Source organism: Rutilus rutilus (assembly GCF_951802725.1).
Source record: "Rutilus rutilus genome assembly, chromosome: 18".
NCBI classification, from domain to species: Eukaryota; Metazoa; Chordata; class Actinopteri; order Cypriniformes; family Leuciscidae; genus Rutilus; species Rutilus rutilus.
Genome location: NC_140231.1, coordinates 24,625,153 through 24,697,241, shown reverse-complemented (window position 1 = coordinate 24,697,241; position 72,089 = coordinate 24,625,153). Strand labels below are relative to the sequence as shown.

The window sequence follows — 72,089 nt, the reverse complement described above, 5'->3', positions numbered from 1 at the left end:
AGAAAGATTAGTTTATGAGAAAAGATTTGAGTGCACCGAGTCACAAATTAAACCTAAAGGAGCGAGTTTAATTTATTTACATAAGCGCATGAGTTGGATGGAAGGCTCTAATTACCTTCTCTGGGACGGCGATAAGACAAAGTACAAACAGAGCCTGGAACAGAACGAAGAGCATATCCAACACGACGAAGGAGCAGTCACATAGAAAGTGGCTCAAAGCAACAAGAAAACCTGACAGATAGTGGTGTGGAGCTGCAGGGAAAGCAAGGGAAAGAGGGAGGAAAACGAGTGTCAGTCATCCTCACATTTGGACAGACAGATGAAAGTCCGAGCCATAAGTTACAACACACTCTCGATTTCCATGAATTGCACCCTCAGACCTTCAGAAAACCCATTTCAAGCTGTGCACTGATGCTAGTCAGCTTGTGTTTAGTCTCAGAATTTGTCAGTGCGCCCACGGACCGCCCACAATCCCTTCACTGTCCACGTGATGCATACTGCTCAAAACTGGAAATTACTTTATAGATATGGTAATAATCTGATTGGCTGACTTAATAAAATTTTCTTGTGTAAGAGAATGCTTTTTTTAAATCCAGGTCACCTAAAATCAAAGTCATGTTTACAAAGTACTGGGCTGATACAGGGCCACATTAGACCCAGCATATAATAATAATAATAATAATAATAATGAATATATGTTATATATAAATATTTAAATATAATATAAACACTTATAAAAGTGACAGTAAAGACTTTTACATTGATACAAAAAATCTTAAAATCTTTTAAATAAATGCTGTTCTTTTGAACTTTCTTTTCATCAAAGAATCTAGAAAAGTTACTTTAAATCGTAATAATATTTCAAAATATTAGTTTTTACTGTATTGCTGATCAAATAAACGCAGCGTTGTTGAGCTTTAGAGACTTCTTTCAAAATCTTTTTTTTTTTTTTTTTTTTACCAAACTCAAACTTTTTATGTGTGTATATGTTAGCCAGCTAGCAAATTTGATTTACTGACCAGTTTGAATAAACAGAATTGGCAACAAAATATTTAATACATCTCAGAAAACCAAATGTTTAAGTTTTCAGGCATAAAAACACTAATAGCTTGCGTCAAACCTTGCGCAAACCCTCTTTTGGCGTTGAAAAACTACTGTCAGGATTTACTAAAGACGTGGTGAAAAATTTACGCTGAAAAGGCGTGGACACAGTTATTTTTGCGGCTAATCTTATTGCATATGCATTTGTAGGGGTTTCCCTATCAGACGCAAAATTTATGGGAGGAGAGTATTAAATGAATCATGCAACGTGATTTACTAAGGTTTCCGCAAGTCAATTTACTGGTATTTGCGCAATTATTTAACGCCCAAAAAGCATGTCTTATTAAACCAGACGCTAATTTGCGCTGCTCTTGGTAGATTGTGTTGGTCTTTATGGAAATCCAGTGTCTGTGTTCTTTACTTTGCCCTTCGTCAGTAGTTAATCTATTTAGTAACTCTGGCCATAAATGTACAAGATCAACAAATGTCAGATGTAGCGACAAAGAAGAACAGGTCTGATAGGGCCGCACTGGGACAGCAGGCCACCAGGTCTGGCTTCTGCTTGACAGTCTAGATGTGGGAAAAGTGGGAAAAGGGCTTAGATTGCTTTTTAATGGCTTGGGAAATCGGTTTAAAGTCAGGTTCAAAATTGAAACTCCCATTTTAGGTCTGCTGGGATAAGTGCCCAGCCATCGTGTTACATCAAATTTGTTTGTGTGAATGTTTAGTGTAGTACTTTTGGCACACTCACAATTTTCACATTTCATATTTTTGGGGATTTGTCACAGCAAGAGTGTATGTGCGCATGTTTGAATGTGTGAGCGAGTGATAGTGGTGAAACGTAAACCACACTAGAGATACAGCCCATTCTTTGTCACCATAGAAACAGGAAGGCAACATGACAATGACTCCATCAGGATTATAGGAGAACAGCAGCACAGAGATAGAAAAGAAAACGGGGGGATGAGAAAGACGACAAAGGGCGACAGATCATATGTTGGCTTTCATTTAGAAGATGGCACATAAAAATATGCCTCTTCCCCCCCACCCCCCAGGCAAAAATTAACCTCTTGGACTGTATTAGTACATAAAGTACTTGAACCAAGAGAGAGAGAGAGAGAGAGAGAGAGAGAGAGAGAGAGAGAGAGAGAGAGAGAGAGAGAGAGAGAGAGAAAAAGAAACACAATGAGACAGAGAGACCTTATTTCTTATCAGAACTATAAAACTGAACCACAGGATGTACGCTATGATAAACAAAGCAAACAGCATCTCATGTGGTGTATCATGTATTGTGGGCTGAGTTTGTGCGACACTAAACCCAACATCAATGGGATGTAGATACCTAGAAGTGTGCTTTGAAGGGACAGGTAAACTCAGAGACCCTTAAGCGGAAATGGGAGGACAAAGCCAACGGCACTAGAACTGCCACAGAGCATCATGGGGTTTTTATTTAGATCTGAGCTGGCGCTAACATTTAAATGTCAGGTAAGGAGATGGAAGGACTTGTTGGAATAAAAGCCTGAGGCTAAATGACAAAAAAAGGAGGGAGAGAGAGAGAGAGAGAGAGAGAGAGAGAGGGCAGGCAGTGAGAACTGGTCATGTAGCACCATCAGTTTGCTCTCAATGTCCTTATAAAATATCATCTGAAAAGGCAGTGGGCGTTTAGTATCTATGCTTTTTCACATTAAACAACTGCATTTAAAAAATCTACTAATTGACAAAGGCTTTTGCTCTAAAAGCAAAGATGTATGATGGAGAGATCACTTTTTTTAACTAAATGTTTCCTACAACACAAATTCATTAAAGCTTTACATGTTTAAGAGGTTATATTGTGTCTTTTTTTGTGTATTTTTCCCTGAGGTCCAATTACAATGTTAGCCAAACACCAAAAACAGCCATAATTTAAATTTACATGAACATTTCCACCTTATCTCTGACTGCAGTGCCTCTAAGACATCTTTCGTGCCCTCATGCGTCTTTGCTGTTAAGTCAACGTATTTGAGATTCCGATGTCTGAAATCCAATTTTGAAACAAGACATTTTTTGCATTTGAGTTTAAATAGATGGCCTTTTTTTGTACTATTCATGATTTGGTTAATGCTAAAGTGTGTCATATCTGGTTTGACTTAGGGGAAAAAAGGAACAAAACCCAGACAAAACAAAACGAGAAACAAAACAAAGAAAAGAGACAAAACAAAACATTTAAGTTTAAACAAAATGTCAAATCAAGTTGACTTGGCAAAAAACAACAAGGAAACAAAGAAACAAAATGATACGAAACAAAAACAAAACAAAATGAGAAACAAAACAAAGAAAAGAGACAAAACAAAACATTTGAGTTTAAACAAAATGTCAAAAGTTGATTTGGCAAAAAAAAAAAAACGAGACAAAAAAAAAAAGAAGAGACAAAACAAAACATTTCAGTTTAAACAAAATGTAAAGTTGACTTGGCAAAAGAAAACAAAGAAACAAAATGAGATAAAACAAAACAAAGAAACAAAATGAGACAAGACAAAACAAAACAAAGATATGAGAAAGCAAAAAGAAGAGACAAAACAAAACATTTCAGTTTAAACAAAATGTCAAATCAAGTTGATATGGCAAAAAAAAAAAACAAGACAAAACAAAAAAACAAAACAAAATGAGAAACAAAAAGAAGAGACAAAACAAAACATTTCAGTTTAAACAAAATGAAAAATCAAGTTGACTTGGCAAAAAAACAAAGAAACAAAGAAACAAAATGAGACAAAACAAAATAAAGAAAAGAGACTAAACAAAAACTCCTGGAACAAAATGTTCCTACTCAACAGTTCTTTTAATATTCACCAGACCTGAACAAAACATTGCTGCAAAGTGAATCTGAGGCACCACAGCATGTCATTGGAAAAAAGGTACGCAAGCGACAGTTAAAACCCATCAGGGCCATTATCATGTCTCATGGCAGAATCGTCACAACAAGCAGATATTAATCAGGCCTCCGGTTTTCTTCGCTTTAGCTGTTCTACACACAGCATGAAGGAACAGTGGTAAATCAATTGCCATGACGACTAAAAGGCCTCCCGGTGCTCCGAGCCCAGTCTTCAAAAAAAAAAAACGGCAAGATAATGAGAGAAGTTCATCATATGAGTCACTCTCTGTACAGAACAAACCTGAGTGTGTGTGTGTTTAAAGGGCTGGTTAACTGAAATTACATTTGACGCATGTTCAAGTTGTCAATTAGTTGTTATAGGACAGATCAGACAAAATATGTGACAAGTACAGATTATAGTGCATTTAGAGAACTTATGTCTTTTATGATAATTATATTAAGCAGTTAAAAGTTGGAATTTGAAGAGTTCAAATATTCAGGTCACAAACATCAGAATCAACCTGTTCTGAGACTTGAGTTATTTAAGGGAAAAAGACAAAAACAAGTTTCCGCCAGAATGAAACTGAAGCACTTCCATTCTCACCTCCAGATCTCCCGAGACCACTCTCATGCACGTCATCAGAAGAGACAAGTCTCATCACCTGAGACTATCCACACTGTAAAGCAAGGATGTGTTTCAATCCACTCTCTCACTAGTCACAAGTCAGGTAGATTTTTAGAAATGGAAATCATTCCATTGCTTCTTATAAATTCTCAGAATGCATTAATACATATACAATAATACATTTATCTGTTCTGCATAATAAAACATTGAATATGACACCATACTTTTTAACACTTACAATGGCATGTTACACAGCAATGTTGCTGATAAATATCAATTATGTTTAAATGCGAGACCAAATCAAATTTCTTTTTACAATATACTGGCACAACACAGGAAACTAAGGAGCAGAATGAGGCACAACCCAAGCATAAATTACTATTATTACATGACCTAACAGGGAGAGCATGCTAACAGTGAGACTAATGTCATGTGGGCGATTAATGAACCATGACCTACAACAACTAATTTGCCCAACTATTAACATGCTGGGAGAATGACGACACAGTGTATTCAGCCAACATGAATACGCATTGACATTTGTTTAAATAAGGATAACAAAAGTCTTGTAAAAAATTATGACATTTCCAAACACTCCTACCGGCCTCCCCCATTATTTGGTCAACCAGATAGTCTACCCCTGTTATTGGTTAAGCCAGAAATTGACATGTTTGGATGTTCAAACAAGCAGAGCAATGTTTGGAAAGGGCCACAGAGTGGCTTACTTATAATATCTCAGCAAATGAAATTGATTTAGTATTTTTTTTTTATTATTAAAAAAATTATATATACACCGATCAAGCATAATATTATGACCACCTTCCTAATATTGTGTTGGTACCCCTTTTGATGCCAAAACAGACCAGTCGAGACATGGACTCCACTAGACCCCTGAAGGTGTGCTGTGGTATCTGGCACTAAGATGTTAGCAGAAGATCCTTTAAGACCTGTAAGTTGCGAGGTGGGACCTCCATGGATCGGACTTGTTTGTTCAGCACACCCCACAGATGCTCGATTGGATTGAGATCTGGGGAATTTGGAGGCCAAGTCAACACCTCAAGCTCGATGTTGTGCTTCCTCAAACCATTCCTGAACCATTTTTGCTTTGTGTCAGGGCGCATTATCCTGCAGAAAGAGGCCACAGCCACCAGGGAATACCGTTTCCATATATATATATATATATATACGAATATATATATTTTTGTAACTTCAGATTTTAGTAATGTTGATTTATATTTCAAAATGCAAAAAAAAAAAAAAAAAAAAAAGTATATATATATATACCCTCACCTAAAGGATTATTAGGAACACCATACTAATACTGTGTTTGACCCCCTTTCGCCTTCAGAACTGCCTTAATTCTACGTGGCATTGATTCAACAAGGTGCTGAAAGCATTCTTTAGAAATGTTGGCCCATATTGATAGGATAGCATCTTGCAGTTGATGGAGATTTGTGGGATGCACATCCAGGGCACGAAGCTCCCGTTCCACCACATCCCAAAGATGCTCTATTGGGTTTAGATCTGGTGACTGTGGGGGCCATTTTAGTACAGTGAACTCATTGTCATGTTCAAGAAACCAATTTGAAATGATTCGAGCTTTGTGACATGGTGCATTATCCTGCTGGAAGTAGCCATCAGAGGATGGGTACATGGTGGTCATAAAGGGATGGACATGGTCAGAAACAATGCTCAGGTAGGCCGTGGCATTTAAACGATGCCCAATTGGCACTAAGGGGAAAAGAAAGAAAACATCCCCCACACCATTACACCACCACCACCAGCCTGCACAGTGGTAACAAGGCATGATGGATCCATGTTCTCATTCTGTTTACGCCAAATTCTGACTCTACCATCTGAATGTCTCAACAGAAATCGAGACTCATCAGACCAGGCAACATTTTTCCAGTCTTCAACTGTCCAATTTTAGTGAGCTCGTGCAAATTGTAGCCTCTTTTTCCTATTTGTAGTGGAGATGAGTGGTACCCGGTGGGGTCTTCTGCTGTTGTAGCCCATCCGCCTCAAGGTTGTGCGTGTTGTGGCTTCACAAATGCTTTGCTGCATACCTCGGTTGTAACGAGTGGTTATTTCAGTCAAAGTTGCTCTTCTATCAGCTTGAATCAGTCGGCCCATTCTCCTCTGACCTCTAGCATCAACACGGCATTTTCGCCCACAGGACTGACGCATACTGGATGTTTTTCCCTTTTCACACCATTCTTTGTAAACCCTAGAAATGGTTGTGCGTGAAAATCCCAGAAACTGAGCAGATTGTGAAATACTCAGACCGGCCCGTCTGGCACCAACAACCATGCCACGCTCAAAATTGCTTAAATCACCTTTCTTTCCCATTCTGACATTCAGTTTGGAGTTCAGGAGATTGTCTTGACCAGGACCACACCCCTAAATGCATTGAAGCAACTGCCATGTGATTGGTTGATTAGATAATTGCATTAATGAGAAATTGAACAGGTGTTCCTAATAATCCTTTAGGTGAGTATATATATATATATATATATATATATATTCTATTTAAAAAAGAAGAAAAAACTCAAACCAGGCTGCGACTGATTCTCTGTTCTGACAACATGAATACAGTTCTGACTATCCTGGATATCAAAAATGCTGACTGGCCATTTGAACAGAGGTGACAGGAAACAACGTGAGCAGAATCATATAAATGTCACAGCTGAATATCAGCCAAGAGTCGTATCTGTGCTGCTAGCAATGCTTGTGCTCTTGTGTATCTCCCATAGTCTTTTTATTCTACAGACAAACAACTGAACAAACATGTCTAAAAACTAATAACAAATTGAGCGGCTAATAAACATCCAGGGCCACAAAAAAAAAAAGTCCTTTCTATCTGACCGCCTCCAGGGCTTGCAGCCAGCCTCAAAATTACATTAAAGTGCTTTGTGGCAATCTGCATTGTCTTGGGCACACAGAAGATAAAATGCTATTGAATTAAACATTACACAAGGGCTCAGAAATGAGCTGTAACGCTTCATTCAATGTCAAATGTAAAGCAGCGACTGCCACCTGACACAGATACCATGACACATCTTGCTGAAGGCACTGTAGTAAAAAGAAACAAACATGTCACCGTTAGCCTTATTTTTACATTACACCTGTTTTTTTTTTTATATACAGTACCATTTAAAAGTTTTTGAAGAAATTAATATTTTTAGTCAGCAAGGATGCATTGAATTGCTCCAAATCAACAGTAACGATATTTAAAATGTTACAAAAGATTTCTATTTCGGTTGAGATTACATGGCTTGCCAAACACTACTAACTTTACTATCACAGTAAATTAAGATTTGACACTTTAGCTGACAGAATAAACTGTAGCATTTCTACAATGGTATCAGTAGCCAATAAAATAAGTCCAAGAGTATAGCAAAGTGCAAGCGTCCCAAAATCACACAAAATGACAGAACATGGGCTCTAATTCAGTATAATTACAGCGTACACCCAGTACGTGCCTTCAACCTTTATCACTCTCTTTGTTAAACATTCGCTCATGAATTTCCCATCTATCTCTAAACCTAATTAATTTCCTTGCACAAAACCATTTTCATACGTTAGGAAAGAAGCATTCTGTATTACATTTCTGACATACAATGAGAAAAGTGCTGCCTGGTTTGACATTCAGCCTGCTCTGTCAATCTCCAAACTTTAGTCTGTTTATCTAATTATAAAAAAGGATGAACAGCAAGCCAAAAGCCACAACAGCAGGCAGAAGAGAAGCCAGGCGAGCTCTTGCAGACAGACGGAGGCAGATTGTTTTCCTGGTTGTGAGTTGACAGAGACTGATAAGCAGAGAGTGGAAGAGTGGTTTGTTTGAAGCCTCACACAAACAGAGTTCAGAGAGAGAATATATAAGGCTGTGTGAAGTTTTTTTCCCTCCTCTCCTCTCATGTATCCCCCTCTTAAGCGACTGACAAACACATCTAGTTGACCAGAATAACTCTACAACAGCATGGAGAACTAAATCTTCACAGAATCCTGTCTTTTGCATAAGTCACTGCAAGGCTCTTGAAATGATTACAGAGAGACTCACGATATGTTCAGAATGCAATACTAGAATAGTGCACAGTATACACTGAATACTGCGTACTATTTAATACTGCATATGTGAAACAATGCACACTACGCAATGATAAACATTTCAACAGTTAACAGTTAACTAATGCTAGGTCTACACGACAACGATGTACTAAAAACCTAAAAGTTTTTCCTTTGCGCTATATACATACAGAGGACAACATTGTCAAAATGATCCCCGTTCACACAGATCCATGAAAACGACTAAAAACGTTGTATTATACATGCCAGGCCAGTAGTTGGCGATGTCACTTTGTAAAGAAACACTCAGCGCCTATAGACTGAACATGCATGCGCATGACATCACCGTTTTTACAAATTAACGATAATCGTTTAAAAAAAAAATCCACTTTAAAACACGTTTTCAAAAGTTTCCATTTTCAGCCTCCCAAAACGCTGTTGTCGTGTAAATGCACAGCCAAAACGCATACATTTTTTCCTTGTTTTTAGTTGAAAAAGACCTTAAACTATAATAATGTTTTAGTAATTAAAATAAATAAAAAAATTGAAATTTTGCCTTGGCAGCTGACTGAGATAAATAAGTTGAAATACTAAAATTACTAAAACTAAAAATTAAACCTATATACAAATATTTTTGGCCCCACTTTATTGTTCTACAGTACTTTGTACAAACATTTAAATTCATAATTTGATACAATGCACATAATATATTGTCTACATACTGTATGATTAACATTGTATTCATAAGTACCTGCAGGCAATTACAGCTGTAATTAATTTCTGTAATCTATACATAAGTAAATTGTACTTATTTTTTATGTTAGTACATAGTAGTTAAAGACACAGTGTGACCAAAATGAAATAATAAAAATAATAAAATAATGACTAATTACTTAAAATTTAAATAAAACTAATAAATATAAAAATAAATGCTAATTCAAAATCTAAAAAACTAGTATATAAATAACACTAAATAAACACTGTTGTAGTATGTTACATCATTGTCACATGACCTCATTATATGCATTCATCTGCGAGCAGCTTCCATTTCGCATGATTAACAATTAAAAACTGTCATTTTGCATTTTTGATCCAAATTTGTTTCAAAACATTTTAATTCTTGCCAGTCTGATGAATAATGTGTCAATAAGCTGAAATGTCTTGCAGTTAATGAGTCACACTGGGAATGGAAGGTCAGGTCCAGAACATTGCATTGAGGTTACATACTGCGCACAGTATGCATACTGCAGAAGTAGAGTAGTATGTTATTTCCGAACACAGCCTTTTATGAAATCACATTTTATAGCCCATAAAAAAGCCAGGGATCACTTCCTACAAAACTAAAGTAGATAAAAACTTGAATTATACTTTTAATTACTCAATGTTATAAGGTCTGCAATGCCGGTTCAATACAACCTGATATGGCACTAACGCTGCATGGTCTCTAGATTTAATAGATATGTCTACTGAAAATAATACAGTGCTGAATTTTTGTTATAGCCATAATCTACACGGAACAGTCCAAAGAACTGTGATCGTCTAGACAAGCCTGCGTTTGATGTATGTTGTGTCATCTGTCTTACAGGTTCCCCCGTATGAACTCTTCCTTCAAGTGTACTTCAAAAGGTCTGTTTTACGGTCACCGAGACAAACGGGTGGGGCGGGTGGGGGGCGCGTTCATGTCAAGCGCACGGTGAAGCTGAAAGGTGACCCCCTCCCTAAGGGGGGAAGATGCGCAGCAGGGCTCTGTTAAGAACCCGACGCAAATGTCACAATCTCTTCTACAAAGTACTGCCCTCTCTCTTTCTCTCATACATATTGCAATACATGTTGTGCACGTGCACAACATGACATCTAGTTCTGAGGTTATCATTGGACAGAAACAACATAATGAGAAAATACATAAACCGCATCTGAGCCAGCTGTTGCTTGATCAGTTGTTATATGCTGTAATGCGACTGTTGATCCTCTCAGCTTACATAATGGGCATTAATCTTCACTTAGACTTGAGTGAGAAAAATTAACGCAGGTGTTGACCTGCTGAGTATTTGAATCTCATTCAGTCCTATTGTGAAAGGAAACAACAGAATACCACATGAGTTCCACATTAATGTGTCAAGTTGCTTGGCAACCGTAAACAGCTTACAGCTGAACTTTATTACTTGGCAGAAAATGGTGATTAAGATAATTACTATTAATAAATGTAATTATTTTGTAACATTGGAGTATTTCATCATTTTGCTGTTGCTATTAAAAAGGCAGTACACCACTTGAGGGCTTGGGGTTGCTTTGCATTGCGTCATGCTTAACAAGCCCTCTGAATTATGGTCAAATCACTGTGAAATTTGGTCTCTTGTGGCTTATTGCTTAATTTTAATACAATATGATTCCTGCAATCACTGAGCATGGCATCTGGTAGATCCGAATAATAATAATAGCTAAAAAGTTTAGATAACCACATGCTTTTGTCCAAACCTACAAATGAGCAATATCACAAGCAATTTATTATAATATAATTAATATAGTATAATATAATATTGTATTATACATGCCAGGCCAGTAGTTGGCGATGTCTAACACTACACGCCTATAGACTGAACCATAGACTATAGAATCGAGAATCGATTTGAAATGAATCGTGAGGTACCAAAAGATTCCCATCCCTATAATATACTGTATATCAAGTTGAGGGTCACTCCCGTACTTCCCACCTGGAACTATGCAATGAAGGAGGGAATGAGAGACATGCTTCTCTTCTAGAGAACTCCAGGGCTTACCATCTGTCCAGCAACAGGAATGATATAAATAATAAAGTTGGACAGCACATAAATTATGAGCATACTGCATAGGCTGCTTGGCTTTCTTCCTAAGTGAGATGAAATGCACACTTTAGGCCAACTAATCTAGCAAAAAGCTTTGGCAAAAACAGTTTTTGAAAGACCATCACTGAGAACCTACAGTGTGCAAATGTTTCTACACAACTGTACAGACCTGCACATGTGGACCTATTATCTGACATGATATTGACTGGAGATTTAACTAAATCCTTAAGTAAAGGCATGTGAGGAAAAACAAATACTTGGAGAAAAGGTGCAAATAGACCCAGGAGACATATATGAAAACAAAGAAGAAAAACTACAGAGATTACAGCACAAAGAGCTTTTGAGTGCATCCAAAATCACTTCTGTACCCTGCAGAGGAAAGGCAAAGAAAAGGGACTTGCACCTGCAACCACCCGCTTATCAAATGCCAGTCAAAAGTGCTTTTCATGACCCGAGAGCATTGTGTTTCCGAAAAAATGTCAAGGGATATCATGGGAGGACAATGTTAGTGTACTTCTCTTTTTATTAAATAAACTACTCTTTTCACTAAGAGGAACTTTACAATGTGCTCTTTCTACTAAGTGACAAAAAGAGTGTATTGTATGGATTCACGGTTGGAAACATATGATAGTCTCAAGTGTAAGCATCAGGTGAGAGATATGAAGTGTAGCGATGATAAAAGAATTCAATAGATGAGAGAGAGAGGAAAAAAAATACATTCCCAGAGGGCTCCACTTGATAGAGAAATGACTAGGACAAGCTGCTACCTTCCTGCAACAGTTTGAAAATCCACACTGTGCATCACTGATCAACACACAGTGAAGTCAAACATGTGGGGTAATATAACTAAGCAAAGTTTATCAAGATGCGTGTGTGTAGACAGACAGACAAAGATAGATAGACTAATTGAACGTGATAGATAGATAGATAGATAGATAGATAGATAGATAGATAGATAGATAGATAGATAGATAGATAGATAGATAGATAGATAGATAGATAGATAGATAGATAGATAGATAGATAGATAGATAGATAGATAGATAGATAGATAGATAGAAAGATAGATAGATAGATAGATAGATAGATAGATAGATAGATAGATAGATAGATAGATAGATAGATAGATAGATAGAGTCAACTGTGCAACAAGAAACATTGGCACACATTCAAATGGCACTCCATTATGAATCTCTTTGACTCCGGCACAAACAAAGCAAGGCCAGGTCCCTACCACCCATTGTCTCACTGCATCCAAAACACATGAAAGACATCAGAATTGAACACAACTCTTTGAAGTCAGCACTTTGTGTTCCTGGATAAGCAGCCTCAGCTCTGATCGGAGTCCTGAATATTCTGAGTGGGATAAAGAACCAAGAACAAGCGCCGACGATGGCAACCCAACCCGCTCTGCCTCAACCTAAGGGGAGGAGCTGACGTCAACATGGACAGATGTGAGACAGACAGAGATAACATTCAAACATCCTCTCTACCAGGCCCTGGAGCTGTAAAACAAGCTAATTAAAGAAGCTGAACAATAATCGTTAAGGCAAAGGTAGCTAATAGTGCTAGCACGCGGCTCGAGCCTTGAGTGCTGTCAGGATGATTAATGGCATTTTTAAATGACTTCCACAAAGACATCACAGCGGTGTTAACGGTCAGATCAGGTCAACCGCAGCTTTGGTTGTTACTTACTGGCTGAATGTTCAACCGCCTGTGACCACAGAAAGAGGGAGGTGGGCTTGTAACCATGGTAACAAGCTAAGGCAAAGCATCCTCTGTAAATACCGGAGTACCAGGTTTTTGAACTAAACTGGAGATGAACCTGTTTCACCCAAGGCTTCGTTTGGATTGGCTCAAATGAACTTGTGTTGACCAATGAGGCTTTTGCCATAGGCGTAACATTCCATCAAGCATAACGTTCCGCCCATTCAGACCAAGGTACATCAAAGTGCTAACATACATACCAAAAGAAAGGATAGACTAGGATAGCATTTTTTTCTTATGATATTGCATTGATCTTACTTTTTACATTTATATATTTTTCTTACGTTTAATTAATTAAGGCGTGGTTTGTCTAAATAAGAGAGACAGAAATTGGATAAAGCTGAGAATCTATCACGTTTGCTGCAGTTTTTGCACATTATTGTGATATCATGATATATATGTTGTATTATGAAGTAATTTGTAATAGATTATTATTGACAAATAATTTAGAGACAGGACAGGAAATTAGTGGGAAATGAAATTAGAACATATCGTAGGATATATTCACTTGAGCAACACAATTCTAACCACTAGGCTTCATTTATGACAGTAAGGACACTACATAGGGACCCTGTGAATCAGTTATTAACTCTTTCCCTGTTATTGGCGTAGTAATTTTCCGTCATTTTTGAGACAACGTTTCCGCTTTCCGTGTTTTCACTGTTGTATGGTAGGGGGCGCTATTAGGCATCTTTAGAAAGAGTAGAGAATCTCCGGATCAAAACACAGGCAAAAAAGGAACATAAACAAGTGATAAAAAAAGCATTGCTTATGCACGTTGTAGTCTTTGAAAAAGATAAAGAAAAAGAAAAAAAAAACGCTTTTTGTTCAAAATGTAGCTGTTTTGCATTCAAATGTCATGTGAAATAAAAAGAATACATGAAGCTAGAATCAAACTTTTTGTTGTTGTTTAAAAGCAGAGGCTCAGTTATTTTTCTTTTTGTTGTTGATATATTGCATGTTCAGATATTCATACAACAAAATATTCTGGGGGCCATGAAAGTTTTGTGAAAATTATCAAAAATGCTGGCGGTGGCTGGCAACTTAAAAAAAAAAATGCTGGTGGGGAAAGAGGAATAAAAATTATGTAAAATAATCAATAATAATAATAATACATTAAATAAGAATCAGATACAGTCTTATGGTAGACTACTCCATCTTCATCTTCCTCCTTTCCTTGCCCTGCTTGATTTGTTCCTGCTGGACATTGTAGTATTGATCTGAACTTCAGAGCGGGGAGGGGAGGAGATTTATTCTCCTATTAGAGGCTTTTGCTGTGTGATGGCTACAGATTAAAGGTCTGCTGCTGCCCAGAGCAACACCGTTACACCGGCCTATTCATTAAACAACTGAATATTGAGTTAAGCCAGGGTTAGGCCAGCTCAGGCTGACACTTACTGAGAAACGGAGTGGAGAGGAGAGAAAAGGCATGGGTAAACACCACATCCTTTTACTTCTGATGTGGAAACCACTTCACACACCAATGCACTCCATTTGATCTAGAAAATCTATAGTCTGCTGTATTATATGACCAGTATGTCGGTCAAAGTCCCAGTGAGCTCTGAGTCTGAAACATTGTGCTTATTACCAGACCCAATGACTCTGTAATTCAACACATTTATGTCTCAACTCAGACCTGTCTCCCAGGACAGCTAGGTGACTAGCTTGACCAGATTTAAAACCCATGTAATAAGTTTTGTGCCTGTTAGTCCATGTCTATTAACTTTGAATAAATTCTAGAGTACTTAAAATTAGAAAGAAAGAAAGAAAGAAAGAGATTGATTGATTGATTGATTGATTGATTGATTGATTGATTGATTGATTGATTTAGTTGATTGGTGCAAGGCACTACAGGCAAAACCATGTATGAAATTTATGTAACCAACTTGTATGTTTGAAAATTAGTGCATATTTAATTAGTTAATGCATCATTTACATTTACATATTTCAGAAAACTTGTAATATAAAACAATTGTCTTAATGTACTGAGACAAATCAACTGGGGAAAGTATAGTGATATCTAATAGTTAAATGTTTCACCCTATTCACATGTAGTGTCTTGCCTTAACTAAAAGAATAAAGATAAAATCACAAAAGTCTCAATTTCTCAGAGAACCATCCATTTATTAAGTAACCAAGTACATTAACAATCGCATTTCACTTGTAGCACCAACCCTGAGATTGGCCTTTCAGTGTCTCTTTCTGTCCTTTTTTCCGGTTTCTCTCATTTATCTTGCTTGGCTGCAATGGATGTCTACAACTTGGCGTCTGCATTCTGTCCCTTTCTCCAAAATGGCTCATTGTCTCTAGTTTTAAAGCTCTCCTTTACAGTGACGCCCTCTCCATCACTTCTTTCAAGGCATCGTCTCATGACTCTGCATGTCGCCCATTAAAAAAAAAAATCATGACTGTGATTCCACTAGGAGCTAAACAATAATTTAGTATGAATCTAAAAAGACAGACACTCCACTGAGATTTCACCTTCAGCCAAGACATCTTTAAATTAATGAGCACATACTGTACATACGATCCGAGCAACCTTCACGGCACGTGGAAATATAATGAGATGAAGACCGTCTGATAGAAGAAAGATGAAAGGAACCAGGCAAATAAAAAGTAAGACCGGATTGGTGGCATGAGCGTATTATGGGACACTGCCTTAAGCCAAGTTCACAACGACAGTGATTGCAACAAAGACACCAGAAGTCATTCACTTTCAGAGAAAGTTAGCAAGTTCTGAAAGTCCAGCGATTCGACAAAGTTGAGAAAAGTTTAAACTTATTGGAAATGAGAAGCAATGCGATTCGGTGACTACCAATCCATGAAGTTCATGTTACTGTGAACGACTTGACTGTTCTGGCAATGCTTTGTCTTTGAATGCATACATTGATATAATAATGGCTGCATAAGATATACATAATATACACTCTTAAAAATAAAGATCCTTTATTGGCATCTATGGTTCCATGAAGAAACTTTAACATCCACAGACCCTTTCCATAGCACAAAAGGTTTTCTACAATGGAAAAAGGTTCTTTATATTACAGAGTGCTGCAGGGATGACATCTTTTTGTAGTCCAAAACCAGAAACAGGTTCCATTGTCCTGAAGTCAATGTTTTTTTGGTTAAATGGCTGAAAGTTATTTTCATATTTTATTCAATGGCATAAAATACCTCCTTTTGATTATTTAAAAGCTTTTACTTGTCTTGAAAAAGGCGGTTGCTAACAAGTGGCTGAAGGAATACAGAGGTTAAAAGTCACCAGCAAAACTGGTAAACTCATCTACTCACTAGTTCCTTTCACAGTCTCTTTATGTTCATAATAACACCATTGCAAACTATTCTAACTCAAACTGTTTTTTTAAATAAAGACTGAAAGCACTGTCAAAAGCTTTTTATGATGAAGTCATGTATTTGTGTAGTTTCATTGTATTTAAGCTTCAAATTTCATTTGAATTCAAATTTGTGTTTATTTGTGAAGATTATCATGATGAACAAAACGTAAACAAAACAAAACGTAAGAATTATAAACTTGTGTTGGTCACAGAGTTTATTTTCTGCATTAATCCAAAAGCCTATATGAGCAAATCCTATTGGGGTTTTTTGTAATGGGAACCAGGGTGATGCTAACTTCCAGGGTGGCCTACAAAAATACGTCATCAGCAAAACTTGAAATGGCTCAGCAATTTACTGCAGAGCAAGTACTGAACGCTCATATTGAGAATATGTATGAGATGGCGAATATGAGCCAAATGCTGAATGTACTGGGAAATGAGCTCTGATGAGGACAGTGATGATGGTATAAATCTGCTTAAATTAAACCCTTCCAAGTAGTGTTGTCACGATACCAAAATTATTGTTTCGATACCGATACCAAGAATTGCGATTTCGATACTTTTTCGATACTTTTCCTGAAAAGGTAGAAACACTCTCAAATATCATTGCTGTGCTTTATTTTAAAACCGGGACAACATTCTAATCATATAACACACTAATAAATGAACATATGAACAGCAGATATATTAAACCTTTGAACAAAATATGAAATATCAAAATATAAAAAATAAATTAGAGCAATGACATTCAAGGTAATTTTTTTGTATAAATTTAGCAGAATCATCTCAGTTATCATAAGAAACATAAGTGTTACCGGTAATAACTTTATCTTGATTCTGAACTTTGAATAAAAATATGAACAGCGATTATATTAAACAATGTTTAATATTGGTAACATATGATAAGCCTCATTGGTGATATATTTGACATATGGAGAGAGTTGTGGAAGGCCTATACTTCATGTTAAACATAAATAGCAGCAAAGACAACGTCGGCAGTGTTGACGGCAAAATAGGCTACAGAATATTTCGTTCTGTATTGAGAGGTGCAGTATTTGAAAATCGATAGTATTTTTTTAAATTACATTTATATCTGCATTTATGTCAAAACCTAGAGACTTTCAAACATCAAAATGTAATTTATTAATATGTATTCATGTCAAAATGACATAGAAGCATCTTTTCCTATTCTATTTTGCCTGGAAACGCTTACAACACGCTTGCGTGTCGCGTGAAAAATAGGCGTCGGTTCTATTTCTAGCATGCACTCGATAGCTCGGGCGCACGTCACGCAGGCAGTGTGCTAGCTCTAACCTGTTAACAAGGGAGCCGAAATAAAAACGGACATGCCACGCAGCCAGTGTGTCGCCGGCCTTACAAATCTGGAACGCGGTCATTCTTAGAAGTATCGATACTAATAATTTTAGGAATCGTGACGTTTTTAATTTCCGAGAATCGCGATACTTTTTAAGTATCGGTGCACCGTGCAACACTACTTCCAAGCTCCATAAGGTAACAAAATATGCTTTATTTTATTCTTCTGTAATTGTTACTCTAATATCAGGAGAGTTTTATATTATCGTGACGGGTAGAGATCCATCCATGTTAACGACCCAAATATATAATAATGATTGGTGAAACATTCATGCATTTAAGGGTTAAAAGTGTATAATATTTGTGTGATCATTTTTATAAGCTGTCAATGTTATGTAGCCTACCAATAGCATTAGTGCATCCTGTGGCACGAAAGCCTACCAACAATAAAGTGATCTCCAGCTATTAAAATCACTGTCAGTGTGAATGCGGTTTTACAGCCAATGGTTTTTGAGCCATTATGATGCATCCACATAAAAACAGGGAGTGAAATCCGTAGTGTCTCGCAGGAATCAGATCAGAGGAGCAGTGGGCCGTCGACGCGAACGATCACAGTGATAAATATAAAAGAAAAGAGCATGCCATTGTTTCAAGGCCTAACCGGGTTGCCTGAGGACAGCATGGGCCAGACTACTGTTGTCGAGGTAACAGTGGGCAATGGTAATAGCAGTGTACTGTCTGGGCGTGGAAATGGTGATGCCCTCCAAAATTAACATATTGTGAAAAAATAATCTCCTTTTTCTAGTCTGCATAAAATAATGACTGCAAGACCAAGCAAAAGACTCTGCCAACTGTTTATATCGGCTGTATCATGCAGTAAGTGGTCATTTTAATTTGGCTAGCGCCCAGTTATCTGCTAACAGCAAACAATTTATGACTATTGGGCGAATTAATATACATGACTGATATTCCAAATAAAATCCTGATCCCAAAACCCTTCTATGCTCATTCTATACTGTTCCTCTCTCTTCTTCTACTTCCTTCTTTTAAACTGATCACAGTCTGTCATACCCCACTTACTCTGTCTGCTTTTTATCCTCGCTCATCTTTGATTTATCTGTCAAGTCCATTTTCAGAATTGCAATTATCTGCTCCATAAATCCACAGTCACTGAAATCATAACTTGAAGCTTGACAAACATAAACTGTGGACTGAAATGGACCACAATATAAAGAGCAGGTGTTGGGAATACAGACACCTGGAGATAAACAATGCAATTGCACTACAGTTACAAATCAGCCAGCAAACCCTGGTCCCTCTTAAAGGGATAGTTCGCCCAAAAATTATATTTAGCCCATGATTTACTCACCCTCAAGCCGTTCGAGATGCATATGTCAATCTTTTTTCAGACGAACACATTTTCAGTTATTTTAGAAAATGTCTTAGATCTTTCAGTGGTTAGAATGTGAAGCAATGGGGTCCAGCTCGTTGAAGTCCGCAAATGAGCATGCATCCTTCACAAAAGTAATCCATCCGGCTCCAGGGGGATAAACGAAGGCCTTCCGAGGGTAATCCGTGCGGTTTTGTCGTAAAAATATACATATTTAAAACTTTATAAACGAAAATAACTGGCTTCCGGTGGCGGTCGACACGCGTTCACGGAGATGGATGCTGGTATCTGACGTAGGACGTAGCGTAGGAAGCGTTGTGACGTAGAACGAACGTAGAGTTTTGTTTTGCTCTGCTCTCTGGCTGCGCTGTCACGTTCGTTCTACGTCACTACGCTTCCATCTCCATGAACGCGCGCCGACCGCCACCGGAAGCCAGTTATTTTCGTTTATAAAGTTTTAAATATGTATATTTTACGACAAAACCGCACGGATTACCCTCAGAAGGCCTTCGTTTATCCCCCTGGAGCCGGATGGATTACTTTTGTGAAGGATGCGTGCACATTTTCGGTCTTGAAGCAGCTGGACCCCATTGCTTCACATTATAACCACTGAAAGATCTAAGACATTTTCTAAAATAACTGAAAATGTGTTCGTCTGAAAAAAGATTGACATATACATCTCGAACGGCTTGAGGGTGAGTAAATCATGGCTTAAATATCATTTTTGGGCGAACTATCCCTTTAAAGGGATAGTTCACCAAAAACACAAAGGACTTATGACTTGCTTGACTAAGGCCGCATTTACATTACATGGTACAAGTGACCCAATTCCAATTTTTTTCCTCCTATGTGGAACAGATCGGATATGACCCACAAACGTGTAAGCAGGAAAAAAACGCATGGATTCCGATATTCTCAGGTTTCCGGCCTCATTCATATGTGGAAATAAACCTGATATGGATCAGATACGTGCATTTGCATCAGCCATGTAAGCAGACAGACTGGATATTCCCCTGTCAATAGCCGCTTTCCGACCGGAGGAACCTTTTCACAGTTCCTAGAACTATTGGCTAAAGTACCCGGATGTCGGCGTGTTCGCACCGCAGGAACTAGGAACGATTTTAGTTCTAGGAACTCCATTTGGAGGAACTCATTTAGGTCCTACTTCAGAGTAGGGTCTAAACCAGCACTATAGGAACTACCCGTGATGTTAGTGTACGCTGATGACCGAACGCACGCGGAGCACCAGCACCTGCCATTTTTAAAACAGCTAGAATGTAAACACACAGATTATAGCCTATATATTTACTCCAGAAACTAACTATACAAAAATGGAAAACAGTGATAGATGGGCCTCTAAACCTTTATGCTGAAGAGAAAATCCAACGCAACTTTGAGGGGACCAAGTCTAACATGATTATGTTTATCTGCCCAGCTAGCAACACTGGACATCAACCACACGGCATAGGCTAATAACCTTTTTTTAATATACTGTCTACTTTCTATAACAGTTCTATCTAATAACATATTAAACAATACTGTTAGACAGATCGCTAACTGATAAACACAGAGAATGCGAGCATTGTTTGCTCTGGCGTTCTCAGCGCCGCCAAAATAAAGGTCCGTCGCGCCGTCAAAATAAAAGTCACCGTGCTTGCGTTACTCCCTTACCCCTCCTACCAGTTCCTATGGCTGCTTGGCCAGTGCGAACGCAAACAGCAAAACTGAGTTTGGGGGAGAGTAGTTCTTAGAACTGTTTAGAAGTGGACAGTTCATAGAACTAAGTTCCTGTAACTACTTGGTCGGAAAGCGGCTAATGAGAGTCGTACATCATAGAAAAAGCGACAGTGGCGAGTGACGTCAACTCAGGTAGACATCAACAGCGATCACATGACTCTTTTCGATGGCACAATGGAGTACAAAGGCTCAACCCAGTGGAGTCATGCTAAGGTTTTATGTCATTTGAGCCTTTAGGGCGAAGAGACAGTGACCTTTAAAGATGATGCAGAAAGCAAAAGCTTGTTTTATCATTTCGTCTGCGTCCATTACAAATCACGCCGTTTTTACTTCCTTTTCAGCATTTTCCAGGTCAGTACATCTACCAAGGGATGTTTCGCCAAGTGTATAGTGAAAATGCAGATATTGGATATGTTTCACTTCTAAAAGATGCAAGCTGGTCGTTAAAAAAAAAAAAAACGGTTATAGTCAACAAACAAGAACTGGGCATCAAGACCTGTAGTGTAAATGCGGTCCTTTATGAACCAATACTCGAGACTCGACTTGGACTTGAACTGCATGACAACACAGGGCAACACGTAGATAGCAGCCCTGCATCAGTGATCCAGACAGCAGGAGAGAGATTGCAGCTCAGCAGTGGGCTGGTTCATATACCACAGTTTTACAAAGGTACGCAAGGTAAGAAGAACCTCCCTCTGGTGTCCTGAAGTGCCCAGATATACTGAACCATGAATATTTATACCACTTAAAATAAAATGAGCAAGCAAGATAGAGCATATTTTTCTTGCTGTATTTCAGTGGGGAAAAAAACCTGCATTTTATTCACTAAGCAATCGCAATCCAGTTTATGCAGACATTAAATGTGCTGAAATAGCACAAATATGGCATGTAATTTAGGCTCATTATAGCTTGCATTGTACCTTTTTCACAAAACTCAGCACTATGTGCCTGGTTAAAATCGAGCTTTACCAACAACAGAAACCACCCATACATGCTAGTATTACATTCTATATCATGACCAGAGATACAAATGTGAGGCATTCACAGATTCTTATGCTGCTTTGGTGCGCAAGAAAATGTCTCATTAATATCAATGTTGAAAACCGTTGTACTGCTTTTTGTGGAAACCATGATGTTGTTAAAAAAAAAAAAATTCTTTTATAAATGTTTCAACTATGATTTTAGACATGTAGATAATGGCCTAAATCATATGGGGGAAAAGTAGACCGTTTTTTTTTTTTTAAGAGAGAAGTTTACCTGTATTAGAAATCATTGCTGGTCTGCAAAACTGTCTGAATCAACTCTTGTAACTGTCAACTCTTGATTCTGTAAAGCCTGGGACACACCAAGCCGACTTCACAGAACTAGCGGCGACAAAAAACACCGATATTGTCACCTCGCGTCGGCTGCGTCTGTACCAATAAGCTGTGCTTGAACACACAGCACAGACTACAGCCGACTGCAAACCAGCACGTGCGTTCTGCGCCTGCGTGTAAGGAATGAACTGTAACAAGGATAAACCGAAACAAGGATATACGACATATACACAGATATATGAATTACGAAACGTAAATAAATCAGTGCTTGCTTACCATTTTGAATATCAGTTATGTTGAAAACTTTATTCATTTTAAGCCCCTCATGTTGTTATGAATACATTCGCGTTTTGGAATTCTCAGGTAGGATTACATAACATTAGATAGCCTTTTGTCTGTGCCGTCTTGACTTACTCACTTTCGCATTCATTCTCGTGCACTGGTTCGTTCGCTAAACTGATTCTCCAATCAGAGTTTCCACTCTAACCGATGTCCCCGATGCCAATTCAACATGCTGAATCGGGCAAACTGCTGCCGACGAGAGCCGACGTGTGGAACACACCGCAAAAACTAGCCCGACGGCTGACCATCGGCTTGGTGTGTCCCGGCCTTAATAACAGTAAATGTTAGACTTTACTATCAGCAAAAGCACTATTCCGACAGGACTAGTTTTTCCTGAGGAGGTCAGATCATTTTGAGTTTACAGAACAACTTCATTGTAATCCTGTCAAACAACCTGGCTAAAAATTACAAACCAAATTACCAGTTTTTCAGCTAACTCGTGAGTCCTCTGAGAAATCTAATCCTGTCTGGGTAGGAATGTCTGTAAATGCTGAATATTTTTCACAACGTATCCCCTCATTTATTTTGACCTTTGTCAAAAAACGTAACTAAAGCCACATTTTCTTCTTGTACTTCCTGGTGCACCTTCATTATGGATTTAGACCTTTTTCTAACACTCTAGGTAAAATAACAGTTCAATTACTGCTGGCATTTAATCTGATGGAAAATAAATTAATTTCTTCCCTTAATATACATAAATGTTGTAATTATAACACATATATAATTTACATAAACTGTTTACTTTAATAGGATTCAGGATGACCTTCAATAACACTTGATTCCAGACAGACACTCTTATTCCAACCTAAAACCAACAGGCATCGCAATCAACATGAAATCACAGACGTCCTCTGTCAATAATTGTAACTCAAACGTCATTTGGAAAAGGAATGCTGTCTAAATAGTCCAATATCTGAAAAAACTCAACTTTCTTAGGAGTACAGGATCGGCCAGAGGCCAATGTTTACATAAACGCAGAAGGGGACCAGACTAGAACACTTTGTAACAGGCACTTTTGCAAAGAAATAAAGCTATCTCTTACTTTCCTGAAGACATGGAACACACACACATCCATTTGAAACTGTTTCTGCCTCCCCAGCAGTGGGTTGCGGACTCACCCTGTCAGAACGACCACAAAGTCCATTACGTTCCAGCCGTTGCGTAGGTAAGAGTCTTTGTGAAACACAAAGCCCAGGGCGATGATCTTAATGCCGGCCTCGAAACAGAATATTCCGATAAAGTAGGGCTCTGTGTCGTCCTGTAGGAAGAGAGAGCAAAAAGAAGGACAACTTGTTTTTTAGTGTGCCTGAAAGAAGAGATGGTCTATTGATGCATGGATAAAAGATAGAAAGCAGAATATAGAATATAGGTTAAAGCTTTTCACTTTTTTTGCATGACACAGGGTCAAGATGCATGGATTTGCACTGTGATGGGGAAGGTGAAGATGTGACAGTCTAAATCCATTGAAAGTGTTTTACATGGTTATTATTGTTAACTACAACTATTACAAAAATATTTCAGTTAACTGAAATAAAGCTAAAATAAAATATAAATATTAGTAATTAGTAACTAAACGAAAATTTAAATAAACTGAAATAAGTTTAAGTTTAACTGAAAAAAAAAAAAAATGATTAAGCCCAAATAGCATTTAATAAATAAATAAATAATAATGACAAAAGCACATAACAAAATGACTAAACATTAAACTAAAATTAACATGAAAACTAAAAGTATAAAATAAAGGCTTAATTAAAAAATATTAAAACTAAAATAGCACTGGTGCATTAAATAAATATTATTAAAAATATAAAACAAAGTATATATGTATTTATACACACACACACACAATTTAATACAATTAAATATTTATATAATAATACATTTAATTTTAAAACATTTCATGCTATTAGTACCACTGAAACCAGAACATTTTATCTTACAAAAAAAAAAGGGTCTAAAAATTCTGAAACCTAATAAAACTGGAGGAAATTTACCAAGTATAAGTTAAGGAAACTGTTAGAAGAATGTACTTAACGAGATTCAGTCCTGGCTACAGCATGTCGCATTGCTTTTGAACTCATTCCCATTAATGTCACCAGAGCCCTAAGGCTCTACAGGCACTTACACCGGACTAACCTCTCCAGAGCTCTGCTCTCAGCAATCCCTCCCACTTTATGAGTGCAATTATCAACCCTGCTCGCAAATAAGTCTTCTTATGGTGCTCTTTTTGATGGGAACCTTATCCTAGCAATATAATTCTTTAATATAGTCTTCAATAACAACAGCATGATGCCATTTTGTGATGATACTTTGGTACAGCGAGGAAAACGCTGCACTGTTAAATCTTTCTGCTCTCTGTAAAAATAAATGTGCCTTTGGCAATGCATTATATAACATTCCATTAGCAAACACAAAAAAAAAATTAAACAAACAAAAAATAATTTCATGTTGAATAGTCCCTAAAGGTGCCCAAAGCTAAATCACACTCTATTGGTGTATATTTTCTCAATAATAGTCTAATTATTGTTGTGGCGCTAGACAGCACCTGTCTTGTTGTCTCTGTGAAATCACTTGGCAAAATTGTGCTTGCAGGAGCAGATGTGAGGCTGTGCATAACGGATGATTTATGGAAGCGGAGACATGAGTGAGCGTTGCAGCAGACAGCATATTTCAATCTATTATGTATAGATCTAAAGAGTTTATTAATAATGAACATCCTGTCTGTAGTGTTTGGGTATCAGGGGGCCAGTTTATCTCTGCAACAGGTAGGGAATTGGTTGCGTTGCAGTGTTAACCAAACAAGATGTTGATGAATTTGACAGGTTAAGGTTGAACCCTCACTACAGGGAACAATGAAGAATGAAATAACTCTTCAGTTAAGCACTGTCACTATCTGGTGTAAAACAAAGGTCCTTAAAGCTACACTGTGTAATTTTTTAAGTTGATTCTTAGCAAAAAACACTTTTTTCTTTCAAAATGAATGCTCATTAATGTGTAATTACTTCTACCAACTAATCAAGTATTCTCGTAAGCGTAGAATCTGCCATTTATAATACATACGAGCGAGTCGCACGAATGGCGGCAGCCATGTTGCGCCTCCATCTTGAAAATACATTAGCCAAAGAGGGACATACCTGGAAATTCAAGCTTCGCCTTTCGCGTTTTTACACTCAGTGCGAGGGGGAGGGGGAGATCACTCGCAACTGCCGGCAGATTTGAAATAATACGGCCACCGTCCCGAGTTAAAATGCCCTCAGAATGGGAGGGGCTAGAAAGTAATATTCAGTTGGTAGTCATAAACAATTTCACCGCTAGATGGGAGAAAATCCTACACAGTGTAGCTTTAAAGGGATAGGTCACGCTAAAATAACATTTACCCACCCTGGTGTTGTTTTAATGTCATATGCCCTCCTTTCTTTTTCAGACCACAAAAGGAGGAGATTTTTTTTTTTATGTCCCTCTCACGCTCGTCCATATAATGGCAGTGAATAGCGACCAGCATCAAGCTTTTAAAATTATCACAGAATTTTCCCGTGCAACACGTATCATATATTCCAAGCGTTCTGGGGTCAGGATTTTTGTTAAATAATACATAAAATTTCGCTTTGTTTTTCACGAAACCCTATCGTATACCCCCAGAACACTTGGAATATGTGAAACGTGTCGCATAGGACCATTGTGTGTGTCACGGCTGGTTGAAATACAGGAAGAAAAAGGTGAGCTGGATCTATTCGCAGGCCAGGAGTTTGTTAAGAAACAAAACTCAAAAAGGTAACAGAAACTCTCAAGAAATCTCGGAATCAACACAGGAACGGAACAACCAACTTAGTAAGATGAATACCGAACAAAGACTGACTGAAAACAAGCTCAATATATACAAGCCTGAAACAATCAAAGAAACGAGTAACAGGTGAACAACTTAGGGTGCTTTCACACTGGCAATTTAGTTCGAAACGGGGCATGGTTCACATGAAAAATTCACGCGACGTGCACACCGGGATACCGAACCGAACCCGAGACTACCTGACGGAGGTGGTCTGAGTTCGGTTGCACTTGAACTGTACCACGATTCGCATGAATGTGAAAGCAACACGAACTCGGGTGCGCATTTGTTAGTAAGTAAAGCAACATGCATTTTAAAAGCTTAATGCAGGTCGCTATTCACTGCCACTATATGGACGAGCATGAATGGGACAAAAAGAACTGTATACTGCATAAGAATAACACCTGGGTGAGTAAATGATGACTTAATTTTCATTTAAGGGTGAACCATACCTTTAAAGGAACAGTTCACCAAAATATGAAAATTCTGTCATAATTTATTCACTCGTCTGATGTCGTTCCTAACCTTTCTGACTTTGAAAGGAGTCCAAGCTGTTCTTTTCCACAGAATCAAAGCATATAGTTCCAATAAGGACCAGAAAGCACCATCAAGGTCCATATGTTTTGTGTGCTATCTTCCAAGTCTTCTTAAGTAATAAAATCAGCCCTTCCCAATAGTGTTTCAATGTCATGTCATTCCACATAATCACATTTTTGTGTGTGTGTATATATATATATTAGTATATACAGTATATTATAAATTAATAAACAAGAAATGTATACTTTCATTCAGCAAGGATTAATTAAATTGATCAAAAGTGACATTAAATGATCTTTCATTGTCACAAAAGATTTCTGTTTCAAATAAATGCTTTTCTTTTGAACATTCTAATCATCAAAGTATTTTGAAAAAAATTACTTATCACAGTTTTCACACAAATATTACAATATTAAGCAGCACTTTTTTAAGAGGAAGGGGAAATTTTTCAACAAAAAAAGAAGAAGAGTAAACATCCCTTTTGTGTTCCACTAAAGAATGATTCATTTGGGTTTGAAACAATATGAAGGCGAGTAAATGACAGAATGTTCATTTTTGAATTGAAGTTGTAATGTTGTTGACATGTTTATGTGGTATTTTTAATATGCTTTAAGACAAACCATGTGCAAATTCATCAGTCAACACCATTGCTGAGTATTTTCTCCTTAAAACTGCACTGAACCAAAGACAGTGTCAAAAACGCAGTTTGAAATCGCCTCTGTTTCCTACCGTCACAAAAATGCAACCAATCCTGTCAACGTACAAGGAAGGGCTTTTCTCCGCTGACTTTCTATGATGTTCAAATGATGCTGATTTTTAGAAGGCAGCTGTCTAGGTCTGATAAGGACAACGGTAATGTTTGTGTAACATTAGCAACATATTATTAGCTGTTTGATAACGTAGTCAAGCAAAAGACTAATCATATCAATTACAGTTATGTGTCCGACGTTGTAGAGAGAGATACATAAAAAGATTCTGATACAGCAACTTGTAGACAACCCTTTATAATTTGGTTTCAAACACATATGGCTAAATTAAACCAATATTTTCACTTGCCATTGCCATTTACTACAGTTGACCGAGTGGATCAGGAAGTCTGAGCTGGTGTGATTGAGTGGGGGCGGGGACTAACTAGCGTATTCATTGCTCCGCGTGTAAGTTAAGCAAGGGTGTAGAGGTACATTCAAGCATGAATAAATAATTTTCACAGGAAAAAACTTTTAAATATGTCGTATTTTGCATTTTCTAGCATCAGGATGCTATATTCGAGAGGATCCCATTGACCTTATTGGCTCATGCTGTTTTCCTTTCTGTGATTGCGGCGCTCCTCCGGGGAGTATGGAATCCAACATTACCGCCTCCATATTCAGCTTTACAAAGAGACTATTACCGACTTAATCCGCCAACATGTCCAGTCCCTGCTTTAATTGTGTCACAACACACTTTGAAGAAGCTATGTTATATCACTTTGACTCAACAGGCACAACTGCTGTTGTGAGCAGGGGAATAAGAGCAAGGCAGTGGATCAAAGCCTGCTCTGCATGGGTTAAGGTCGGATCATGAAGAAGCAGCGTTATGCACACATTTGTCAATGGTTCCCAGCAGGATGGGTTTTAATGAGACAGAGACATGGCTCCTGTGTGGAGTGCTTGGGTGGTTCTCAGTGGCCCTGGATGGGAGCTCTGAGAGTGGGATAACAGCCTCTGCTCCAACAGGCTCACCAGTCACCCACGCCAACCAGTGCAAGACCGCTAAAATGATCAATCAATATACTCCAGCGGGGATGTCGGGTGTGTGGGTGGAACGAAAAGCAAGCCAAATACACAGTTATCTCTGACTCGCTCTGCTTTTAGCAGAATGCATTGTCATTGCTGTTTCTCTCTCCTAAGAGATAAGCTTACAGTCGTATTCAGTGCAAAATGAATGATCTAATTTCTGATAGACATGTTTAAAGCAATGAAACCTTAATAATCAAGAGTGAATGAAAAGAAAAGAGAGAAAGCTGATGCTCACCAAGCGTTCAGACATGGGGGTCTTGTCCATGGCTGGGAGATGCTGTTCGAGGGCCAGTACGATGCAGTTGGCGATGATGGTTGTGAGGATCAGGTACTCAAATGGAGTGGATAAGTCAAGGAAAAATGGTGGAACAACAAACACCAAAGTCAAGACAATGACAAATCCAAAACATTCTGAAGAGGAAGGTTTATAATAAAATAAAAAAGTGCATGACATAGCTATAGCCTGAGTAAATTGGACAAGAAAAGTGCTGATACATCTGCTTTAAAATATTGGCTTAAAATGTCAGTGCATATATATATTATATATATATATATATGAGAGTGGGATAACAGCCTCTGCTCCAACAGGCTCAGTCACACACGCCAACCAGTGCAAGACCAATGCCAATACATTATATATATAATGTAATCACTCTCATGTCATTCCAAACCTGCACTAATTTTCTTCTGTGGACCACAAAAGAAACCTTTGGTTTTTTTTCTCTCTCTCCATACAATGACAGTGAATGATTGGACCCCACTGACTCGTGTTCCAGAGAAGAAAGTAAGTCATATAAAGTTGGATATATAAGTCAAGACAATGACAAATTCTAAAAAAAAAGCATGATATATCTATAGCCTGATGTAAACTGGACAGGAAATGTACTGATGTGTATGCTTTAAAATATTGGCTTTAAAGAAAAAAAATATTTAATTTATTTACCCAAACGTGTATGACTTTTGGACAAACACAAAACAGACAAAAAAAAAATTACTTTTTTTTTTTTTCATTCATATAATGATCAGGTCCTATGTTGTTTGAACCCCATTGACTTGTTCCACAGAAGAAAGTAAGTCATATAAAGTTGGATATACAAGTATGTCCAACTTCATCCGCATTCATACAGTACACTCGTCGTGAAGGGCAATATATAGTGTACAGCAAATCTCAAGCACTTGCTTGTTGCTTGTATTGTTGCAAAAAGTAAACTATATTATCACCCAGCTCTAATCTGCTATATGTGACTTTAAGGCATAAAGATATTAAGATATTATTATAACATTAACATCATGATTTTCTGTAAAGTGGCATTGAAACAATCGCTGCCTCTGAATTGTTTTACTTAATACAAATTTGGAATGACACAAGGGTAAGAGAATGATGACAGAACTTTTGGGGTGAACTATCCCTATAAGAGCATTCCTTAAGGATAACTACTAGTGAATTTCCCCCACATACCACACCAAGGACAAAGGGATTGTGCCATTTAAACACTCAATCGCTAAATCATTAGGAGATGAGGACAGAGCAAGTCAAACAGAGCTCAACTCACATACATTTAAGCTCAGTTAAGCAATTGGCAGCCAACACGCCTTTGTGTCCTTGGCATAGATGACCATGTTCAAATCCACTAGAAGTAATGCTGAGTACATTTACACCACCTCACTCCATGCAAATGACATACAGAGGTCTTGACATAAAAATGAGACATGCTTTCAACACTGAAGCATTACAGTGCAGAGATTATGATCACCCATTAGGTTGGCATGATGGTTTCTCTCTCAGCGCAGCCATTTGTGCAACCTTACTGCGTCTATAAAATGTTTGTGTAAGCCCACCAATCTTGGCATTATTAAAATCTTTTTCATCCTTTTTAGAGGAAATACTAAAAGGCTGCTAACATCTTTATGGATGGTCAGCCATTACATTCCATTCTTAGGACAGGATCCATTTTTCCAACTCATTTTCCATCCCTGTTCCCTGCGGCTATAGTCTTTATGGGATTGCTATTCATGTAGGCAAGGGATGGAAAGGAAATGTCCAATGGCCACTTCAATCACATTTTTGTCAACCCCCTGAGGGATCTCTACATGCTATGGAAACCTAATGCTATAGGTGCCTGGATTCCTGAATTTGTATGCATCTTAAATGGACTGCACAACAAATTGGAAGCATAAAAAATAAAGACGGAATATCTGATTGTATGGTGCTAAAAATTCTAGTAAATGTTGGTGACTGGAAAATCAGTGTCGATATTTCAGGACCCTGGAGAGCGCTAGAGCTCTTCAGAACCACTGTGCTTTCCAATTAAAAATAACTTGGGTTCTTTTATTTCCATTTCGAGTTATGAATTTTAAAATGTACATGACTCTAACCCTTCACTGAATTAACCGTTGTAAAACGGATTTACATACACCAATTTATTATGTAGCTACATCTCCTGCCAGATGTTAACAGCTTACAGTTGTGCTAATGAACTTTATTAGCCTACTTGGCGAAACTACTACTAATAACTATTATTATTACCATTATTGCTACTACTACTACTACTACTAGTGAATGCAACTATTTATTGAACATTATTAGGCTACTGTTGCCGCTGGAAAATTTAAGAAACTAGGCTACAGTAGGCTACACAGTTAGATTATACAGTAGCTTTGTTTATAACTAAATAAAATGTATTACATAGCCCTGAGACGGGATTTTCTCACTTGGTAAACGTAATCCGGTGTTATTTTGTTCCATGTTTCACCCCTGTTCATACTTTATCCCGGGTTATCCGGGTAGATTTCTTGGAAGAATACAACACACGCGCGACCTGTTTAAATAAATGCTTGCCAGTCTGTAAACGACGTACAACCGCTTCGAAACACATAGCAAAACAATTGCCTCTTTATTGTTCGACATTCTAACCGATTCCCCTAGATACTGAAACTAAACAGCGCGTAAAAAAGTTTCTAGGAGTAGCTTATAATCAGGATATGAATATTCAATAGGGAAGCGCTGAGCCGATTTATGATTGGTTGCCTGTTGATAATCAATTCGACGTAACGTTCTGGCGCCGCTTGTTTCATCACAACTGTATACATGCCTTTGACGATGACAAACCTCTTTTGAAACGGTGCTTGATGCTGGGTTAAACTAGCATTTATCCCAGGGTTAAAAAAAAAAACTAAAACATAAGAGCAGTATGACGTACCATTTCGAGCGCTGCCTAAATATAAATGAGCGACTGCTTTACTTGCCAACGCTTGAATTAGAAAATAAAAGATCAGCCAACACCCTGACACGACCACCAGCTGCCAAATGCCTTAAAGTGCGTGAACACGTGAAGACAAAAGGGTGCCAATCACCATTTCAGCAGGCAACAGTTCATTTGACATTGCCAGATCTAAAAGCGTGAATTATATGCTTCAAAATAATAATAATGAGCAGAAATGTAGAAGTGGAGGAGTAAAAAAGCTATATCCATTTTGCATAAATGTTGAAAAATAAGGATATGGCCATTCGGTTATTCTTTTGGCGTATTTCCTGATGACATTGTCCTCACTGAAGATGAACAAAGAGCGGTTGACAGTGAAACAGTTCTGTTTGGTTTGTTTAGGATTATATAAAGCCATTGTCCTGGCTCTCTGAGCCATCGACTGTTTGTACATTCTTTGACCGCCCGAGGGACCTCCCGCCCGGGCTCCCCCTCTCCCGGCGCCCGCTGGACCTCCATAGCGGGTGGGCATATCGTCTCCAAAGCGAGCCATCCTAGACATGCAGATATCCAACAGGTAAAATCCAAACTGGCATTAAATATAAGATAGAGAGTGCACATTACAGTACAGACATCTGTTACCACTTAGAGTCCCCATCTGTCTACGTGAAGTGAAATAAAAAAATATATAAAAGTCCCTTTTGACAAGCTCCTCGTGCGCCCTCGCCTCACTCCATTTCTCAGACAATTGCAACAAAAAAAGGAAACTTGTCATTGAAATGTCATTCCTGTTGAGAGCATTTCAAACAATAGAAAATGTGTAACCATCCAATTCGTGCCACATCCGTCCAACACAACCTGATCCAGCTGACAGGTCACGAAACCAAAATGTGCACCATCACTTACGCGTCATGCTAGACGGAAAAAAACTGTTGTTTGAATCAAAAGCACGAAGAAAGGTATTCCATATGCACGCGCACACGTCTACGGCGATTTTTTTTTTCTCTTTACCGATGATTTGCTTTCCGCTTCCACACAACAATTCCACTTGGAAACGCGTACGGTACGAATGGTGCCAAGTGAGTGGAAGCTGGTGCGCGAGACTCTCACACGTGACGCAAACGGCCCTATAGGCAGGACCACCTGCTGGAGAGCGCATGAGGGGGAGGGTGTTTTAATTGATCATCAATGAATGATATTTATAACTATTTATGTCTTATTGTTTGCTTAGACCGAGAATTAAGCAAAAGCGCCAAGCACAAGTACTTCATTGTTGAAAAAATGACAATTCATTTAAAAAAATATATATTTTTTAGAATAGAATAGAATAGAATAGCACGCTAATGGCCAAAGTCAGTGGTACAATTACACAAAAGCGAATTGTGGCTTGCCTATTGTTGTCAATCAGTAGGCTACATTATCAAGGTGTATAGTGTGCCTTTATTTGGTCATTTTTATGTATAATGTTTTATGGCAACATACACAGTCATAAAACAGTGGGGTTTATTGTGACGTGGCTCATAATCCGTTAGGACAAATTTGATGACTGGACAAATTTAGGTATCTAAAAGGGGAAATACCATAGACTTGTGGGCCTTTTGTTGTTAAATAAAGCTATATTTACTATTTAGTGTGGTTAAAAAAAGTCCACATTAACAATTAGAATTTAAAATTGACATGGAGATAAATATAAAGTTTCAGGTTTTCAAGGTTGTAAGAAAAAAAGAAATTTGTTACTATGTCACAAATTTTATCTTAAATCAAAATTTGTGTCAATCAGTAAACTAAACATATGGAAACATGCTCTTTGGATAAGATTTAAATCATGTTGTATCAGGTCATTATATATAAATACGTTATATATTGCATTTGTATTGTTTGTATTAATGCAAAATAGAAGAGTGATTTCACAAGCGGACTCTTTTGAACAGCACTATGTTTATTTGTTGTTTGTATATTTAGCCAATTATATTTTCTCCCTATCACTCACATAAACATAATTCCATTTATTATTAAATCTTAATTAAAACATCACTGTTAGAATTACAAATAATAAAAACATTAGATTAGCTGGTCCCCATTTTTGGTCTCAGCCTATGCAAAACATGACACACATTCACTCCACCTCTCTAAAGAAGGAAAGATTCTTAGAAAAGTAACCAGCATGTCCAGATGTGAATCTCCTGGCATTACGGTCAGTAAGTGTGAAGGATTTTCTGTGTGCATGCAGCCAGTCAAGACCCAGAGGCACAAAATCTCACGAGAGACTCCAGGCTGTTGAGCTAATCTCTGGATGTGTGGCAAACCAAAGCTCCATACAACACCCTAGGCATAACAGTGGAAATGATTCAAGACACACACACACACACACACACACACGCATGCATGTTGCGGTTTCATGTTTCATGGGGACATTACATAGACATAATGATTTGTATATTCTATCCCCTAAACCTATCCATCACAGAAAATTCTGCATTTTCACATTTTCAAAAAACATCACTTATGATTTATAAGCTGTTTTCCTCATGAGGACCAAAAAAATGTCCCCAACAAGGACAAGGATTTCAGATTTTACCTGAAATCTGTGGGACATTTTTGTCCCCATAACGTGGGGTTTATCTACTGCAATGAAATTCATACATTTTATGTATGCGTAAGTGCTTTCGAGGCTATTACAGTATACAGTATATCTTTCTGTTGAACTTTTAGGACCCCTAGTGGCTAGTATAATGAATTACAACTGATCAATTGTAACTTTCTGTGACTTTGGTAACTTCAGCTCGCTCAGAATTGACCTTTAATAGCATTGCATTTTAAACTTCCAGCAGACCATGATAAAGAAGCTAATAACCTTAAGTGTGGGTTACAAATGACTTTCATCCCCTGCTGCTCACCTCTCCTCCCATGGTGTTCCCTGCTCGTGACACATTTCATGGGCACTGATGATATCTGCGTTCCTCGGGGCACGGGGTCTCTCCAGCTCGACAATAGTGTAATATTTGCTAGGTTTAGCAGTGTTCTGGTCATCTCTTGCAGTTTGGCTCTCTTCATACTGACTATCCTTGCTGGAATATTCTGTGAAAGGTGCTCTTCTGTACCTCTGCTTGTCTGTTGGCTCAGAAGTATGAGCCCAAGAACTGAACTCTGCCCCCAGAGTTAACATCCGCCAAGTTCCAAGTGTGGCCAAACGGGCAGCTTTATTTTTGAAATGGGATGAAAGATAAAAAACAGACTGACTGATAAATTGTGCAAATTAAAGGAGTGAGACAAGTGCATGCTTGATACGATAAATTGCCTGTTATTAAAGTCCCCCTTATGGTCGATACTGTATCCCTTGAAACTCTTTGATCACCAAAATGACATATTTAAACGTTTTATCCTGTAAAAAAAAAAAAAAAAAACATCATGCCTAAAATGTTTCATTTAGTATACAAGGAACCTTGAATATGCTAATTAGCCCCGCCTCCACTCCCGCCAGCTCACAGATTCACTCGGTCAACTTACTGAGATACTTATACTGAGATAAACGCTGCTCAATGGAATCGCTCTTTACAACGTCGATCACATAATGGTAATTAATATGATCAGCCTTTTTCCAGACTATGTTATCAAACAGCTAATAATGTGTTGCTAATGTTACACAAACCATGTATCCGTTCGCCATCTCAGTCTGCCTTCTAACAATCATCAGAAAAGCTTTGAACAACTCAGAACTTTTGTGGAGAATGGCATAGTTTATCATAACATCGTAACATACATCATAGACCCGGTATATTGCTAAGTCTACCCGTTTTTTTCATATCAACAAAAAATATATATATACTGGGATATAACCTGGCATCTCTCGACAGACTCCCCTACTAGTTCGATGTTAATGATATGCTAAAGCCCGCCAGCACGTTAATGTGATTGGTTTGTGAGATAGTTTGTGACGTCAGAAACACCAGTCCTTTTTTTTTTTTTTATGCAGTTTTAAAGAGAAAATACTCAGCAATGGTGTTGACTTATGAATTTGCACATGGTTTGTCTCAAAGCATATTAAAAACACCACATAGACATATTAATAACATTAAAAACTTGATTTTCACCACAGGGGGACTTTAAGAACTCCCTGTGATTTTTAGGCCACATAAAGTAATAATCATTACAAAGTTTATGTTTTGGGCCGATAATAAATTTTTTTGCATTGTGAGAATTTTAATGACAATTACAGAAATTTCCGCTATGATCCTTATCACTGCAAAGCAAAAAATAGTCTCATTACTGTAATGCAAATAAATAAATATTATATGTTATTTAAATTGTAGTTTGCACTTTAAGTATTTATATATTACGTGACCTGGGCATGTTTTTGTGAGAATCACCCACAAAAAAATTCAGTCTCAGCACATCATTTAATGTCACTAAACCTAAATGCCACTAAAGCAAGTTATTTACAGCATCATCCATCATTAAAATAAGAGTTCACTGTAATAAGTATGAATAACAATTCACAACGCAGTTAATGACACAGCAACCTTGTAAAACAACCCAATGAACATCCTACCATAGATAACAGTGGATTTTCTCTCCTCCCAATCAGATTTACGTCGAGCTGACCTCTTCATAGTCATGCGCGTTTGTTAACCTTGTGCGGCTTTATGAATTTTCACGATCCAATTTCTCCGCCGTAATGTAGCTTATCCACAAAGCGTGATCCTCATAATTGTGCTGACTGAATAGTGAGACAAAGTCAGGACTTTTCAGTTGTGGAATGCGGAAAGGCGGTTTCCTTTCTCTTTAGTTAAAAGCCTTTATCGGCAAGTCAGAGGGCCTCAATCACCAGCTTACATGTCATCGGATCAATTACAACCAGAATCATCAGTAATCAGGAAGAGAATAATCAAGTTTATAAAGCTGAATTTAATCAACGATCAAAAGGCTTCCTGCTTTGCATCGCAAAACTCATTTGTGGGCTTTAAAGTGTAACTCCGAATATAGAAACATGAATTATCGGCTTTCGCGAAAACTGTAATGGGATGAATAGAAGGGATTGTTAGTTTCAGATTCACATACTTTGTTATTTTTGCATAAGAGTGACAGAGATGTTTATATTTCATTAGTAGTAAATTTATTGAAAAAGAAAAACACAACCAGTAAGATTGTGCATCATGTTTCACTGTCCAGAAATATGTTACAGTTTTCTCTTCATCCCCCCTCATTTTGCAACGTTTTGTATCTATATGTCTTGATTTGCACAAAGGACATGACTACACTACCAACATTTAAAAGACTGTAATAGTTTCACCATCAACATGAACTTATGGAACAAAATTGATACAGGCTAAATATGTCAAACTACAGTTAGAAAAAAAACAGGTCAATTTAAAAATACAAATGAAAAAGGAAAAAAAAAATTAAACACTTGCTTCTTCATCGTAATTTACAACTTGTATTCACTTAGTGAGTAATAAAAAAATAAACATAACAAAAAACTTTTTCAGCACCATTTGCGTTTTCCTACACCTGACCGCATTTAATTCCACCAGAGCGAAACGTTCCAGTCCTATTCCTAAAGCACGTGTCTCAAAAGCATGCTAATAGGTTCTGTCATTGTGACTGAAAGTACGTACAGAAATGTTCAAAATATTTTACAGTTTTCGTTTGCATTGATTGGGGGTGCACGTAATATGCATTTAACAACAGCTGTGTCTATCCAGGCCTGTAACATGCAGGATATAACCCATAGGGCTTGTTTCTAGACACAGATTAAGCTTCGTCCAGGATTATTTTGCACTTCCAGTGGCGATTAGCCATTAAAACGCATTTTTACTCAAGAACTGGGCTTTTACCGGGAGAAAGAGGCCCGTTTAGAGGCCTTTTCAAGATTTCTGTAGCACTGACATGACGTCCTGCGTCTGTAAACCAATCAGAAGAGGACACGCACGACGAGCGCTAACGTCCAATGACTGCTAGCCTATAGCTCATCTCAAGATAATACAGTCCACTGAAGGACACGGAAACGACTGTACTGAGTAAAAAAAAAAAAAAAAAAACGTCACAAGGTTGGTCTTTAAATGTCATCACATAATTCTCTGCATATTCTTTGAATGTACAAAAACAAAAAGAAAAGTAATGTAAAACAAACATGGGTAAAGTGTTAAATGATCATTTCAAATTCATTAGGGAATCAACCACATTCACCTTGACTCCAAAAGTAAAACCGAAGAATAAAGTTCATAAAAGAGGTGTGAACGAGAATGTGTACGATAAGTTCGAGTCGGGCAGGAAAACACATTGTGACGTCTGAATTGTGCGACAAGAATAAGGTAGTATTCAACTGTAATGTCCCTTACAGTCTCTTAAATAGCTCAAACAGCCTTATTCTCGAGAGAAAAACAAAAAAACAAAAATCCACTTTTTTACGATGTTGAACAGGATGGATGTAGCATGGTCCAAAGGGGCGGGCTGCCAATAAAAAACCCATACAAAATGTGTGTACGAAACACCAGTCCAACTGTACACCTCTCACCTTCAAGACTTAAACCCCTAAACCGTGTCAACCAATCAGGCTCTCAGACCACCAGAGCTAAACGTGGCACTGTGGGTGTAGCATCAAATGGCCCGGGTTGGTACCCGGAGCTGATTAGAGATGGCAGAGGTGTGCCCGTGCTGGTGATGGGACATGGCAGGCTGGTAGAAGGTGGAGAACCAGATGCTCTATGCTAGAAACTTGGTTGTCGGAGGGCTTAGCTGGGGCTGGACGAGCTGGTATCGGGCAGGGCGCTGGGCTGCTGGTCTCCCGGCGTACTGTCTGCCTGTGTCTGGCCGATGACGGCTGCCGAGTGCTTACACTTAGATGAGCCACACTGGCAGCTGAACAGCTTCCCCTTTACGTCCCAGAAGTGATCGCCGTAATCAAACCTGAGGAGGGGAGAGAAATCAAAAACTATGTATTCTAATAAGCATAAATGACTTTAATGAAGAGCATGATGGGAAACTATCCCTATTAGCAAGTAAATGGATAATGATGTGAATCAGACCCAAGTTCGTCTCCGGCACTGATGTTCTTGCAGGCGAAGAACGCGATGTGAGGAAATCTGAGGTCCTGGTGAGAGGTGAACACTCGACAGGGGAACAGATTCGGCTCACAGTGATGGTTTATGAAGCGGCTGATGTTGCCGTAGAAACGTGCGTCAACGCAGTACATATCACCCACCTGTAACAGCAGTGGCAGAAAATAACTTGAGAAGATGCTTGTTGTAGAGTGATGTCAGAGTAAAGAGAATGGGATATGAGATTTATTCAGCAGGGCTCAATAAAGATGGGCTGTCTTTTTTTTTTCTTTTTTTTTTTTTAAATAAAAAATTATAGAAAATATTTAAGATTTTAGATCAGTTGGTAAGATTTTTGAAAATGTTTTAAATGTCTCTTATCTATGGAAGCTTGTTTCCACCACTGAATAAAAAATAAAAAAGATAACTGCAACTTTTTATTTCACAATTCTAACTTTTTTTTCACAGAACTGAGTGATATAAACTCGCAATTGCGTGTTATGAAGTTTGTTTCACTCAGTTCTGAGAATAAAGGAACGGAACTTTATAACTTTATAAAAAAAAGTCAGAATTGCAAGATGTAAAGTCGCAATTGTAAGAAAAAGTCAGAATTATGAGATTTTTTTATTCCGTGGTGGAAAAATGGCTACTTATCCTCACCAAGGGAGCATTTATTTGATAAAAAAAATAATATATATATATATATATATATATATATATATATATATATATATATAAACAGTACTATTATGAAATATTACAATTTAGAATAACTTTTCTATTTTAATACTTTTTAAATTTATGCCTTTGATTGCAAAGCTGAATTTTCAGTATTATTACTCCAGTCTTCAGCATCACATGATCCTTCAGAAATCATTCTAATATTGCTGATTTAGTGCTCAAGAAACATTTATTATTATTACTATTATCAGTGTTAAAAACAGTTGTGCTGAAAACAGTTGTGTTTTCGAACACATTCATTTTTATCGGTCACTTTTAATCAATTTAATGCATCCTTAATCGAATAAAAATATTCATTTTTTTTAAAAAAAAAAAGTGTACTGACCCCAAAATTCTGAACAGTAGTGTTATATGTGTAAACAGGTATAATACAGGTATATATATTACTTCTCAGAATAATTAATTGATATCAGTTTTACCCTAATTGCCACATAAACAAAATTGTGATTGCTGGTTGGATTCTTCCTGTCTAAGTGTATGGTTATTGGCCAGAATAAGCTGCCATGCAGTTTAGATTTTATGCCAACAAACCAACATCTAGCAATGCAAGACGACCTAAAATACAAGAGTATCATTGTCATAGCCATAGCCAAATAAAACATTCCTCTGAACTGACAGGGGTTAGCTAAATGAATTATGCAAAATTTGCTTGAGGGAGTGCAGATAACCCACAATTGAAGGGAGCAGACAGGAAAGGTAATGTGATTTTATAGGAGAGTCCTAGGACAATGATACCTTGCTATCCAGACTGAAAAGATAGGAGTCATTCTCTCTGACATCTGCTTCGGCGTCAGAGATGATTTCACCCACGTATCTGTTAGAAGGAAATGAAACATTAGGGTGCAAACACACTAAACACACAATCATATACATACTGAAACACCTAAACAAACATCTGCACAGCCACACACACAGTTGGACCTAAACTCATTCACAGAAAGATATAACACAGGGCCTCAATGACCTTTAGAAATATAATAAAACAAAAAATAAAAAACTCACTCGCAAACAAACGTTCCTTGCGGGATATCCTGTAATGTCTTGACACCCCATCCCATCATCTGCGTCCTGAACAACTGCAGTCTTATCCTAAGAAATCATTTAAGAAGAAACCACTTAATTCAGATCATGTACTACAGATCGAACAACAAGTATATGTGAATACTAAATAGTTGGTTAGGGTGATTAATCTATTGATGTGTCACTGATGTTTAAATTATTTTTTATGGTTTTTGAAGTGCACATTTCCTGTTTTCAAATATTGCTGAGTGAATTTTTATAAAATAATCTTCAGGTATTTATATGTACATCTCATTTACTATAACTAAATTGTATTATACATAATATGACCGATTTAGCCAAATATATCAGCCATTAGTAATCCTGTTCTCTAGATAAGGAGTTTAGGAGATCTTTAAGTAGAGTATAAAGAGAAAAAAAAGGATGACAAAGTGCTCAATCATGTGCTTTAAATCATTTAAAGAATTTAATAATGTTTCTGCTTTTAAAAGAATGGAATTCAAGAGATCAACTGCAGTTTTTACATCTTGTTTTTGACAAAAAGAAATAAAATCTGAATGTATTTGCATATATTCACATAAATGTTTGTGGGTGGGAGGGATTTGAAAACAGTCACATCAGTCATACAACATCAAATCTTTTTCAGATGTATGTGTAAATATGGTTTAACCTGACAGGGTTAATTAATAACCTGACAGGATTCTTAATCATCCAGAATGTAAGTGGGTATGAGGTACCTCAGTCCATTCTGTACCACACGGTTTTTGCAGGTTCTCCAGCAAGAGCAGGCATGGTTGCACTCAAATATAAGAGGCGGTTCCTCATTGCAGAACTCGGGGAGCAGACGACTCTCCTGATACCACAAACACAAAGCATTCAAACTCTCACACTAAAAAACTAAAAATTAACTTGGTTTTTAGATTCTCCTGAACAAAATGTCAGTGGTGCTTGGCCGCATAAAGCTTGCCACCATCATGCTAGGTTATTGTGAATGGTTTTCAGGGCATTTTGCGTAGATAAAGATATTAAAAAAATTGCATAAAGTAGTTTAATACTTAAAATACAATTAACACGCTCCTAATTCTAAGTTTCAGAGCATTAGTAACTGATGTATAATTTTGCACCACTAATAACTATGACTAGACCATCGCACACTGTCTTGTACTTAATTAGTTCCACCTCTAGGTGGAGATATGTGCTAAGTCAAATGACATTAACAGAAGTTTAGCTTGTAATTCATGTAGTCCGTGCTTTAAAACTACCCAGATATTCACAATTTACAGATATAACATCACAATAACAAACAGCTTAGTTTTTAGGTTTGATGGATGGAGTGTTTAGAAACGAACTTACTTTATCATACCAGCAGCGCAGACTGAGTTGGCCACACATGCAGCCAGCTGAGGAGCAATCGTCTTTACAGACACAGTACTGTGAAGTCAAATAACACCATTATATTGTTTTTTCCTTCGATCAGAGGTTTATTACACATTCAGCACTCTGTCTTAGCTAAACAGCCAAATCATATTTGTCAGGTACATTGCAAAGATGATTATCATCTTTAACACTGCAGAGATTAGAAAAGTGTAACAATAAAAATGACATTTCAGCTGGTTTACCTGCAAGTGAGTGATATTTTTGTCAATGTTCATTGGGGACGTCACACAGCTATCAGGGACATATTTGTAGTTGTCAGGACAGGGTTCACTGTCCACTGCGTTCACACACGGGACGGGGACTTTCTCGTAGCCTCTGGCGATGTCCCTAAACGCAATTACACTGTCATTAATAGGCTAGTTTAGGTTGTAATTCTGGTATTGATAAACTTGTCAATACTGTGAGCTGGAGGACAGTGAGATTGAGTGGATCTACCTGTTGAGAAGCTTCTCTGCAGGGGCAGCCAAGTTGCTGTTAGCTTCTCTTTGCTTTTTGCTGGCTTGAAGGGCGCTCCAAACCTTTGAGCTTTGGCTACAGCACTCCATGGGTGTCTCTCCCTCTTTGTTCTTAAGCCTTACATCAGCACCCTGTGACAGAAACAAGCTACAGGAGGCACAAAAGAGGCAAACGTAAAGGTTAGGACAGACTCAAACAAAAATGAAAAATATTTAGTATGAATTTATTCATTTATTTTTATTATTATTATTATTATTATTTCTACTACTACTCCTACTACTACTACTTACTTTCCAAAAATATATATATTTTTTTTTTTTATGTTAAACAAATAGCAAATTTTCATTGTGTGTAAATGTTTTATTTTGATTCAGAGATGCAATTGAAGCACACACACACACAAAAAAAACTTACATTATGTAAAAATGTATGTGTAATCCATCTGTTCCTGTGGCAATAATACATTCAGGGCTCTAACCACTCGCTGTAACTAACTGCCAACGGATCAATACTAATATTTGTCCAGGAAATGATGAGAGAAAGCCTTTATTGCTACTGTCCAGCTCCAATAAGTCTACAATGACATTGATCCAGTCTCCAAAAAAAATGCAGCTTTAAGCTGATTAAAATCTGCACAAGCACCAGATTAAGGCTGCAGTACATCAGATATGGATCTAATCCTGCAGTAACGTTATCTTCTAGGAGGGTGGCTCAGATGTCCCTAAGTTGTAAATAAGCCTAGCTCACTACAAACCTGTGAGATTGAAAGGAAGTTTAATCAATCAATCCATAATCAGTCTGGATCGATAACACCTAGGCCCTGTTTATTACACCAGGTATTAAGATGCGTTTTGGTCAATCGGATCACAATAAACGAGGCAGACACATACCCGTTTACACCTGGTGTTTTAAAGGTCCCATTGCATGGATTATTTTATTATTTTAGAATGTTTCCTGGGGTGCCCTTATAATGTTAGTATGTTTTTTAGATCAAAAGTTGTTATAATTTAGAAATAAAAGGCATATTTCCTAGCCTGATTTTAGCCTCTGATTTGAACGCTCTGTTTGAAGGGGCGTGTCTGCTGTGAGACTTCAGTGTAAACGCCCACTGCTGTGATTGGTTGACATCCTTGCATATGAAATATCTAGCATTACATGTGGAACTCTCTCGAAAACTTTTACTATTACAGCTATTATACGTTTTTACTATTACAGCTATCGGGATTAACGAATCGTGAGAAGTTTATTAAGTATTTAGATCTATTCCCATCACATAAAAGGTTGCAGTGATGAGCATTGAGCAGATGAGAGCCTGTTGATCGCGTGAATGAAGATCTTATCATTGCAACGCAGTTTCTGCACTCTCACTAATGATTTCACCAATGCAAACATGAGGTAAGTACAGTAAGAGCTTCGTTGTGCAGCGTAACAGCGTCATTGATTTCATAACGAGTTTTGGCAAGTGTCCAGATAAACTCGCGCTGTGTGATTGACAGCTTGGGCGATTGGAAAGGGATTGTTCTTTGATCGCTTTCTGTATATATATTAATCACAGTTTAAGTAAGATTATTTTCATCCTACTAAGAGAAACGACGTGAAGTTGATCGTTTAGTCACTGGCTTGATTTACTGATGCATAAACAGTATTGAACGACTTTGAGAGAAATATTATCTGTCTGAACTTGAACACTTACACATCAGAAATTCACATAACCCACTCGGCTCGGATGAAGGAACTAAAAAAATACTTTTGTATTTGGTGTTCATTTGTACATCCAAACACTGAGCAACTGCCATGCTTCGCTCTTTTGCAAGCCATGATGTCTCTCAAGGAAAAACCAGTATCGCGCTCGCGCAGCTCATTTTCTCATGGGCGGGCCAAATTCTTTTTGCGGGCACAGAAGAGAAAGGGGAGGCGACCTTTCCCCTTATGACGACATAAGGGGAAGATTTCTAGATTCGCCCGTCTGAGCTTTTATTTTCTCACAAATACCCAGGGCTTGGTTTACACCCATCAAAACGTCTAGCCACTGGGGGACCATAGGCAGGCTAGGGAAACTCATATTAAGGTTAAAAAACCTCATAAAGTGAAATTTTCATGCAATGGGACCTTTAATCCATCTCTTTTGTCCACCTTCAACCACCTCTGTCCCGATTTCTTCGAGGGGAGGGTCTATGGGCTAGTAAATGTATGGGTGTCTTCAGATATTTTGATCTAAAAAAACGTGCGCAATTTACATAACACGCACGAAAACGATGGAAACACATGTGGAGAGCAGCTTTCCTTTATGCTCTGATAGCAACAAGACCACACCGAACACTGTAAGTGCATGTTAGAAATCAGGAATGGTAAGAGAACATTGTGCTTGGTACGTTTTTCATCTTCAAACCAAACTTGAGTCTTTAGCCAACAAAGTTTAAAACCCGTCTGGCAAGCACGCTTCCCATAGTGTTTACACATCAAGTCAGTAGGCGAAGAGTATGTCGTCTTTTGTGTCCGTTCGAACGCATTCGGCCACATGAGCGTCTACACTACGGAAGCAATCCGGTCGAAAGCGTTTTCGACTACCTCTGGAAGTGGTCGAAAGTGGATAAGCTCAAAACGTTTTAGACCCCGTTTTCACCTGTATTTAGCGTCGTCCATTTGTTATCCGTTCGACCAAAACGCTTTCTTAATACCAGGTGTAAAAAAAGGCCCTAGTGGAGATTTACTCACTTTACACAGTCGATCCGATTCTCTCGTGATGCTATGTGCAGTGGTGAGTCTCCGTGGATGTTGACGGCGTTGAGATCACACTTGGCATCCAGCAGGATCTCTGCTATCTCCAGACAGCCAGAGAATGCCGCCCAGTGGAGACAGATATTTTCCTCCTAGAATCACGATTGACGTTGCAACAAAAATAACACTTAGTCATCTAAATGTATAAAATAACTGAAAATATGACAAAGCAAACAACACAAATACTGTAAAACGGCAGATTAAGCTGTCATTTTGCTACATTAAATTTAGGTTTCCAGATACAAAACACGGCGCACATACCTTGTCTCGGATGTTGATATCAGCCCCTTTGGAGAGCAAGAGTTTTACTTGGTCTACATGTTTGTACTCTGTGGCCCAAATCATGGCTGTCCAACCTCCATCATCCTGGGACAGGAAATGCAACTTCGTTAGAAATCTCAACCTTTTGAAGACTTCCAAGCAGAAACATGTTGGTATATTTGGATATACAATAAAGTTCCCTTCAACACAAGTGCTGCTGGATCATTGACTCCAATGTCTTCCATCATCCACAACAATATTCAAAGCACCATTTATTTTAAGGAATAATGATCAGGATTTTCAAAAAAATATTTGTTTTACTCAATTCCTTTGCGATGAATTACTTTAGAGCTTGGCATAACTGGAAAAAATGCATATTCATTATTTAAAAAATACTATCGTGTTTAAAGATTTTATTTGTATTTTTATTTACATTACTTTTCCAGTTCTAGAGACCACATTTTTAAAATTAATTTAATTTAAAATAATTTTAAAATACCATTTAAATTACCAGGCCCCTTTAGTTGAGAACTACTGGTATAAAGCCCTTTCTTAAAGATTGCTTTAAGATAAAAACAAAATGCTTCAAGATTCAGACAAAACCTTTTAGATGGATAAGCTAAAAGTTCTTTGTTATGGTTATTAAATGTACAACTGTACACATTTTATGCATAAAGCAACACCATATATATATTTACCATGCTGTTTAGAGGATTTTTTTTAATTTTCCAAAATGTCCAAAAAACCTAATGTTTATCTTTAACAGCACATAAATAGATCTGTAGCAAATTTGGTTAAAAATGCCTTTTGAATTCCAGTGTCATTCAAATAACTTTTCTCTTTGAGAAACTCATTACGAGGATGGAGGGAAAACCAGATGTGTTGAAAAGTTTTCACTAGGATGGAGGAGTATTGGTGCATTTGAAATTCCTCAGATATGTTTGGCAGATTCTAATGACTCAAATGGTGGAAATCTCCCAAAACACCCTTTCACACTCCCAAAACATTTTTACAAATGTTAAATGCAACAGAAGGTCCAATACCTGGCAGTTAATATTTATAAGGCCTGTAGACAGCAGATGTTGTACAATGGCAAAATGGCCAGCCTTAGCAGCAAGATGGAGACATGTTGAACCTTCAACATCCTTAAAAGAAAAGGAAACAGGATGTGATCAGTGTTCAAACAGAGTAAATTTCCCCCAAAAGCATTTGATTACGGAATGTTGTACTAAACAGACTGGCTTATCAGTCCTCTCCCTTGTGGCTGCTGACCTTTTGAGAGACGATGGCTCCAGCCCGCAGAATATAGCGTACTGTGTCAAGATGGTTGTTCTCACAGGCCTCCATCAGGGGCGTCCGCTGGTCCTCGTCACACATGTCAAGGTTTGCACCAGCCTGAGAAATAAGATCACGATTTTCATGACAATGTCAAAGTCATTGGGGTCGTGACATCTTGATAAGCCACATTTGTATATGCAAATGAGATCCGATAACTACTAAAGAGGAAGAAGATTTCTCTCTTGTGTTTCATAGAAGAAAGTCATCCAGGTTTAGAACAACATGAGGGTGAGTAAATGTTGACTTTTTATGTTTGGGTAAGTTAATACTAGTTCACTAGCATTCACCCTCACCTGCACCAGCATGTGGCAGACTTCCTGATGACCTGCTTCAGCTGCTACATGGAGCGGTGTGCGTTTGTTCTGGCTCTCCATTTTAAAGTTAGGGTCGATCCCATCCACTGAGAACGAGAAAAAGAAGGTTTCCAGCACAAAGCAGACAACCATGAATAAAATAAAACAAACAACTTTTCTAATCACTCTTACCCAACATCAGTATGACCTTCTGCAGTTCTCCTTGTTTGGCAGAAATGTACAGCTGTTTTGGGTGGAACCGAAGCTTCTTGGGTCTTGGAGAACAAGAAATGGTGGGAATGAATCAGTGCAAGTCATACAGTCATACATAATGATTAAACCCTATTTTAGTATAGAAAAAGTGGCTCAAGGTCATAATAGTTGGATTTCTTACTTCTCTGCATCTAGAGCCAGCAGGACACTTTCCAAAGTTTCTTTAGGTGGTCCAAGTGGAGGTCCGGTTGTAGATCCTGATCCTATAGACCCAGCTTTGGAGCCCACAGGGGACACAGATGTGTCCTGTGATTCTGGATGTTTGGGTAAAGTGCTGTCTGCTTTTCCCTCTCCAAGAACAGAGAGCCGAGTAGACCTTTGATGACCAACAAATCAATTTAAGTTCAAAAGTTGGAGAAACAAACATCCTACAAGAATGCTGATCCAGCAACATGTCCTTACCTAGGTTCATTGCAAACAAACAAGAATATTGCTAACTGCACTGAATTCAGCCCAGAATTTAAAAAAAGTCAGCCAAAATTATTTTAGAAACTGCATGGTGCAAAAATTGTTTGATACTTAGGTTTATATCATTAAGCAGCTGGCACATACCCTCCAGTGGTGGTGTCCGCTTTGCCCTCTGAGGTGCTGGGCATACAGAGGCCATGGTTGAGAGGCACAGTTGATGTCGTATCGGCCTTGGCAATGGTGACTTCTTTCGCCTTGCTGACCTCCTCTCCACAGTGAGGACAAAAACTCTGACCGTTGAGCTCCGAGGCACAGCCTCGATGAAACCGGTGGGAGATGTTCACCTCTGGCTGACACTCCATGAAGGTGCCCTACACAATGGCCACATGAAATAACTTTGAGTGGTTTGCTAAAATGTAACTGAAGTAAAAACTCTGGAGCATTTCAGACACATGCACTTAGTAAAGAATTTCTTGGCCATTGGCTTGTCATGCTGTCATTGAAACCCAATCAAAACCTAAAACGTTCTCTCTAAAAGCCAAAGACTCACGGCTCTGCAAAAGAAGCCACAGCCTGGGCAGCACTGATGTTTGACCATGCCTGTGCGATGGTCCTCACACAGAACCAGCAGTTGGACAGAGTTTGAAGGCCTCATCATCTCGTGCTTCAGCACTGCACTCTGACAACGGCTCAGCTATCCCCAGAACAACAGGGAACCAATTAGAATAGAGTTCAGAACCTCAGCTTTTAAAAAGAGTAAAAAAAAAAAAAAAAAAAAAAGTAAAAAAAAAAAAACTGTATTGTAACATAAAACAGAATGTTACCCAAAAAAATGAATATACCAAGTATTCAGCAGTTAGATGAATCCTAGGACCTTCTGTACTGAACTGAAGTAAATTATTCACCTCATCACATTTAGTCACAGATAGTCTATAGCAGGTGTTCTTAATTCTGGCCCTCAAGGTTTTTGCAGAGTTTAGCTCCAACCCTAACCAAACAGCTGAACAAGCTAATCAAGGTCTTAAGAATTTACTTGAAAGTTACAGGCATGTGAGAACGATCAGAAAGTGGACCTCGAGGGCCAGACTTAAGAACCAGGATGTTAGCAAGACAATGCATTCCTGAAAAATGCAATCACTTCAACCAACATTGCTCTACATATTCACAAGGGCAACCATCTCACCTGACCATCAATGCTCTCAGTTGCCATACACTTTCTGTCCGCGAGCGTGAGGATCTCTCTGCTCTTGGGAGTCTCCATTCGACAGCTGCAAAGGGGAAGTTCTTGCACCATGTCAGCGTCTGTGCTCTCCACTGACCCTGAAACAGCTAAGAATCACCATCTTTAAGACTCAAATAATCATGAAAGTCCTGAAAAACCATCATTTTGCAAACAGATAGCAGGATGCCAATGTTACTTCATACTCAGATCTATATCAATGATAAATATTGGATAGATAGACTGACCACCAGGTGGCACCACATCGGTTGAGACTTGATGACTCATTTTATCCAAGATGGAGGCCACCACAAAGGCCTGACAATACTCACCCTCTGAACTTTACACAAATGCATCTTTCTCAAGATGCTTAGCTTGAAATCAATCAAATGGAAAAGTCTAAGAAATAAAACTTAGAATATCTCCTTTTGCACTTCCTCATTTAGTCAAAACCAAACCATTGTTTTCATTTACAAGATCATTCAATGCTTTCCCAAGTTAAATAGCAAAAATGTCATATGCCACAGGATTTTGCTTCACCTGAACTCTGAGATGTCAATAAGGCTTCCTGTGCTGCCAGGTTGAGGGAGTTTAGTGGGACTTCTTTATACTCTTTCCTGCGGTCAGGAGGGGCTGATGGGGAACTCTGGCTCTCAGACTGAGACTGGAACTCCATTCCTGAAGTTATGATGGGACAGACATAGAGAGATTTGTAAATTACCTCATATTAACAGCTGATGTGTTTCCCTACAGCAGATATTTCAGGAAAACATGCATTTAATCACTTTATGTACCAGAAAGTCCTTCTGTTTTCGCTTTCAGTTTCCTCTTGCGTTTCCTTGATGGTCGGAGCCAGGCATGGTCTCCCTTGACCTTCTTTTTCCATTTCTTTTTCAAACCGGACTCCGAACTCTGAGGAGAACAGAAGTAACTTACAGTCAACAAATTGAAAAAAAAAAAGGCACCTAAATTCATATCTGTGAAATACTTTTGTATCAAAGTATTGCATCTAAATGACTTTTGATTATACTGTTTCTTCTGATACTTGGTGAAATTAGAGAACGTTAAGGAGCTCACCAAGTCTGATTCATCTCCTTCCTCTTCGCCATCCGGTGACTCCTCAGACTCCTGTTCTTCATCAAGAGGCTTATGAATGAAAAACAAATGAATAAGCATCCTCTAAGGGAACTGTAATGACTAGATAAGCCACTCTACTTGAAAATTTTAACTAAATGGCAAGATGGAGGAAAATAATTGATGACAGCATTTTTCCATTGGCTCATGAGTCCCTGCAACTTTGTTGATGAATTCCCACCTGAGAGATTGAAGCTATCCTGGGTCCCTCCTGAGAAGCTTTGGCTCCGTCCTCAGTGACCAGCTCCTCATCATCCTCTGTGTCTTCTCCTTCCTCTGACTCTTCTTCATCAGATTCATTCTCCATTCTCTCTCCATTCACATGTACGACCTCTTTTGGCTGCTGTGAAGCCAAGGGATAAAAAGACAGGCATTAACGTCAAGGTTCACATGTCTTGGCCTCAAGAAGTACAGGAAAAGTCAACCAATTGGCTATGCAAAAATATTAAGAAAGGATTAATAATGGTCAAGACTCCAACTAACAATCTAAGCAACTATTCAAATATTACTTTTATTAACAACATAAAAGGTAGTTATTCACTCTTTAGGTGCGAATCTGGTGGTTCAATCTCTGACCTGAGGGTTGGGTGGAGACTGGGACATACGCTGAAACATCTCCAGAACTGTGCGTTGTTTCAAGACTTTATTTTTCTTCTTGGGCACAAGACTATATGTTCCCATTTTTCTTTTCTTCTTCCTTGACACGGCTGCTACTGAGGGAGAGACAGGTCTGGGTTCAACTGTCAATGCATAAAGAGAGAATTCTGGAATACAAGCCTGTTCAAGCACTTTATTCTCTGTAAAAGCAAAGTAATAATTTCCATGTAAAACTGTAAAATGCAGGTTGGATTATCTGCATTTCAATTTGAAAGCAAACTTTTGTGGTTGATTTCAAAGTTAAATATTAACATCTGGCTGTACCTAAAATAAATAATATGCATACATCATACTTTATTTTCAATTCATTACTTAATTTAAATGTAATTTAAAAAAAAAGAAAAAGAAAAATGTAATAAAAAAAACTCAATCAGTATAAATAAAGTAATGATTTGCTAAAGAATACATTTCTTTTAAAATAATTTAATATTCAATTATAACTATAGGTGAGCATTAATTGACAGCAAAGGTAATCATCTAAATGACAGTAACCAATAACTGGTTATATTAATAAAGTGATATATCTAAATTCTACGACAGATTTGTGTATGTAAAGAAAACTAAAATGGAATTCCACTTTTAAAAAAGCATTAGAGTGACCAGTTTTGTCACAAAGAAAGGTAATATGGTTATAACCTGTTTGTGGCTTGGCTAGTGTGGTGTTTGGTACAGGTGTGGCATCAGTTTGGCTTTGAGGTAGCTGATTCTGGATTGGAGATGGCTGTGGCTGCACTGCCTCTGGTTTGCCCACACTGTCATCTTTCACCACGACTGGCTCTTTATTTTCCCTATTTAAAAGCTGAAGGAGAAACAGAAATGTGATTATATGTATCCATGACCATGATTCATGAGCAGACCTAAAATAAAAATACCAAAACAATGTATTGTAGAATGTTCAGCTGTCATGACTAGTGCAGCTGATGTAGAAAAATATTTCATGGCGGTAAATCATCAATACCTTTAGTGTCTGGTTTGAGGCTGGCCTTGACATAGTTTTGCGTGCTCGATGTATCGTTGGTGGGGGTGTATTCGATACTCTGCCGTTTTTAGTCTCTGTTTCCGCTCGCCTCTCCATTGGGCTTAGTCCTAGGTTTGCGGCACTGTTTGAAGAACCCTGGTCTGGGGATCGCAACATAGAAGCTGAAGGTGATGAGCTTTTAGTCCCATGCCCCAGTGTGGAACCCCCTATGGGGGACCAATTAGTCCTGTGTGGGGCTGACACTGTGTCTTCCTGCTGTTTGCTTAAAATATATCCATTACTGCCCACTGTAGAGCCATGGGGCGGCTCAGTCTCTGACAGTCCGTTCTCCATGGATGACGATCGGGCTGGTGATCCTTGTGTAGAAAGGTTCTGTTCAGTTCTCTTTGTGTCCATGTTTTCATAGGTCCCATTCAGCTCAGTGGCCTCTCTGAGAGGTTCTGGTCGCCCGTTCGTGTGATTTTCATTTCCTCCTACAAGAAAAATAACAGAAAAAGATTAATTGATTTCACAATCTTAACAGTTACGGTATTGTTGTTCTGGGATCAAATCAAGTTGGCACATCGAGTTAAATAAACTTTAAAAAAATAAAGCAAAACTTGCGCTTTGAGTTAAAGTACTGCACTTACAATGGAAGTAAACAGTGCTATTATTATTTATTATTATTAATTACCTCATTATTTGAGGTGTATAGTTCTCTAAATAATTTTTATTTATTTTTTTAGGTAGGATTAATGTTCTATATGGATGAAGTTAACATAATATTTGACACCAAAACATACTGCACCTTTTTCACAATAAAAAAATTAAATAACTCACTAAACACTAAGGAACGAGTCAAAATGTGTTAAGACACGCCTATCAAGAGTCAAACAAATCAATACATGGCTATCAGCATTATACCACAAATATTCAGATGTATTAAAACAAATTTTCTATTTACCATCCTCTTGATCACTGCGAGACTCTTTTGTCCCCTCAGACTTCATGGTTTCCCTCTTGCCCGAATTCCCATTGGCCAAACTGGAGGGCTGAAAACACACACCTGAATTATTGGATTTCCATTACATATGAAATGTTATGGGAAAAAAAATTACATGCAAACCATGACTATTAGAGGATTAACAAATAATAGAATTTTAAAGAAAGGGGAGAGAGTGCACAAAGCCAATTAATGACACTTCACAAATGTCCAGGAATGTCACATTTGTCCATAGCAGGAATAACTGGTCAAAAACAATTAAAGTGGCACGAGTATAAAAGCAGATCAAATTAAGAGTTTGGATTGAAATAGTTTCTCAAAATAGCAGATAATAATTATGGCCACTGGCAACAAAACACAAACACTGGCAAGGAAGAAAAAAGCATGGAGATATCCCTTAGGAATGTGAGAGGCTTATCCCACAGGTTCAGTCAATAACAAGGGCTTTGATTGGCTGGGCTTTGAGCTGTCAACCACTCCTGAGTCAAGGTAATATCTTCAAGAGACTCAACATCTCCCAATGCCATAAGCCACAACTGGTTTCAACAAACACCTACTGGTTCATCACACCTGAAAAGTCCATACAAGAATATAATATACATCTTTATTGAAAATGAACCAGTCATGACAAGGCCCAATACCATCATATGATGTATAATAATACAAACAGGAAGAACAAATAGAGTGGATGCCGAGGCTCAGCATGCTCTTGCTCCCTAATTGCCACTTTTTTTCCTCACTCTCATTTTTCATGTATTGTTTGAATTGTTCACTTTCATTCTTCGCAACTGGTCCACTGGAAGTAGACGGCTTGATCCGGAGACTGATAAAGCCCATGTGGACATCTCTCCTGCTACGATAAGTGAAGCAAAACAAACCACTGGCAACAAATCCCTTTTTTAGAAAGGAGTAGACCTATCTGATCTCCCTGCAAAAACAAAGACACATTTAAAAAAAGAGCAGAGACTTCCAAGAAAGCCTTCTCTAATGATGCATGGAAAGTCCCAAAAACAGACCTCGATGGATATGACAAAAAAAATTCTAATCTGAAAAAATGTGCCCTTCTGCCAAACATAACCAGCACATAATGCTGGTTCTCTCAGATATGCCACATCCCCGAGATGTAACGAGATGACAAGAAAACAAGGTCTCGTTCCTGAAGACAATGTACATCTACAGGACTCCCATCCAAGTCAAGCTCACTTTGGCCTGGGAAGTCACCTAAGATCATGCATAATCCTTTGAGCTACTACTCAACTTACTACCCCACATCCCAGGTAGCCAGAAGAAACCTGCAATAATGTCAGGTGATCACCTTCATCAAGGATTCCAGCTTCACCCAATTGGCTTGTCATTGAAAAAAAAAATGTTTAAAAAAACACAATAGGAAACAAACAGCAAGGAATGAGGCGATGAGATAGACTTGTTGAGTATATTTCTACAAGCCATGCAACTGAAGTGGTGCATAAAGTCTCACTCACATACCAGCCTCAAAACTACTGGAGTGAATCTCTGCAGCCAGGCTCAAAAAGGAAGAGGTAGGTCACAGGGTGCAGTAATTACAAGCAAATCCAAGCTTTCTCCCACCGTTTGTCCCCTCCCCCACCCCAGCCTCGATCCCCAGACCTCATCTGATTGGCAGATGCACCGGCTGCCTTCCTTTGCGCAGCCATAAAATGTCTGCCGCTCGTTGGAGCTGCTCTTGCAACAAAGGAGGTCGTGTGGCTTTCTGTTCCTCTCTCTCACCACAAGGGGAGCCACTTCATAATAAAAGTCCCCCTTTTCCCTGACCAAACCAGGCAAGATCTGCCCCACTGACACTGCAAAGAACCCATCACACCTTATCAAATCAGACCAACAGATGGTGGTTAAACCCTGAGGTCTGCCACATTGAAACGCTCTGTCTCACCAGCATTCATACCTTGGAGATTACAAAACGCCTTTCATTTTGAGTGTACCCTTTTTTTAAAGCAACAAATTGTATGCAAATCCTTGGTCTAGAGCTGTTTCCCAACCGTTTCTGTCTTCTGTGCCTCAACTGCCCCATCAAATACCCCTCCATCCACAGTAACAGCACATTTATTCATGAACGAAATCCAGATTATCAAGTAATTTGCAGACTTTGTTACATGGCAAGTAATTAGCACCAAAGCTCAATTTATATATCCCAGTCATTAGTACAATCGTTAATGAGAAGAACAGTAAAGAAATCTGCTTCTGACTCAAGTCTTTATATGACAGTCTACGACTGTCTTAATTGCTTTGTTTAATAAGAAAAAACATATCAGAAGATAAATCATATTAACTGACACTGACAGGACAGTCATGTTTCTATTTGAAGTGATAATGCCAAATAGGTTTTATATAACAAAACCAAATCCTGTCAGGTGCCCCTTTCTACCCCTGGTTGGGAATCACTGGTCTAGATTTCTTCAGAAATTAGTTTAGAGCATTATTTTCCTTATCTTGGAAAAACATTCTTGAGGCATAAAGAGAATAGCTGAAAAGACAATTTTCCTCCTAAAACATGACAGGGTCTCAGAAAAAGGAACAGTTGCACAAAATAATGCACATTTTAGCTAAAGGCCTTTAGTTACAAAGACAAGGGGTTTAAAATAGGCTATCCAACAATTGCTACCAACATTAAGAGTTCATTACATATGGACTGACATAGTATTGTTTAGTGATCAACAAGGGTCGACTAATAACAACAGACTAGTCAATTAGCTAGGTTGACAAATCCAATTTTTTTTTCTTTTTAGTTTTCATATTTAATTCGCATGCTTCAAACATACAGTTTGAAATGGTAAATCCCTCTCATAGTAGAGCAATTAATATGGCCACACACTCAATGGACCTCTGTAATTTTATGACTTAAACACACTTTTTTTTGTTAGACATCTGAGAGAAATCTATTCAGCATAGTTTCAAGACAGAGGACCCAAGTCTGTGCACTAGCTTCAGATGTTAAAGGGAACTTAAGAGAACACCAAGTTCCCTACTTCTACCAACACTAAAACCAAAATTAACAACATTTTCCATTCAGAGTCTCCCAAAATCATGTCAAGGCCTTTTATGTTATCAACATATTGTAAACCATCACCTTGAGTATTAACTCCAGTGATCTTTTTGTCGCCAAGACACTTTCCAAACAGACCAGCTGAACCAGATCCCAGATATCAGCATCCACACTCCTCTTATTGAGAGAAAAGCATTTGACTGCGAATATCCAGTTGTTTCCCTTGATCTCCCCCTACAGGCTAAACAGGGAACATGCTCAGTAGAGGAAAAAGGAGGGAAGGGCCTCCTGCTCCTTTCCACCATGTTGTAAACACAGTGTTTACTGATACGACGAGCCAGGCAGGGAATGTTTTCCACTGGATATGGGGTACTGGATTGGGATTTGGGTGGATCGGGGATAGGAGACCAACATCTATCTACGCTGAACAACACATTTAGAGTTTATATCAAGAATTGAGAAGTAATTAAAAACTGAATCGATATCAAATAACTATTTTATACTGCTAAAAATTATACGCACACATATAAGACTATATTGGGGTTTGTAAAAAAAAAAACACAACCTGTCTGAACATCGTCTGGATATCACTCACTTAACTTCACAATGTAAGTTTTTTTCTCATAAATAAATACCTACTACAATACAGAAAAATAAATCAGCTTACGGTTTATCAAAAGCTAGTTGGGAAATATTTTTCCCACTAAATGACCTATTTCAGTGTCCACGGAGAGCGCCGCAAACGCAGCATTACTTTTCAACTCTCCAGCAATAGACAGATTTTTCAATTCCACATGCATATGATCAGCTTTTCTGGTATCTGCTAAGAATTAACCAGCTGCCCAGTGGGATTTTTAAGACTTGACTTGAATAATATGAGCTGTAGATAAAGAGGTAACGGGCCTCATGCCATTCGGCAGTTGAGATTAAAGAGTAAACAACAAAACCCCATTAGGTTTTTGCTGGCCTTACCTTCCTAATAGCTTCAACACACTGCAGCTGAGAACGCAATGTCTTAATGAGGACATGTGAAATATGAGAGCCCTAAAAATGATTCACACCTTCATTTCAGTTTAATATCCAGTTACGTGTGCAACCAAACGTCAGAGTCGAAGCCACAGTACGGTGTGTCAGCTGCGGCTGTGACTCAAACATGAATGGCAAATCAATGAAGAAACCAAAATATGAGCCAAGACACAGGACAATGTGACCAATCCATTGAAAAGCAACAAACAAGGACTGAAACAAGTCTGATACATAAAAACTATAAAGGATTACATCATACATCTCAAAATGAATCCAAAATGAATGCAGCACCAAACAAAATGAAAATCAACATGACTTTATACCACTGTGTTTAGTCAGTTCACATTTGGAGACATAAAAAGACCAAGAAATAAGATGGTCGGGCAAAAAACAACAGGCCTCATTCTTTGGGTCCTGCAGCAAAGACTAACCACTAAACTGTCATCAGTCTTGTCACAGAACCTGTTTCTTATTAAAGCCTCTCTGCAACTGGGCCTATTTCAAATGCTTCTCTCAGGAAACATACAAAAAGCAGGTTTTCAGAAGTACTCTAGTCTAGTCTCTTACACTGGCAGGTCTGGGCCTGCAAACTTTGTTCTTCCTGAACAATGCGTCTATGTTCGAATACTAGCCTACTCTTACCATTTCTGCAGGATACAATATGCATTGCATACTGTGCACATTATGCATTAAATACCCAGATTGCCTATCTGGCAAATTGTACAAATTATGAGTCAGAGCACACAATGAGAAATACTGTCTCCCACAATGCAATGCACCTACAATTGACTTGGCCTGCCAGCCCATTTCCAGTATAACAAATTAACCAGAAGTAACATCAGCCATTTCCAACATCAATATATGATCTGACTGCCAAGGGTAAAACATTTTTAGATTTAGATTCAAAGTAACCATATTTAATATGATTTAATGTCGGCATGAAACAGAAATTCTGATCTTCTTTTCTGTGTGAAACAGCTTCTCGGACAATAAAAATGAGGGCAGGACTTGATTTTGTCCATCTAGAAAAGATTGTTCACGTTCACTGGTCTAGCGAACAAACCATTAGAGAAGAGATGTTGTGAGCGGACGTTAATGCTTTTGATTAAAGATTACGAGGGTGCATGAATTAACAAAAAATGATGTGCACAGATAAATCATTTATAATAAACACAGCAACACTGCATAAAAAAAAGAATTTAAATATATATTTAAAAAAAAGAATAAATTAGATTTTAAAAGAATAAATTGTATGCAGTCTCCACTCTTTAGAGGCATCCAAAATAATCTAGATCCAGATCAATGAAGATGACAAAACAGGCAAAATGAAGAAATACAAACTAAGGCACAGAACCTCAAAAGAGATGATTCAAAATGAGACATGAGCATATAAAACTGAACCACCACTTGTTTGCGTGCCCAGTATTGAGAAATCACTCCTTTTCTCTTGCTTTACAATACTCAGTGCCAACAGAAGAAACAACCATCAGACCACAGACGCTATTAATCCCCTGTTTTTTCTCCCAAGACTTCAAACGTTGACTCAGACCTCTGTAAAGGAAGGAAAAGCCACTGTTGAGGGCTTCAAGCTCAAACGGATTTTGACACTGCACACTCTTGTTTCAGCTTAGAGGGCCGTTGACTACAGCACTGGCTCAAAGCTTCAGAGGAAGTCTGGGTGCCATATTTCAGTCATTTCTCAGAGCGTTCCTCTCCTCTGAACATCAATGGACTGAAAGTGAATGGTGAGATGAGTAAGTGATGGCAAAACACAAGGAATCAAGATGATGAGTCGCAAACGATGCACATTCAGAACCAGCATGATGAAGAACCCAAGCATTGAATCACAGAAGGTGTTCCCTCCATTGGTTTCATACCTGCTTTCACAACGATGGCCTCCGCTGAGGGAGAAAGAGCTTCGAGCTGACTGCTCCTCTTTTCTCTTCTCCTCCCGCATGCAAGCATTCAACCGGCTTGTTGATCATGTGACCTACAGGCTCCCTCTGTCGGTCGAGTTAGCTAAAGCTCACACTGAGCATGCTCAGTCAGTTCAAATTTCAAATTTTTTTTCTCCTGAGAGCAGGGCAACAACGAATTCAGGCAGCCATTTCATTGCTGGAAAGGACCAGAAAAGGTATGGTGAAGCAATAGAAACATGAAGCTCTGCAGTCTACCACAGGAACCAGGAGCAAGACCGTGTTATCCTTAATCTGTTGTCATCTCTCAAGAGGTCTTTATCTCCACTGAGCCCCTTTGTAGGGCACAGCCACGGATGTCACAAGAGACACAAGGCCCAGAGAAGCCATTGACAAAAAAAACATTTTTAATGTTGGTATAAATCAAATCTGTCAGAAAACAAGCTGTTTGGTACACTTGTATTTCAAGACAGAAATAAACATGCTGCTTTATATACGGGCTGGTGGTCAAGCATGTAATTGCTAGCAAGGGCTAATGAAAAACAATGAAGATAGGATATAGTCTTTGCGAATCAGCTTAAATTTCCCTGTATCCAAACCTGAAATCATTCTGCACTTTTAACAAGGGCTGTGTACTTGAGTCTATTAAGGTAAAACGACTCCTTTAAAAGACACTTGAGGAATAGCATATTTCACAAATACACGGATATAGTTTCAACAGCACAATCTGGTATATTTCAACAAGCTGTATACTAATCATGAGGAAACAGACTAGCTCAAGACAAAAGCATTGAAATTATGGCTATTTCATTTTGCTCTTTCCAATGAAAATGCTATTTAAAATATTCCATGAAATAAACAAAAAAAGTTATCTATTATCTTTCAGGCCATTAACATGCTAGTGTGTTTCTAAGCTTTCACACAGTTTTGTAGTTCTGCAGGGAAAACAAACCAAAAAAAATTAGACTCTTCTTGCGCTGAACTGAATTTTGTCCAACAATTTAGAATGATAATGCCCTGCCCCTAAAACTGACAGCAAGTAGCAAATCAGGATTCACAGATATGACACAACTAAAGCCTATTTTTTTTAAAAGTGACAAGCCCTTCGATTTGTCCTGCCCAAAATTATTGTTTAAATGGTATTGGATAGACTATCGTTCAAAAGTTTGGGGTCGGTATGATTTTTAAAAATGTTTTTGAAAGAAGTCTCTTCTGCTCACCAAGACCACAAATACAGCAAAAACAGTAATATTGTGAAATATATACAATTTAGAATAACTTGCCACTTCTGATTAATTGAATGTATCCTTGCTGAAAAAAGTATTAATGCCAATAAAAAAAAAAGTCTTACTGAACGCACACTTTTGACCAGTAGTGCATGTGAATGTGAACACACTCAACCTAAATTGTTTAAATATGTAGGCTATCATGGCCAGTCTCATCAGGAAGATGCAGTATATGGAAACGAATAGGCTACATTCTATTTGGAAACTATGAATGTTTTGCACAATTGCTCAACTTTTGCAGCAATGAAATATATCTTCAAAAGGAATTTCATGAACTTTCATTCTTGTTCTTTTGCAAGAATCATTTCTCAACACGATTCAAGGCCTCGTCCTCCAAACTTGGCAGAGGCAGGAAAAGTCTCTTAATCGTAATTCTGCCAAACAACTGTACTATTGACACCACCACAGAACGGAGCTTCACAACTGAAGCCTGCATACTAGGAGTTTCACTGCCATTTTGTAGTCAGACCTCATACCACTGACACTGAGAGTCCGCTTTCCCAGAAGCCATGTTTTTCATACTGAGGGCCCTGAAAATCTTTTCCACCGAGCAACAATATAGTTTCCTATGTTCCAGTTGGGAAGCAGCTAAGATTTTCTATGCTTTCCTGGTCTTTTACAACAAAAAGATGGAAAAGAATGAGAAGGAAGGAGGGAGAAATTACAAACAAAGAGAAAAGTGTGGCTATTTATCACAACCCTTTTGGATGGCCTTTCTGTTCCTTGCATTTCTTCTGAATCTACAATTTGGTTTTTAATCACCCTATCACAAAAGAAATAGCAAAATAATACACACACACACACACACACAAGTAGAGTTGTGTTTTGAGAAAAGAAATCCAGATGGCTTCAGGCATGCAAACGAGCTTATTACAAATGCAGAGGGATCCTAGTATTCACTTCAACGGAATCTACACCAGGACCAGCCAGCAAAACAAAGCTCATTGCCAGCAAGAGGAGCAGCAGTCTATGTTTTGCACTGCTGATTATAGGCAGCCGATGTGACTCGTGTATCAAGAAAAGCATCAAGGATTCCCTGCATAATAGGCTCGATTTGCTTGGCTGCTCAAGTTTATCCCACTTTCAAGTTCTTCTTTGCAGCCACTGAAGACAAATGCAAAAACATTTTAGTAAACCATGTAATAATGCCAATAATGTTATTGTCTAAGACATGACAAGAACTTGTGCAACAAGATTTGAGAGGCTACAGATTTTTCTAATGGTCGACGACCTGACAAGTGAGTTTTAAAAGAGATCTAGACTACCTTTTTACTTTTAAATAGATAATTTGTGGTTATTCTTGTCGAGTTGATCAAGACCCATGGTACACAACTAGAATACGGTTTTGGGTACAGCTAGACGTGAAAAATAAAAAATAAAAAACATCCATGCAGATCCTTTTAAAAATCCTCTGCTTGTCAGATTTGGGATGAGCGCAGGACAAAGTCTTAGCACTGAGATTGCTACATGTTCCTGCCCAACTTCAGACAGGCCAGCTCTACAGATCCTGGAGCATGAGCTTAATCAGTTAATCAGAAAGATGACAGGTGAATCAGATGATATCCTAAATTAGAAGAAACACAAGCTTTCAAGCTCCAAAACAATAGATTTTTAGAGTACCAGGTCCATTCCTTTCAAAAAACCTACAGCAACCCAGTTGGGAGCAGCAGCTATCTGGCAATGCTTGTTCCCTTGACCACAAAAGCAAAAATGGAGATGGAAATAATCCTGCTTCACTAGAGGGCAAACCCTCCAGCAACAAGGTTGTACCTGCCTTAAGCAGTGGTCTTCATTCATGGGGGAGGAGGAAACAAATTTACACTATCCAAATGACTAGCTATCTTCCCACACATGCACCGTCCCTGAGCACAGGTCACATGACCAGCTTGCTGTATAAAGCTCTGACATAGCCCACACTGAGCATGCTCAGATTGAGCTCTACTGTTCTTCACGAAGAAGGAAGAGCAGAAAAAAAACAACACTGCAGCCATTTTATGGAACGGCATCTAGCTGCAATCAATGGGCTCTTTGGAGTCTCTAATGCTGTTCCTCAATCTATTACCCTTGTGATACTTCAAAGGTTTCTAACTAGAATGAGAAGCAATACATAAACAGCACATTTTTTAATAAGCATATCAATGTTTTATTTGAATTTGAAACGTCCAAAATATGCATTTACACATAAACATGAATTATTACGTGTCAAACTGTTTCCTGCAACATGAAAAACAAAATGACAATCTTAAAGGAATGTGGTTTGGCTATTACGCAAAAAATTTGTTTAATAAAACTGCAAAAGATCATTTGGATGAATCATTTGTCTCTTAAAATGAGTTTCACATATCTAACATATTTTTTTCTAAACAACATCTAGTTGTTTTAAATTTTAATGTCAACAGGAATTGTAAATCAAAGATCATTAAAATGTACACAATCTAGAAATGATTAAACCGCTCAAAAGAAAAAGAATCAGGCTCGATTTTTGGTTTTTTTGTTGTCTAATGTAGTTCCCTTTGATTTCTGCAAAGCAAGTGGCATGAGTATATCCACAAAATAAAACATGTCTCAAATCTGTAGTTTATAATCTAAAAAAAGATCACAGACAACATGCATGCAATATGCAGAGACAACTATAAGTAAACAATAAGAACAAAGGTTGATTCAAAAGGTGTTGAAACTGTGGCTCTATAAAGCTGCTAAAGCTAAAGCTGTGACACTATAAAACTATAGGCTACAAAACATTGTTTTTAATAATGATGCAAATTTTTTGGCAATATTCAATAAAATAAACGAAAGAAATTTGGTTTTGGCCAAAATTGTTTTCGAAAGTAAATCACACTTCTCTGATGACGGGTTTTGACTGTCAGTCAAATTTACTAATTAATCATGATACTTAACTTGCTTAACCAACACAAAAATAGGAGTCAAGCTTAGAAGCTTGGCTTTACAGTGAATATAGGGAATTTGACTATCAGTTAACAAGTGCTTTTAAATTACATATTAAATGTGCTCTATTTTCATAGCGTGAAAAAATAAATGCTTTATATAAAAATTAGATCTGTAAAATCATCGTACATAACAGATAGACTTGTTTCATATATCGTTGAAAAGGTTTCAACTAGCTGAATACAACAAGCATATTTGTCTCAGTTAGAGACCAAACTATAGCAAGTATTTGTATGAAAAACATACAAACGCAAAACATTAGTAAACCATAGTAGATCATATATCTTGTTTACAGAAGGTGGTCTTGAACGAGCCCAAACGCAACATAAGACAATACATAGATCATTGACATGACATGCTGCTTGGCTAAAGCTATAGGACTTACGGGATCCCATCGTGTCGCGATTATGATGCAGTGTTTTCCAATGTCTTTTGAAAGCTCTTCGAATGGAAACTGGATCTCAGGTGTGGTGGATGGGTATAGTGGTAAGGGATGATGTGTCTAGACCAATCGGACACTGTTTTACAACTGGAGCGTGCTTGGAATGGTTTGTTCGCTCCGATTGACAGGTCTTGATTTACCATGTGCCATAGAACAGAAGTGTACTGCTGAAACAGCGTTGGAAGGTCACTCATCCACCAGAATCTTATTACTTACTGTTTATTCTATGTACTTTTATTGTGGCATTGTGGCAAGTAGTTCTTATGTTCAGTAAAATCACTTGCTTGGAGGGTTTTTGGACCCGTGGTTAATTATGTTTCGAAATAAACGGCTAGCCTACCTAATCCATTGCATGGCATGAAGACATGAGGTGTGTTTGACTTAAAGCGGCACGGCGCTGTGCTAACCAATCTGTGTATGTCATCAAAGTAACACAAGAGCGATTACAGAGCAGACGGCTCTGTATGCTTATTACCGCTCTCACGGTACTTTGATGTCATACACCGATTGGTCTGCAAATTTGCCTTTTCAAGACGAACACACCTATTAATATATTTAGAATATGTAACTACGGTGCTCTTGCTTAATTTTTCCTTGTGTGTCTGCTACACTTATTTTGCACATGAGCCACACGCACCACAAAACTACACACTCTAATGATGACCTTGGTTAATCGACCATCGAAAGGTTTATTGATTAAATAATTATCGACAAAGAATCAATCGTTCATTAATCATTAGCATCCATAATGAGGAGCTGCATCGGAAATAGGCTATTGTCCTCTGGAGAAAAAGATGAGGCTGAGATGGTCGCTCACACTGAATCAGATTCAGACTTGACGGCCATGCTTGCCCGGGCTGCCGCGGACATTGGACTTGAATGGAATCCTCCACCTTGTCTTGAGCGCTCACGATTGGATGATTGGTTTCTGAGTGCGGCACGCGGTTTACAGCAGAGTTTCGCCCCTCTGCCTTTCTTCCCAGAAGTGCATGAGGAGGTTCAGTAGTTGTGGAAGGCACCTTTCACTCCCCAAAGCCTCTGCCACTCACACTACCCTTGATAGTGGGGTCTTCAAGGGTTACGTGGAGATTCCCCAGGTGGAGAGTTCAATAGCGGTGCACTTGTGCCCGCAAGGTGCTGCCACCTAGCAGAATTGTCCACGTCTCTTGTCCAAGGCTTGAAAGATGACTTCAGCCCTGGCTGCTAAGGCTTACAGTGCTGCTGGACAGGCCGCCTCCACCGTGCATGCAATGGCCATCCTGCAAGTCCATTAGACCTACAGAACTACACAAGGGTAGTTCTGAGCCGGGGTTGATGCAGGAACTTCGCATGGTGACTGACGTCGCCCGGCCCTCGGCCTGACGAGGTCCACCTTGGTGGTCGGGGAAAGCCATCACTGGCTGAACCTGGCTGAGATGAAGGACGTTGACAAAGTTTGTTTTCTCAGCGCCCCCATCTCCCAGTCTGGCCTCTTTGGCGACACTGTCGAGGACTTTGCCCAGCAGTTCTCGGCAATTCAGGAGCAGACTGAGGCCATTAAGCACAACCTGTACCGGCATGATACCACCGCCACCAGGCCGCCACGGGCTGGCCCCCAGTCTGCTCATTGCTAAGGCAGTCCCCCTGAGGCTTTGGAGGGAGACGTCAACCCGGCTTCGATCGGAGACGTCAACCCGGCTGCCCCGTCCACCCCCCATAGGGGAAGGCCATACAGAGAGAGTCTTTTTAAGAAAGTTTATTTCTGTTCCGCCACTTGTTCAATAAAAGAGCAGTTTCCTCAGTCTCTGTGCCATACCAGCCGTGGTTTGGCAGTGAGCAACGCTCTGCTTCCTCACTCTCAGCCACCACTTCTTTCACCACAGGTCAGGAGTAGGGCTGGGTACCGAGTTTCGATACTTTTTAGGTACCGATCGAATTGCCTCGATACTATCGAGTATCGAAAAATGACATGTTGTTCGGTACCAGATTTCGATACCTAAGGGGTTAACTCGTCAACGTCAGTGCTCATACAATACATATGAAATGCACAACGACACACATAAAGTCGCTCACGCACATACATGTGTAAACTCTCCACGCGCATACGAGACGCGAGCACACACACAAAACTCGCGCACATACTCAGAGACGCGAACACATACACACAAACTCTCCGCGCACATATTCATGAGACGCGAGCACACACACATAATACCTTAAAGATGTGGAAAAGTCGATCAAAAGTGTGGCTACATTTCTCCAGGCTCGATGCCAACAGCGCGCGATGCAGTATTTGCGGTAAAATAATTGCTGCAAAGACCGGTACCACGACAAATATCATGAAGACCTTGACAGTGCACGGCCACGGAGTAAACGTAATAGCAGAAAGTTGCTTCGCCTTCGACTGGTAAATGAAGAGGTACCTTGTTGATCACTCTGACAGTGTTTATATTGCAATAATAACCTACTGAATGTACACTGTTGTTCAAGAATGTGTTGGTTGGTCAGAATTTTTTTTTCAGTAAGGATGCATTAAAGTTATCAAAAGTGACATTAAAACATGTGTAATGTTACAAAATATTTCGTTTTTAAATGCTGTTCTTTTGACATTTTTATTCATCAAAGAATCATGAAAAAAATGTATCATAGTTTCCAAAATATTAAGCAGCAAACTGTTTTCATATTTCTGAAGGATCATGTGACACTGAAGTAATGATTCATCACAGGAATAAATTACATTTTGAAATATATTCAAATAAAATTTTAAATGGAATACTATTTCACAATATTACAAGTTTTACTTGTAAATTCAGCTTTGGTGAGCATGAGCTCTTTATAAAACATTTTTTGTTCCTTTGTGCTTTTTTTGTTCCTTTGTGCACTGGCTAAGTCAAACTGAAAAAATAAAACCAAAATTTTCTGAGGTAATGTGTTATGTAATCTTGTTAAAATGGATTTCATAAAATTGGTATCGAAAAAAGTATCGTTAGGAACCAGTATCGAAACTGAGGTATCGAAAATGGCACCGGATCGAAAGATTTTGAACAATACCCAGCCCTAGTCAGGAGTTCACATTTCGAGGACATGCTGCTTCCTCACACCTCCCTAGCCAGTTCCTTTGAGGGAACCACAGAGCCAGATAAGAGTCACACCACAGTCACTGCCTCTAGTTCAGGAAGCTATGCTTCCTAGGTTAGGCCCCAGCGCACCTTGCTGCCCTTCCGCAGGTACGTCTGTTGTTCCTTTGGTGCCGCTGGCGTGGAGCTTGGGAGCCTGGATAGCACTTCCCAGCTCATCCGGCTGGCTCATTTGGACAATCAGACTCGGCTATGCGATTAAGTTAACTGGCTTATATACCCGTAGGTCCGGGAAGGAGTGGCTCGGCATGCAAATCTCACTCGCCAATATTCATTGGACTGTTTTCGTACTACTCGGAGGTGATTGGGGTTTCCAGGTGAGTATCATAGACAGTATAAGAAGTGGACAGAGCCATCTCATTGGAACTCAATTGAGACAAGTGAAGTCCATTTTTAGCGATTTTTTAGCACTTCCGTTCCTGACGCGCAGACTCAAACCGACTCAAACTAAGCTTGATGACGTGAGCAACCTGTCTGACAGATGTAAATCTTCTAGTAGCTGTGCGTGCAAACTGCCAACGTTAATCTTGCAGAGACGGCGAGCTTGAGCAAAGAGTTATTTGGCTTGAGTAAGCAGGAGTAAGTATTCTGATTAATTATTTTGTATAGTATTTATTTTAAAATGTAACGCCAGGGCTTCTCCCTTGACGTCCCCCCGATTACCTGCGAGCTTCTCCTCCTGTCTGTACGGTAATTTCTCTAGAGTGGTTATGACGCAATCGTTAGCCTATTTTTACAAAAACTGTTTCTACGGGGTCATAATGTAACATAGAAGGTAATGGAGCCCTTTATACATTGTCGTGTTTCTTTAGAAATAAATAATGGACAAATGGAGTCTTTAAACGCCTCAGATGTAAAGTTATTCGCTGTCAAAGTGACGCCAAAATGAATGGGAGTCAATGGAATGCTAACGCAAGTGAAGTTCTGCTACAAGATGGTGGCACGCGGCCGGCTTCAACTTCCGGTCGATGGATTACCCGCCTGGTGAGTATCGACCCCAATACGTCATTATCGACATAAAGTCTCTGCTCCCTCCTTCAGGGAACGAGGGTTGCATCAGTAACCAAGACATTCTCTTTTGCGTCGTACCGTTTTAAAAATATTCTGTCAAACTTTCAATATTCTGTCAAACTGCCCGTTTTGGCAAGTATTCATTTAAACAGTTGGTTATGTGAAAGTGAGCAGTTGAGCGACACTTGGGTGTGTATCATTGGATCTGTGCATTAGTTCTTAAAGTGCCAGTTGCCTAAACCTGCAGCTGTCTAAGTCCTTAATGTTAATAAAAAATAAATAAATAAATAAATAAATAAAAAAATCACTCGCTGCTTCTAACTGAGTAACTTTAGAAATTTTAATAAGGATTTATACAAGGAAGACTCTGCACTCTTATTTTACATTTGATTACTTTATTCAATTTCTGTAGGAATTCTGAATTCTACTGTTAGACATACCTGACAAACTTAAAACACTGTTTATTTCATTTGTATCTTTGTTCTGTTGCATTTATTTGTTCTTATTTTCATTTCTTAATTACTGTTAGATTTTAGTAAACTAAATCTGTTGATAAAACTTATGATATTTAGTTGACTAAAACTAGACTAAAACTAAATGGTATTTCAGTCAAAAGACTATGACTAAAACTAAATCAAAACTTGCTGTCAAAATTAACACCGCCAGCAGGGGAATTTGCTTCAGAATTACGAAAATATGAGTACCCTCAATTTTTGTTTGTTCAGAAACAAATTATGTAGCATAGGTAACAATTTTTCCATCACAATGTACCTGACAAAATTCTTCAAATGTGCAACTATTTCCCCACCGATTTTCAGTTGTATGCTCCTCTACTTATATAGTCAAACAATGGAAATGTTATCAGCCTCAGTGACTTTGCCTAACTTCCTACTAAGTTAATGGCCTCAGACAACATATATCACTGCTGGCAGTTGGTTGGGCGGGACCTTGTGGCTCTTACTCCTACAGAAGAACTCGATAAATTAAATGAGGTACTGTTATTGTCGTATCATATTTTATTTATTTATCCACTGCTAAATGTCAAATGCAAAAAATATTGTGTTTATCACATGGGTGGATCCTGGCCACAACAAGATACCAGTGCTGGTAGTCAAACATACAGCTTTCAAGTTTGCACCAAACATAGGCTATCACATTCCAATAATCCCAAAAAGTTCAACTTCAGTCTCAATTAATCACTAATACGGCAACCAGACTTCTATGCATCTAGCCTAGACATTATTGAACGTAACTTAGAAGTGGCTAAATTATGGACAGATGGTTCCATTTAAACCATCAGTCACAAGTTTTATTTACACAGATTCATCAAAAGCTTCATCCACATTATATTTGACATGTCTCAGACAACAGCAAAGGACGATGCACCTGTCAATCAACCAAGGGCTTCAAACTTTGCTGACTACAATGCGAGCAAGGTCTTTCTTTAACCAGACTTCCAAACAAGGGCAGTGCCGAAACATTCATAAATCCATATGTTGCTATACTATTTCTCTTAAAGGGATATTTGTATTTAAACTGGGTCATTTATGTAGCAGAAATGTGAAATTATTTTAGAAGTTGGTGCCTTCTAGACTGAGAAAATGGATGTGGATGAAAGACAACAACTCCCAGAATGCACTTGCTTCGCTGTCCTACGAGGCCACTCCCAAGCTACGCCTACCGGTTACAGAGGGCAGTATTGGAAGAAATGATACAAGGATACTAGTTGACTCGAAACTGAAAAGACGCCGTTTTGTCGTGAGATCCCACCCCCTATGGGCGGGTTGAAAACATGCGGAACGAGCTCCAACTACTGGCTGTAGTCTCTAGCCTCTGGCCAAAACAGCCTCCGATGACGCAAAATTATGATTTTTGCGTCATCTGAGTTTTTTTTCCAGACACACAATACAGAAATCTCTCGTCTCAGGGTGACATGAGGGAGGGAAGCACGGTCATTCGAAAATACTACTGGGTTTCTACTGATACAAAGCTTAATGCTAATCGGTGAAGTATCCCTTTCATTTATCAATACTTTATTTTTTTATTTGTGTATTTAATCTTATTAAAAATATATATTTTTGTCTGTCTTACTGAGCTCACAAGCCAATCACATCCTCACAATGTAATCGACTTAATGCCATGCATTTTATTTACACAATTACAGAAGACTGTAAGTCCTTTAAAGTGATAGTTCACCCCCCAAAAAATATTTTGTCATCATTTACTCATTTTCATGTCGTTCTAAACCTGTATGACTTTGTGTTTGTTAGGTGTCTAAAGATTACCACCCCTTCTCGTGAAGTTTCAGCCTAGCCAAAAAAGTTCTGAAGGTTTTTGTTTTCACTTTAAGTTTCACCATACCCACCTTCCTAGACTTTAAGTCAAAGTCAGCTAAAGCATTGCTTGATTTTAGACTTTAAATATTCAACACAAGAACACTCCAAGGAGAAACTCTTAATTGCACCATCTGTTTGATTTGTCAGGCAGAAAATTTCTCCAACAAATCATTTTTTATAATTTATGTACTTTACCTAAATCCTTCCTACAACAGACACTTGACTAGAAGCTGTTAAGAAGGGCCAATCACAGGGCTCCCCCTGTCGGTGAACAAGTGCAGTTTCTCTCCAATAGCTAAACATGATGTTGTTTCCTCATAATACTAATGTTACATATAAGAGAGCATTATTTAAAAACCTGAACACCCTCCAGACAACAGCAATAAAACTGCAATACTTCAATATTATCCAATAAATTGAATAAAACTAAATTCCTGAATGCCTCTTCCAATGTGTATGACTTCACCCTGTCAAAAAAAAAAAAAACATTCCTAAAGGAGTGTACAGGATTTCAATCGGAATTTCTATCATCATTTGGAACTAATCCTTAAATCCTAGGTAGATCATTCATTCAAATAAGATTCTTAAATTTGATCAGCACACATAGTAGATTGAAATAATGTTATGCTATTGGGCAGTTAAAAGAATATCACAAGAACAACAGGACTCCTGAAAGATTTAAAAAAGAATCATAATAATAATTGTCCTAAAGTGGTATTTTATTCGGTTGCTAGTTCTATTAGAAATGTTTAGAATATGAAGAAAATACACATTACGATCCTTTAGGATAGTGAAAATGATTACAGAAATTCTAACTTAAACTGATTCACTTGGAATTTAACGTTAGGGACATAACAGTTTTCCAAAGAGCAAACCGGTGTCTAAAAACCTTTTATGTGTGACCAACGGTAAGTTACATGTATTTCCACAACACAACACTAATGTTGACAACTGCTTTAGCACCAAGTAACGTTAGCATTTAGCCACAGCTTCCTGCATGAAAGACGTTACAAACTACGGGTATTGCTAAAATATTCCCTAACAAAAGGGGTAAGTTAGACTGATGGGTGTTTGGCTGCTGGACGAAGGGATGTGCTTGTGGGTGATGTACAAATAAAATAACAATATGCACTGCCGCTGTATTTACAATTGCAACAGCAGCATCTCTGAAGCCGGATAGTGCCCTGGAACTAGCATAACAACAATCACCTCGCCGTGTACAAAGAGCAAAGGCGACCTGTATTCAGGTTTCCAGGCAACAGCTCAGCCGCACTGCAAAAAGGGAGGCCGCCCCATTATGTTCCTTCACAAAGCTTCACGACCACTCACTCGCACAAAAGCACCGAGTTTTCACACTGAAACGGACAGTCAGGCGGGCTCTTTGAAAGACTCGTGACGAAACGTGCGCGGGTTAGCCGCTCAAAGCTTCAACCGGCTGCTCAATGTGCCACAAACAGTCTGTCAGCCAGTCGTTAAGTCAAACTGGTAAAAACCGCATAATTACACAGATAAACAAAGTTACAATGCAGAATCGTTGCTCTGCTCTTACCTCAGTTTTCATTGAAGCCATGGCTCCTCACCCCGAGACCCCGCCCCCTTGGGATACGTCACCGGTTCATTTGGCGCTATTGTGGAGTACTAGTGAGGTTCAACCATAGACTGTAAAAAAAAAAAATAGGGTTCAACTCATTTCTGAGAATCGGTTCTTTTGAACAGTTTCTAAGAACTTGTTCAAAACCCCGTATAAACCCCGCCAGGACGGAATTACGCCACATACATGCAAAAAACGTGCTTTAATTTAGTTAGGAGTCTGTTTATTTAATTTTAAAGGCGAAGTTCAACAGTATACCTGAAATAATACTATTAGGTTTGGATTGTAATATAGAAAATCTGTTTAAAAAAAAGACTGTATAGTGTTAATATTTGTAAATATGGTCAAGCTGATAACTTCCCTAAACCCCTCTGAAACCAACAGGTCAGCCAACACAAAACTAGAGGTATTTAAATTTAAATTTATTTTTTTATTATATTCATT

The 72,089-nt window shown here is 38.4% G+C and overlaps 1 protein-coding gene across 14 annotated transcripts; it reads right to left on the bottom strand.

Annotated features, from left to right (window-relative positions):
- Positions 1-36,329: 36,329 nt before the first annotated feature.
- On the bottom strand, positions 36,330-71,689 carry ehmt1b (euchromatic histone-lysine N-methyltransferase 1b). 14 transcript variants are annotated; one of them, XM_084387934.1, is made up of 27 exons: positions 71,604-71,689; positions 52,918-53,005; positions 51,954-52,447; positions 51,632-51,794; positions 50,915-51,051; positions 50,520-50,681; positions 50,282-50,350; positions 49,999-50,116; positions 49,745-49,882; positions 49,169-49,314; positions 48,536-48,679; positions 48,130-48,356; positions 47,699-47,893; positions 47,497-47,579; positions 47,305-47,411; positions 46,946-47,068; positions 46,717-46,818; positions 45,674-45,778; positions 45,350-45,504; positions 42,614-42,781; positions 42,361-42,505; positions 42,095-42,172; positions 41,479-41,594; positions 40,724-40,810; positions 40,457-40,535; positions 38,969-39,144; positions 36,330-38,849 (listed from the first exon to the last, which is right to left on the bottom strand). In XM_084387934.1, the coding sequence occupies exons 1-27, from the start codon at positions 71,622-71,624 to the stop codon at positions 38,675-38,677; spliced, it is 3,801 nt and encodes a 1,266-aa protein (XP_084244060.1). In that variant the 5' UTR covers positions 71,625-71,689; the 3' UTR covers positions 36,330-38,674. The 14 variants fall into 14 exon arrangements, with proteins under 14 accessions (XP_084244060.1, XP_084244052.1, XP_084244058.1 ...); XM_084387926.1 differs by having other exon boundaries at positions 50,915-51,078; positions 71,604-71,676; XM_084387932.1 differs by having other exon boundaries at positions 50,520-50,678; positions 50,915-51,078; positions 71,604-71,676.
- Between the last annotated feature and the right edge of the window lie 400 nt (positions 71,690-72,089).

What these genes read in the sequence shown, in the direction of transcription:
- ehmt1b (XM_084387926.1), bottom strand. Translation starts at nt 71,624, where the DNA reads ATGGCTTCAATGAAAACTGAG. An exon ending in TCTGCCACATGCTGGTGCAG is followed by an intron (nt 47,069 to 47,304) that starts GTGAGGGTGAAT and finishes CTTATTTCTCAG; the next exon opens with GCTGGTGCAAACCTTGACAT. An exon ending in GTGGTACAGAATGGACTGAG is followed by an intron (nt 40,811 to 41,478) that starts GTACCTCATACC and finishes ATGATTTCTTAG; the next exon opens with GATAAGACTGCAGTTGTTCA.